Source organism: Pholcus phalangioides, unplaced genomic scaffold, assembly GCF_987345545.1.
Source record: "Pholcus phalangioides strain wild (caught in Gottingen) unplaced genomic scaffold, Ppha-v1.0 ptg000001l_1, whole genome shotgun sequence".
In the NCBI taxonomy this organism is placed as follows: Eukaryota; Metazoa; Arthropoda; class Arachnida; order Araneae; family Pholcidae; genus Pholcus; species Pholcus phalangioides.
The window spans coordinates 17,316,055-17,388,143 of NW_028301594.1; positions in this window are offsets into that span (position 1 = coordinate 17,316,055).

Sequence of the window (72,089 nt, forward strand, 5' to 3'; positions counted from 1 at the left end):
GGTGCGCTATCCCCCAAAGGATTTTAAAACTAATCGATTACCAAATCATATCGAATACGACACCGTTAAAAAACGGTTCCCAATGATTTTTGCAAAAAAAGGAAGATTTTTTTTACGGGGCATTCCTTATAGATTTAGGCATCTGATCGTTAGCTAAAAAAAATTTATGTCAAAAATAGTTAAAAGGATGCCTTAGATTCTCGATTAGAAGAAAAAAAATTTAATTTTTCTTAATTTAACAGATTGTATAAAAACAATACGAAGAAATTTGGATTTTTCTTAAATTCAGTAGAGGGCAGTCATGTTGATATGCTAAGATAGCGATGAGTAAACTACGGCCCACTCAGGTTTTATCCGGCCCGCCGAATATTTCAAAACAATAGTATAGAAATTTTAAATTTCACTGTTTTAAAAAGTTCACTTTAAGGGGAATGTTCCTCTTTTTGCTTTGAAAATATAGGTGTAAGACTTTGAGCATAAAAAATCCAATTATGAATCGGTGCCCGAAAAGGTATCACCCGCTAAAATGTTTCTTTTTGGTTTTTTTTTACCTGCTCCCAAAAAATCAGTTTTTCCCATCACTGCGCTACGAGAAATATGTATTGTTACAGTAATACCACGGAGTTACGCGTTAGATGGAAATACAACTCATTCACTCCCACATCATGGGGGAGAGGGGCTAATTTTTCATACAAATACATGAAATAGTGATTAATTGGAACCAGTATTTCTAAAAAAAAACACGTCTTTTCGAGAAAAAAATTACATCCAAATGAAGATTTTCCTACATGTAATTAAAAAAAACTCTAATATTTTTCAAGTTGCTCCAAAATACATGTATGTACAAACGAAACCTTTCATTTGGTAACATTTTGATCCGTGTATCGAAAGAAGTGAGCTTCTTGTGTTAAAGTAGGGTAATTTTGTTTTTAGTTTGAGTTTCTTTGTATGAAGTCTGGCAAAATGTCGAAATTAATTAGAATGACAGGTGAGTGACAGAGTGCACGTCATCAATAAATTTTAATACAACAGTCTCGATAATTTGAGGGGCTAAAACTTTTAAAAATTCCTCCTTAAAATCTCTCATTTTTGCCAAGAATGAATCTGATTTTATCTCAGTCTTCCTACGAATAAGAGTAATTTCCTGATCTTTGCCCAGGGGTTCTCGGTCGCCCCCCCCCCTTCTCCTCCATCCCAGATCAGAATTTCTCACAGGCCCTTCCATTAATATTAATTTTATAGTGTGGAAGAAAACATTTATATCACGTTCCCAAGACTACTACTTCACCAAACACCAACTGTCGCCATATCGCAATTTACTGCGATGGGTGGGAATGAAGGCGCTGTCTATCGGTGGTCGCCTCGAGTTCGTTAGGGAAAATAACTTATCTATTTCCTCCCTTGGGTTCGAACCCGGGACCCTGACAACAACCTTCACGATGGTAGACGAGTATCTTATCACCATGCCACTCGGGCACACGTTCCCAAGACTGGAGCTTCTGTCGGCCTGCCTTGAAAAAGAGGCCTTTGGTCCTCTAAGCAGTTGTGTAATGAATGAAGTGGTGATTTAAGAGCAAAACAGGTAAGAATAAGTAATGCCCCCCCCCACCCCTTTATATTGTCATTTTCTATTACTTTCCGGATAATCCTAGTTTTTAGTAACCGAAGTGGTCTCGGTCCCGTTCAACTCGGATTTTCGAGACTACTTTAGCATCATTTTGAACTCAACGTATTCAGTGGTGGTATACTTTCCGTTCTTCAAAAAAATAGAAGCTATGGTTTCAAATGGTTTTAAGGTCCAAATTTATTTTAAAAATCACCGAAAAAATTTAGATCTTAAGCAACTTTCCCGGTCTTAACTTTTAGCACTTAAAAAATCAATCCAGCTTGCCTACACGCGGAGTTCTGATTTGATGGACAATGTTTTTACTCAATTTTTCATCATAGTTCAAATTTTGTTTCCATCTCAGCAATGTGCTGAATTCAAGGATCGGGCATTTTTTTAAAATGGAAAAGCGCTCAACTCCGAAGTCGTTAAATCGGGTTAGCGTAAGTCGGGGTATGACTGTACAGTTGACTCACTAATCCGATCAGGGTATGCCGGATTACCTAAATCGCCAGATATCTGGTGAAAAAGCCAATTTGAATAATAAAGTAGATGCCACTTATTAGAATCATGGATATTTAAGCATTCCGATATTGTTATGAGTTTTACAAGGTACGGTACATACCAATATCATTACATGGGGAAAATTTCGTTTATAGTTATCAGGGTTTCAGTTTATGTTATCTTTTCCCGGTCAAAAGTCGTTTTGCGCATTTGGACGGTGAAGTAGAGAGAATCATTCTTTTTTCCCCGATAAATTATCGTTATCAACCTGCAAGACTATTTATGAGGTCAGGTGTACCCTTTTGTCATCTATAATCGCTTCCACACTCGGTTCCCAAAGCTACTTGGCCAGTAAGTAATAGGAACTATAATTCCATATGCGCATGTTTCTTTTGCAAATATCTCATTGTTAATTGTTTTACACTACCTTTAATGCGATGCAAAACCAAAAGCCTCTTCCTTCAGTTCTTGGTTTCTTTCAGTAGACCAGATTCACAGTTATACTCGGCCAAAAGACTTTATCAGGGATCTATGGAACATATCGACAAATTATCATAATTAAAACCAATCAGCCAGTTCCATTCAAACTCCTCGTACAATGGCCGAATAATAATAAACAACGCAAGATTTTATCTTAAAGTAAAAATATCCCATTTTAGAACAATATTGAAAAAGAAAACGACAGACTAAGAAGCATTTTGCTACCAGTTAGGTGGAAAAGAAAAAGTTTTGTCCCGAGTTTTCCCGTTTCCATACGTCCCGTTCGATTAGACTGGAGGTATGGTCATCGTATTTGCTCTCGGATTTTTTCGGATATTGTTATGAATTTTTTATTGTTATCGGAGACCCCACGTCCTGATGTGATCACATCAAGCGGCGTGCACTGTATAAACTTTTGCGCACAGACATGCAGTGACATGCTTTCCTCTTTCATGATTGAAGAAAAAACGGTGAATTAGTGGATTATCGAGTGTCTACGATAGGGATGGACAAATTGTAAAAAAATCGAGGAGCCAGAAAAAATTTTTAGGCATCAAAAAACGTTTTATCCGAAGAAAAAGGCCCGAAATAATGTTTATCCTTTTGACTTTTTCAGGGAGTAGTGACCCTCTCTCGTGTTTTCAGATGTGCTGTTATAAATTTCAAGCATTTTGTGCTGCACTCGGCCTGCAATTTAGTAAACACACGAAGAAAAATTTAGGCGTCAATACCAATTTTTTAGTCACCCTGGTGACCTGGCACCTGGGATTCATCCAGTCCTGGTCTACCGTATTTCAATAATAACTGAAGAATGTCTTAATGCTTTTGACACGTACGTGTCGAAATTACAGAAAACGAGTGGATGGAATTTCAAGAATGTATTGCAATATGGAAATCTTTTAGTTAGATTTCCTAGAATATCGCAGCACACAGCTGCTTCTATTTCGGTGGGAAAGTCGTTAAGATGCGTAATAATACGGAGGGTAAAATTTTCTATCCTAAAAAAAATGTAATGTTCAACAACACAAATTTTCTTTGTTATAAAAGACAAAAAATTTCTGAGAAATCGCACCTGGCTTTAAATTAAAATTTGCGTTTATTCTCATTAATCAATTTCTTTCTTTCTATAGAAATTATAGTAATGGAAACTTCTTGAATGGAAAAAAAATGAATCGGTAGTTGGATAATAGATTCATTATTATAAAGATAAAAAAATTGAAAATTCTGTCCAAACATACTTTAGATATTATCGTACATTATCATATTATTATAGTGTTTTCCCCCTAAACCGAATATACTTTATATTACATCGTAAATAGGCCTGGTTTAATTAATCGGGTCGGTTAATCGATCGGTTGTTAATCACAGTTAAAAATTTTATAAAAAGTTTTTAAATGTAGCCTACTTCATTTGCTTGACAAAAACCGAATAGATATCTTATAATTCAGGTTCCTGTATACAAGGTGTCCCGTAAGTGTTAATGTCGCCTGTTTGTCGTAGAGGTCTAATTTCAATTTAAAAAAAATCTCAAAATGTTTACAAAAATTACCCTGCACCGGTTTTGAGATTGAAAATACAGTGTGTCAGAAAATAAAAGAAATCTAAATTTTTATGCGGTTCTCCTCTGTTCTCTAACTTCCAATTGGAAAAAAACAGGATAACAACTTTCTGAGTCCAGCAAAAGAGATCTTATGTTTTTAACTTCAATATCCGCTGAGTTATTCGAATTCAAAAATCGGAGAAAAGTTTAGAAGAACAGCATTAATGAGAGGAAAGAGCGTTGTCGTTGGTTTTTGCTGTTATTTTCCAACTGTTCCCCGATTTTTAAATTAAAATATTTTAGTGAATATTGCAATTAAAAACATGGGATTTTTTTTTTTTGTTTCACTCGGAAAAGACAGGGCAACAACCTTATAGTTAAAAGTTAGAGGACAAGCGGGCCAGTGTAAAAAAAATTAGAGATTTTTTTTATTTTATTTTGTGACAAGCTGTATTCTCAATCTGAAAACTGAGTAATTTTTGAACGCCTTTTGAGCATGTTTTGAATTGGAACCACACCTCTACGACGGACGGTTGATGAGATAAAGGCTACATTAGTACTTACAGGACACCCTGTATATATATATTGGTGGTTATTTTTTAATATTAACTGCGCTAATCTCTCTTAATATTTTAATAATCTATTTTTTCATACAATAAAACAGATATGTACTAACATTTACTGTCAAAATATTTAATGTACTACAGTCGACGTGGCTCGTTGGAATGGCAGATAATGTTATCATTCGGTTATTATTATCACTTTTGCAAAGAACGGAACGGACCGACCAATATCATAGTATGGGGAAAAAATCGTTTTTCGTTGTCGAGACTGTGGATAATGTTTTTTGTGTTTTTTTCTCGAAAGTTTTTTCGCGCTTTCTGAAGCTAAGGTTTAACCAAACGTATTTTTTTCCCTGTAAGCTATCGTTATCAGGCTGCAAGACTATGTAGGATATTAGAAGGTGCTGTCTACCCCCACCCCCCTCCTCCCGGTGATAAACATTTCCGTACTTAATGTTTTATTTGGTCCGCAGTATAAGTATGATCACAGAAGCTTACTTTTGGCATAATTTTTAGCAGTAATTCGCAATACCCCGTATTTCGAAGCACAATTTCCCGTATTTTTCTCAAACAAATATGGCCAGCCTTTGTATGGCGTAAAAAAAGTTCTTTCCTCCAGTTCTTGTAACTGAATAACAAAAATGCTGCATTTTAACTCGGGGGGTCTCGTTTTGGAATAGAATTTTAAAAAAAATAATGAAATGATTTTTGAACATTTTCCACCCAGTTATGTAGGGGAAAAAAAACAAAGTATCCCGTTTTTTACCGATACCCGTTTACCATATCTTCCATTCGATGAACGAGAACTATGGTCACCGAAATTGCAAACGAGACTTTTCAAATATAGTTATCATTTGTTTATTGTTTTCAGAAACCCTGAGCTTTCAGATGTAATTACTTTAACCGGCGTGGAGCATGGACTGTATATATACTGAGAATTCACCTTCTATATGTCGATATCAAGCACTAAATTTATTTATCGTCTCTGAACATAAGGCATTAATGGTAAAACTATATTCAATGTATGGAGTTTGCAATCAATTTTGATGATGTAATACTATTGTTTATTCTTCTTTGATCTCTAGTCCATAGAAAATTTGATGGCTATTATCGCAAGTTCTTTTTCAATCAAGTTTAGTGCGTGATTAGATATCCTACCGAAGATGCCAGTGTAGATAGGGGGGTAAAGCACATGTACTCAATGTATGTGTATATATATATATATACCATTTTTAGTGCATTTTCAAAAGCCCCCCCCCCCCCTCCAAATGACGGGCCTGCTTTGAAAAGTCGCAATGACTCAAGCTGTGAAGTTTTGCTGTAAGTATTGCTTAATCAAGTCGATCCGGTCTCCCATTTGAAAAAGTCTCTCCGAACAGAGCTGGTTGACCTTCATCATGGTACTTCCGATAACATGAAAATTCAAACATTTAACATATTCACTTCAAATTTAGGGTCACGCATAAACATACACACGTAATACATTCCGGCATGTAGCAATCTTATATATAAATGTGAAAGTATGTATGTACGTTTGTTCTGTATGCAAATCCACATCGTTGATCATATCAGTCCAAATTTTTTTTTAGGATTCTTCGCTAATGTGCGTGGAAGGGAGCCGTAAGCATATTCCCACCAAAAAATACTTTTATCTATTTTTTTTTTTATTGAAGGAATTTCTCGGAAAAAACCCTTTTCTCATCATTTTTCCATGTTTTCAATCAGATGCAACAATTTTTTACCAATTTCTTCTACACAAAAGATGTATATTTTAATGGGTTTTCCATTGAGATTTGCAAAAAAAATCTGTTAACAAATAACGGAGTCAAATAGGTACATTAATTTATACTTTGGTCAATGTATTTTTTTCGATGTGTGTAGAAGTGTTGCTGCGATCAGTGTATATATACATTTAAAAACATGTGATGCATATTGATCAGTGTATTTTTTTTTCTGCTTTTCTGCTGAAATTTTTAATTAAAATTAATTTTTTTTACTTGATGCAGAATTTTTTTGGTTTACAAAATAATTATATAATAAAAATAAATCAATTTTTGAACTTTCAAATTATTAAATCGTATTGTCACTTTTAACATTAGTGAATCACTTTGTTTCAGATGAGCCTAGAAAATACCGGCTAATTGAGCTATACATATATAAATTTTTTACGGGGTGGGGGCACGTCGCCCGCCGGGTATCGGCTAGTTAATTATAAATTCCGCAGAGGAATATGTACGAGGTTCATGTACGGTTAAGTGGTCAGTCATAAAAACTGACCATTTAATCGTTGTGAAATAATTAAAATTTGCCTTCTATAGAGAATAAATTATTATCCTTTCTACTTCCTCTCACAAAGCAATTCAATTTAAATTTAATTATTTTTAAATACGATATAGGACGTGAAGTTGAATGCAATATAAACGGAAATTAATGGCAATTACTCAGAGAAGACGTCTCACTAATTAAGACAAATACGTTTAGCTTCAATCCGGTGCAGCGGACAAATATGTTTAGCATCATTTCAGCAGTGCTTTTCATTCACGCTTTGCCCAGGAATAATTAATTTAACTTCTTACCGGCCCACAAAAATAATCCTGGGTAAGATACAAGTTCTTTTCAAAAAATTACAACACCCCAGAAATTTACGAGAGCAGATCACGAAATGCTCGATGCAAAAAAAATATGCAAAAAATTTGCATAAAATAGACTGAATGCATCTTGAAATGCCAAAGTACTTTTCGCTCTTTGTTTAACTACTTCACGTACAAGGTTTTGGCAAGAAATTTGCATTATCTGCATTTAACGAATCTGCGATAAATATGGTAACCTTGTCTTAACCTAACCGCAACTTGGAAAAAGGAAGAAGGGGGGGGGGGAAGAAAATAAAATGAAATTAAAAAATATATAATAGATAATAAACTCTCTTATATGTATATAGATAAGAGTTTTTTCAAGTCCTCTTTTCACCCTCAACGTAGTTCCTTTTCGTTGCTGCACGTATATAGCAGAAAGATACATTATAAATAAAGGAGGGAAAGAAGAAGCAACATCCGCGTAGATAATAACTTTGCTATAAAACATGGGTTCTCTTAACCTAAGGGTCACGACCCAAACTTGGGTCGCAGGACTTCCGAGATGGGTCATTCAAATCAATTAACGCCCAGGGTTCTTGAGCTATGGATCCTAACCAAACTTGATTCGCAAGTACGTCTGAGATGGGTCGTACAAATCCTCTTACAGCTGAGTATTCTAGAGCTATGGGTCACAACTCGAGCTTGATTCGCAAGGAGATGGGTCGTATAAATTCTCTTATAGCTAAAGATATTTTTTTGAGCTATTGGTGACAATCCGAACTTGATTCGCTGGGGCTTCCGAGAAGGATCGTACATAAATAGTTACAGACAAGTTTTATCAAAGCGTATTCATAATTTAATTAAGTCTTTAATACGCTTTGGTTTTTATGAAGCGGTGGGTCACACCCAAACTTGATTCGCAGGGGCCTCCTAAATGGGTCATTCCTATCCCCTTACAGTGCAATAATGTTGCCGCTGTGGTGGTCGAGTGGTCATAGAAACGGACTTGCGTCGCGAGGTCCCGGGTTCGAACCCCACCGTCTACACACACAGTGTGTTCCGACTGTTAGGTACACACACAGTTATACTTCCGGCACAACTCACTAGGTAGCCCATAGATGGTAGCCCTAGGTAAATTGCCCATAGATGGCGATAGACCTGAGTTGTGCTTGGCTTGAAGGAAAGAAAGAAATGTGTGTTATAAATGCACTGATTGAGTCACTCGTTTCTCTGATTTCGCCAAAAATAAAATAAAAAAAAAACAGTTCCATGGGTCGCGAAACTGATTTTGTTTATTTTGGGTCGCGGGTAAAAAGGTTGAGAACCCTTGCTATAAAGCTTCGCGTTGGTGAAGAGAGAGGAAAGAAAACACAGAGAACTGATTTGAATTTACTCCACGGGTGTTTGGACGTAATATTACGCCCGCGATCGTAAAGACGTTAAAAAAAATAGAACACCTCGAAAGTTGTTTAAAAAAATTACCGAAATGTTACGATGAAGCAAACAAAACAAAAACAAAAAAACAGTGATTTCATCAATAAAGAGGCAAATGCCTTTTTTTTTAATTCCCTTTCTTTCTTGTTTTTTCCCATCATTTCCCCCCATTTACGATCTTCCGTTTTTACGTATCATGTCCGTACGGGTTCGTAAAAACGAGCGTCAACTGTATTTCAATTAATAGCGAAAAACTGGGTTGAGCTTTCGAGTAAAATTACCTTTCAAAACCGGAGGGTCTACTATAAGGGTTGATATTGTTAATAATATCAGTGATATTTGATTACTTCATTGAACGATATTGAAATATAAATTTTTATCAGCTTCATTACGACACAACGTCGTAACACTTCGTTATTTTATCTTTTTCCTTTTTATCATTTGTGCGCTTCGTAACTTAAAATGTTTGTCGGATATTAAGAAAGGAAGGGGAAAAAATGATCGTAAAAGGGAAAATCGACATTTTCCACTATATTTTATTTTATTTTTTATCGTTATTATATTCTCTTTTACTCTGAAAGATGAGGGAGGGGAGGGCGATTTATCGACTTTTTATCGACTCGATAATATCTTGCTTTGCCGTATCTTTCATCCAATATGTTCAGCAACAAGTTCATCTGTCGATTATATTTTGATGAAGCCTCCATTTGATCCATTTAACCTCTTTACGATCAGGGACGTAATATTGCGTTCAAATGCCAGTGGAATAAATTCAGTCCAGCGGACTGTTTCCTTCAGCCTCTTTTTCCCCTCATCGCGAAGCTTTATTGTAGCTCTATGAAACAAAGTTGTGTACCCCCCCCCCCACCATATAATGTATCTTCCTCAAAACTAACCCTATTATATACTGTACATGGAAGTGAGAAAGAGAAGCCTCTTATCTCTCTTATCTAATTATTTACTGTCTGTACTGTTCCTCCCCACCCTTATTGCTTTTTCTTTCTGTCTTCCTTTTTTTTAACGTGCTAACAAGGATACCATATTTATCGCCAATACATCTAATACAGATCATTCAAATTTATCGCCAGCAGCTTGTACGCGCAGCAGTTAGGCCGGGGTGCACAAACTTCGGCCGGCAAAGTGATTCTATACTCCCGTGAAAAGGATTCTGCTACAAAAGTATAAATACAAACAACACAATAAATACCTAGGGCTGACAGTAGTTTATAAAAATTTCTTATACTGGAAATTGCGGGATCCATGGGATATCGCCAATTATGAAAAAAGAAATTGCCAAATGCAAGTGAAGTTGCCAATCACCGCACGAAAATCGCCAAATGCAAAGTTGTCAATTCCACCGAAAAATTGCCAAATGCAAACAAAGTTGTCGATTGCAAACCAAAAATTGTTAAATGCAAGTGAAATTGTGTCAACTACGCCGTCAATACGCCGACGACGCCATTGGTTTGTATTTTCGTTGCGAATCTCTCGGTATGTAGCATAAAACAATTTTGTTACGAAAGCGGGCCGCGAGCCTACTACTTCACCACACATCAACTCCGGCAACATCGCTACACTGCAGCTTATTGCCGTTATAGAACTGGGTTGGAAATGAAGATGCTATCTCGCGGTGGTCACCTCAAGCTGGTTAGAGAAAATATTTTGTCACCTATATTCTCATCCCGGTTCTAATCTGGGATACTGGCAACGACCTTCACGGTGGTAGACGAGCATCTCGCCACCACGCCACTCGGCCGCTTTCAACATAGCCACTAGCCTTATGGCCAGAACGGAAGGGGTATTCAAAACACGGTAGTATCGATGGATTTGTCTCAGTGTATCCGTAGACATCGAAAGCACTGATATATTCTGAATACTTCGTGAGATATGAACGTTTAAATTATATCGTTATGAAACTTTTTGAGAATGCGTCCAGTAACGTCTGATGATTTAGAAAAACGTATTCACGTCAAAAAATTGAGGGGGGGGGGGGCAACGATTCATGGAAATTTGACTTTTCGGGCCGCAGTCTTAAAACTGTTCAGGGCCATTTATGTCCACAGGGAAAATGTTTTCCGTTTTAATAGAAATTTATGATGGGGGAAAATATTAACTGAAGCATATATCTTCATACAAATTTTAACTGTAGTAAGTTACATCCACGATATAAGATGAATAACTATACGAAAGTAGTTTTCAATGAACTTTCAACAAGATATAAAATTCTAAAGACTTAATCTTACGCAACATACACAAAAGTAAATGCCATAGTCACGTATGTAGGACACGATCGCATGCGATGTTCGTACACCGCACGCAATAGCGAAAGAAATTCACTGCATAATATAAATTTTTAAGATAGAAAATGAGAATTCCAAAATTTATTTCTTATGTTTAATAAGAAGGATAATTCATTTAAAATAAATTAATCTTCTCCCTCTTACTTACAGGGTGTCCCATAAATTCTTAAATAGTTGAAAAATGCATAAAAGTTGAAGAAATTGGTATATTATAATGCGGTCAGCGGAAAACTAATTCTCACGGAGGAAGACGCTTTTTTTAATCACAGGAACAAAAAAAAAAGTCGGTTCAAACTTTTGTTGACAGAGGACGCAGCACAAAAGAAAATCGAGGGGATTATGCAAATCGATGTCCTATAAAATGCATTCGATTAGCGGCTCATTCCTGAATTTTCCTGTTGTTGCCACTTACATAAGATTCTCATTGTGGTGTTGACATTGGTGGATGCGGCACCGTTGGTGAAGTTGTTTGACTTCACCCACGAATCCATCAAATTGCCGACTGAAGCTTGACGAACATTTCACATTTCAGTCTCCGAAGAGATTGAAGGAATGTTCAGGTAAAGAATTCTATGATCTACTTTGTGCTGCGTTCTCTATCGAGAAAAAAAAAATTTTAACCAATTTTCTTTCCCGTATCAAAGAAAAAAAAAATCCCCCTTTCGCAAACTGCATCCAAATACACAAATTCGTTCCATTTTCAGAATTTTTTTTAAATATTTACGAATTTATTGGAGCATCCTGTATTTTTTTAATCTACCAATCTATCGTAAATAATAAAATTTTAAATTTTGTACGAGATATTTTTTCAAATATTTGATTGAAAAAGATGAAAGAATTAATAATATATTAATAATAATTAATAGCGAAAGAAATTCGCTGTATAATTAATTCACCATGCAACAGTAATTCTTTCCTTTTCTCCCAAACACCGAGTCGAAATTTGCATGGAAAAAAAATTGAAAATCCGCTGAATTTTACTTTGGAGTTGATATAGCAGGATAGTTAATTTAAAATGAATCGATCTCCTCCCTCTTATTTTATACAGGGTGTCCCATAAATTCGAAAGTAACTTGAAAATCCAGAAAAATTGAAGGAGTCGAAACAAAAGAGAATGCGGTTTACGAAAAAGTTATTCTCACGAAGGAGACGTTTTTTTTGGTACAGAAAGAAAATATTAGTTCAATTTTCTTTGCTGCGTGAAAGCTAATCACTAGAAATAGAGCCATATCAGAGCCATAAAATGCAGGTGTGCGATTAACAGCTCATTCCTAAATTTTCCTGTTACAGGCGCATCCAGTAAGGATTTAATTGCGATGTTAATATGGTGGATCAAACACACTATTGGTGAAGTTGTTTTACCTCAGAAACGACTCGAATCACCTGCTGAAGGTTTACGACCGTTTCGGACGCAGGAGAGGTCGAAGAATCTGTTCTGAAGTCACAGAATTCAGGTCCAGAATTTTGTGTAGCGTTCTCCACTGACAAAAATCTGAACTAAATTTTTTTTTTCTGCAACTAAAAATAAATATCTCCCTTCGTGACTTTTGCGCAAGAGCCAAATATATCAATTTCTTAAATTTTTATCCTATTTACGAATTTATTTTACGACACCCAGTAGTTTTTATTATTCTGTAGGTGTATCGTAAAAAAAAAAAAAAATTATAAATTTTGCATGAGAGAAATTTTCTTAAAAAGTTCATTACAAAAAGGGGAAAGAAATAATACGTAATAAGAAATAATAACAAGAAATAGCGAAAGAAATTCAATGCATGATACAAATTCACCGTACCACAAAAATAATTCTCCTACGGCAAAAATACCGACCCTTAAAATTTCCATGAAAAAAGACCATTAAATTTTACTTTGGGGTTTAATAATGAGGATAATTCATTTAAAATGAATCAATCTTTTCTCCCTCTTATTTATTTTTTTTTAGCTACAGGTGTATGGCAAGTAATAAAATTTTAAATTTTCTATGAGGGAAATTTTTTCGACTATTTAATTATAAAAACGGATGGTAGAGAGAGAAGAAGAGAATCCTACGGCGGATAAAAAAAAAAAAAAAACAAGAAAATATCCCTATGACAGGGAAAATAATTTTTCCCTTCCGCTATTTTTCTTCCCTATTTATTCCCTGCCGAATAGTTCAACCCCAGGCGATGTAGGCGTTGTGTTGATGACGTCTCGCGTGACGTCATGGCTTGGAATCGCAATGTAGCGATTCGCGCGATTCCTGCTTGTGGACCTTTAAGCTAGTGTAAGTCCCGCAGTTGTTTAAACAGATTCGGTTGCTGCGGATCACGGACAATTCCGAACAGTTTAAAAAGGAAAAAAACAAAAATATTTTATATTTTTTTCCTGTTCGTAATTTTGTTTTTCCTATTTAAAAAGAAAAAAAAAAAATCTGTTCATTCGAAAAGGGGAAAAAAAAGGAAAATTCCCAAAATTCTTTGATTTTCGTTAATGAAAATCTCATTAAATTCCCTAAAAAAGAAACAATCGGTTTTTTTTGTGGATACTTTTTTTAACCGCGCCCGGAAATGACATGAAACAGTAAAACGTAAAAAGTGTTTTTTGAAAGTTTTTTTTTTCTACAAGGAAATAATTTCGATTGTTTTGAAGTGAGATATAAAAGACATTTTTCTACGGACTTTCGATTGTTCGGGAAAGATACAGTGTTGTCGTTCGGCCTCCATGTGGATTGTTTCGTCATGTGTTTTCGGGACTGGAAATTGATCTGAAAATTAACCAGTGTGAATAGCAGCGTCATTATCGTCATTGTTGGATCTGGATTTTTTTTTTTCTTTTTTAAAAATCGAATCGTCGATTGTTGGATTGGTTTTTTTTAAATGAGTGGATACGAGTGGAAGTTTCTTAAAAACCAGTGTTTTTTTTTCGGATATTATGACTTGTGAAATCCATCGCCAGATGGAACAATGATTGTCATATTGCTATAAACAATATTGATAGTTGAAATTTTGTATCAACACCCTTCGAAAGAACAATTGGAAAGGTAAGCGGAATTATATCTTCTTTAATCAAATTTTTAAATAGTTAATGGTTTTTAGTTATTACATAAACGTTTTAAAATTTCTTAATACGATTTCTGTATGACGTATTACAAGAGATTGTTTTTCTCTCGCGTATAATTTCGCAACGTGTTGATTGGAAAACCGGAACACGTGTCAAGGGTATTATAATAGTAATAATAAATCTTATAATTTATACATATAATCATTATTCAATAATAGGAAAATCCTTTTTATAATAATTTATAAATTTCCCGTCTAATATATCTGCAATTTTAAATTGTCTTTTCGCGTGTATGGGTATCGTAATACGTTTACAATGGCTTAATACATTGTTTTGATAGATTCATTATCGATTTTTATCTTGATCGAGCAATTTATTTCTCTTTTATTGGTTTCTCGATAGTGTTTATTTAAATGGTTGATTGATTGATTGATCAATAGTCAAAGTAATAAGAAAGCGTAGAGCTAATTAGAATAATTTTTTTTATTTATAATCGAAATGATATTGTATTTTAATATTATTTGCTTCGAATAAATTATAGAATTTAACAATTATAACTTTTTTTAATAATAATTATCGATTATTTTTGCATTTTTATTTTCGGTGTTCCGTTTCATTTTTGTTTGTCTGTTTCAGTGTTGCATAAATAATCGGATTGTTTGCGTTTTTCCACGGGTCGTACAGGACGTCATTTCGATTGCGAATTATTTTGAAATTTCCGTGAATGTTTTGAAGAGAGAATATTTTTGGTCGTTTTTCTTTTTCCACGAACATCGCAATTTTCTCTTCTTTTTTTTTATCTGGTGGCTGGAATGCGTCATTTGCGTTGAGGCAATACATTTCGTTTGTCTTGGGCGAGAAAATTATTGCGAAATGGTGCGTTTTTTATGTATATATTGTGTATTGCGTAATTCCCAGCGCTTACGTAATTTTTTTTTTTTATTCACACAACCGATGTTTTTTCCTGTATCTACATACTCATTTCCATTAATTTATACATGAATTTATGGGAATTTCCCCCCCCCCCGCGAATTTTTTCAAGTTTATACGTGTGCATGAATATGATTAAAACTATAAAAATCAACCAGTTGGTCCGATCTGGGCATTTCAAGACTTGTAATGTCCGCGGAACACTTTTTTTTATTAAGAAAAAACTGATTGTTGTATCGAATACGATGAAAGATGTTCAGTGACGAGATAAAATTAGATGAACTACTATATTGATTTTTACAGAAATTAAATGAGCATTGTTAAATTGAATTTATCATTGTTTCTTCATCCATATTTGGCCATCGAAGAAAAAATCGTGCACGTTTATTTTTAACAGAAAGTAATCCTAAACGGAAAATCGCCCGCAAGCTGTGTGCACCCACCAAGTTTGTGTAACCCAAAGTTTGCGCACCCATCAAATGTTTACCAATATGCATACGCATCAACATGCGTTACGCATGTTGATGCGTGATGCGACGCATCGAAAAATTCAATTTTACTCCAAATTTCACTGAAGAGTGAAAATACTCCTTCAAATTTTAGGTAATTTCTTTTGATAGTTATTTCTCACTGAAAAAAATATATATTTTTTTACAAAAATTTTGAAGAGGTCTTAAATTGCTCTTCAAAACTATATTTTCGGATAACACGGACACCCATGCTATAAATATAAAAGCACGGCATGTGTTATTTCATGTGGATATTGAGTGTTTATCATGGATTCGGCATCTTTTCTTCCAATTTTCTGGTACAACCCGAGAGATATACATATTTATAAATAGTTAAGCTTGATTTAGGAATCGATGCTACTTTTTCCACGTGTACGTGTGGCCCTAAAACATTTACGTTGTCAGAGTAATGCGTGTTTCGTTTTCTAGTGGTGCTGCCATCTTTCTCCCGTATTTTTTAGTGCAAATGACAGATGTCTGAGTTTTCGTGTTGTGTACGTGCCGTTTCGAAGGTGTGCTTGAGGAGTCAATACCGTAATATTCACAAGGATGATCAAACGTCTTTGTTATAGCTGCCCTTACCGATTTTTAAGTTGCATTAGAGGAATATAATATAATCACACAGTTACACCTCTCTGTAACACATCACCTCTAAAGTCTAAAAAAACTTGTGTAATGGGCGGGTATGACGTTAAACGCGATAACCGATTGTATAATGCATGAATAAGGCTTTTTTTCCAAAAAAAATGGACATTTCATCGTTTAACAATCGCGCTTGACGAACAATTTTGAAATATATATTATCTTTTTTTAAATCTGGTAAATTAACATTTTCATCAAAGCGACGCGGTAGCAAAATAAAATTTTCCCGTAAGGTACGAATCCATATGTTAAATCAAATGTGATTCCAGATCCAATTCAGAAATTTATGCCCGATTCTCAGACCTAAAATTCTCCCAATTTCCAAAGTGGAAATTTATTTGGTAGCTATTTTTGATGGTCATAAATGGGCGATATTTGACGATAATTGTTGGGATGTCCCCCTGTCCCGTCTTATTGAAATATAACCATCTCATCCACACAGCTGTATTACGAAATGAGTAACAAAGGACCCTCATAACGCGTAGCCGTCCCACATATAGTCGGCCATTGTTCGTTAATTCCGGCTTCACTGAAGGAAATCAATATCCATGGTGCCGGTGATTTCATTAATTGGAGTAATCTAGTTAATACTCGCATTGTATATTATCATTGAGTCTGAATTAATTTAAATTATTATATTTCGAACCTTAAATTCTATTAATTACATGTTTTAAGATCTATTTTCTGGAATAGAATTTTTCGAGGGCAGTATTTGTTTTCTTGACGCATGATTATCGGTTAAAATCTCGGTATCATTAGACTTCGAGTCACAATAAATATGAATAGGGTATGTGTCCGAAAACTTTTAGTGATGAGTAATCAAATGGGGGGGGGGGGGGGACTGTTATACTTTGATGACAGTAAACTTTGAAACATTTGAAATTGTTTTAATAGCATTGCATTCTAGCTGATATTTTTGGAGTGTAAGAGATTAGAAACACAATCGTCCCTGCTTAATCGGATATCAACGATTCCAGCACATAATATCCGATTATGCGGCGAACAATTCAATAGTCATTTTACAACGTCAGTATAGTTTTTGTGAAAAAGGATCAATACTAATAAAGCTTCTCGAATAAATCAGACATCAAAAACAAAATGATAATTATATTTAATTACAATGATCACAGTACCTACGACTTTTTTTTTTTCATTTGGAAAATTCGCGCTCTCTATTGGTTCAACAGAGAATAAAAATGAAATAATTTAATGCATGTATTGAAAGCAACTTGATTACTTGGAGGCCAGTACCTAATCTCAAATGTAGTACCTTAACTAAGTAACATATTTCCGTCAATTTCAAATATTCCATTTAAGAAAAGCATTATTTTTGTCTATGTATGTTTGTTTTATCTAGTGGTTGATGTGTATTAACAGTTGACGTGTGAATCGTAATATTCGATTAAGCGCGGGGAATTTATCATATTTAGCCAGGAAGTTTAACATTGGCACCAAAATTTATCCAATAGAGGCAGAGACAGAGGATTTTATCTGTTTAACCGTTACCCGATAAGTGAGGCCAACTGTGAGTAAAACACAATTGAATGTAGTGTCAGTTCTTTGTCTGTGACCTTAACAGATATTCTTGAAAGTATAGGAACATTTTAGTAACAAAGTTGTTCGCTTGTCTTTGCCACGAAGGAAAGAAGAGCTGTCTATTAGTTTATGCTGTTCTTTCTCAGTTTTTATCTGTTTTTAATGCAAATATCTCGGTGGATATTGCACTTAGAAACATAGATTTATTTTTGTTTGCCTCAGGAGAGACCGGGCAACGACTTTATAATTCGGTTTTTGAAGACTAGGCGCCCGTATGAAAAGTTCACATTTTTATATTTTAATAACTTTTCAACCCTTTACAACATGAATAACGTATCTGAGTTCTACACGTTATTCTAATACTCTTGCGTATTGGAAGTGTGCGTCTAGGATCAACGGTTCGCCAGTAAAATGCGGTAAGGGAAGTTATGGAATCACCCGGTTAATAATCGTATATTTTTTTAAAAAATATATGATTTATATTAAAAATACTCATTATTGGAGATGGGACGAATAGTGATATAGCCGATTAACCGAATATTCGGCGGCCGAATATCAATTTTCTTAAAACTCATCACAATTATAAGTAGAATTGGTGTTTTTAATAGAAAAACAAAATTATTGGTAATTTTATTGAAATTTAATTGTACAATTTGTTATTTAAACAAAATTAAAAAAAACTTGGTAATTGGAAGATTTTTTTATTGTCATGATACTAACAATCAAATTTAACGCTGATATTACATCGTATTTTGATGATATGAAAAATCAAAGAGTAAATTAAACATTCAACTGAAAAACAGACAGCATTATAATTCAAAACTTAAATTTCAAAATTCAAAAATTTCAAAATTCAAAAATTTCAAAGTTAGAGTATAGCGCCTAAAGCAGCTGCATACACTTAACTAGAAATTATACAAGCGAAAAATGCGAACAAAAGAAGAGTTAATGGAACAATGGGGTCTATTTTTTCTCCTTTTTAGATGTTCTTTACCATTTTCTCCTCTTCCAGTAGCTCAATGTCATCTTGTCTAGGTACATTCTTCAGTTAGTGAACTTATGTAATTACATCGTGTTCCAACGTATACCATGCTCACTTCCACCTTTATTGCAGTAGGATTCGTTCTATTTTCAGTTTCATGTTTTCGTTATCCTAGAAATTATCACCCTGACATAACGTTTTTTACGGAGGGAATATACACCACCCAATAAAATATAATCAGTAAAATTTTAATTTATGGGAAGAATTGAAATTTTTTAAATTAATTTGATGTACTTGGATTTACAGTTATTCGGCCGAATACCTAAGCATTACTCGGCAAAAGATCCGAATAGCAGCGGAATATTCGTCCCATCTCTACTGTCGTTGTTTGTCCAATAATATTTATGTTTTTTTGCCTTCGTAATTTTATCCTGTTTCTATACAACATGCTTCAATGTACAAGACCCAGGGTTGTACCTTGGAACATCTTAACCCAGCTCTTAAATCCATATATATCATGGCTGTAGTAGAACAGAAAAAGCAACTTAAACATCACCCGATGTGTGTTTCATACACAAAACAAACACTAAAAATGCGTGAATTCAGTGAAATTTTACGATAAAGATTAACTTGGGGGGGAAAAAAATAAAAGTTTCAAAAATAATGTTCCAACGTATACCAGTCTCCTCTATTCAGCCTAATATTATCGGTTATTCGGAATTTTCTCGTTATCGTATAACGTTAGTTTCGATTATTATCATGGGTGGAATAAATCGCCGGTGAGGTTCAAGTGTGATTTACAGGGTCATAATTTTCTCTTCAAGGATTTATCATCACGTTATCCAGGAAATATCCATATTGTTTACTCGGAAGCTGGTCATCGACACGGAACGATGCCATCATGACAGTATTTACTGATGTAGAAAATTGAATTTTTTTCCCTCCTTTTTTTTTTTTTATACTATCTCTCACTCACATTCCCATTTGCATATAGTGTTCTCCACGTGCCAAAAAAAAAAAAAAAAAAACCCCTTAAAAATTATAAAAAATCGAATGAGTGTCGGGGGATTCCCGTGTTGTAGGCCTTGACCTTTTTTCCCCTCCCCGACATTCTCTCTTATGAGTGGTATTATACTACTAGGTCAAACTGATTGGTAACCGCATTAAAATATGTATGTATGGTTTTTTTTTAAGGAGAAATCTGAGATGTTTCAGGTCTTGTGAGCAGACTTTTATTTTTCTGTGTCTGAGAGAGAGAGAAATCAAGAGAGAAAAAAAACCTTTATCCCTTTGTGTGTCAGTTTCAGTTTTTTTTTTAAAGCAGAGCTTGGCGGAAATCCATGTCGTAACCGTATTGGGTGGAGAGCCGTGACCTACAACCGAAATGAAGTAATCATTGTATTTTTTTTTCTGCGGTGAAAATCTTTTTCTTTCTCAAAGCAATTTGAGATTAATTGACCTACACTGCCTATATGCTTGATAATATTAAAACTTCACGAACGTAATTCTACTTTTCCGATTATAATTTAAGTTGGGAAAATATTCTTTTTTTGATTGATTCGATGTATTTTCTTCCAACTCTGGGCCACCCTTTATCAGACGCGGGGCCCGGCGCGAAAAATAATTTCGATTGGCCCCGATTTTATGTGTTTTTTGAGTGGTGGGAGAGAGAGAGGAATTGGCATCCAAAGTATATCCTCCTGTGATATGCATTATCACAGGAGTGTTGAAAAATATCTACTCACCAATGGAAATTCAGAATTAATGAAAGGAAAAAAAATCCCAGAATTGATGGAAATCCAGTAAATGAAAGAATTGATGGAAATCCAGTAAATGAAAGAATTGATGGAAATCCAGTAAATGAAAGAATTGATGGAAATCCAGTAAATGAAAGAATTGATGGAAATCCAGTAAATGAAAGAATTGATGGAAATCCAGTAAATGAAAGAATTGATGGAAATCCAGTAAATGAAAGAATTGATGGAAATCCAGTAAATGAAAGAATTGATGGAAATCCAGTAAATGAAAGAATTGATGGAAATCCAGTAAATGAAAGAATTGATGGAAATCCAGTAAATGAAAGAAAGAATCCCATAATTGACAGAAATTCAGTATTAATGAAAGAAAATACCTCAGAATTGATAGAAATTCTGGATTGGAGGCAAAAAAAAATCCCAGAATTTTGATTGAAATTCTGAATTGGAGGCAAAAATTGAAATTCAGAATTGATGAGAGAAATAATTCCAGAATTGATGAAAATTCCAGAGTCAAATCAATTGATACTCAGACACCTTGTTTACTAAGGGAAAAAAAGCATTTTTTTTTACATATATGTAAATTTTTTCGCTTCTATTACCGTAAGTGTGCCCCCCCCCCTCAAACCGTGAGATCCGGTTTCGACCGCATCTGCCGTACACCCCCAAAGGGAGGCTCTGTTCCAAGTTTATCCACTTTCTCAACATAACCGCCATGTTGCAAATTTCGTAGATTTTGTTATTACTCATAGAGGTTTTTCGCATATATATAGATTGATGTGTTAAGAATTAGAAGAGATTTCCGTTGACCACCGAATTACCTATTTTAGATTATGTTTATCAGTGTGCAATTCGTTGGATACCGTAACCCGTGAAGCACACTCGTCGATGAACAAGCTGAGAAAAGTTTATAGTTTATACAGGTGTTTTCCCCCTTGTGTTATGTACGAAGCTGTTGCTGTAGCCGGTTTGTAACCATCATCCCCAATCTACTGAGAAATTCTTCTAAAGAAAAAGGAATAAGACAGAGATAAGAGATATAGAATGGCATAGACTTTTTTTGTGATATTATGTGATCGTTCCGGTGAGTACGAGTAAATATGCTTTTTATAATCGATAGTTAAGTTTTTCTTCATTTTATCCTCTGAATAGTAATTTTTGGATGATTGTCTAACTCAATTGTGACTACAGTGACCACACATATTATGTGACACGTATCTTAAGGACTTTCTAGTATTTTTTGGCTGTCCCTTCGTTTATGTAAATATATATATATGTCCTGTTTTTTCAATAAACATCGGTTTTATTAAAAAAACAAGTTCGTTCATCAGACTCCTCGATGTCTTTCGTCTGAAGGCGTAATATTCCAAATTCAATTTACAAAACAAAAATTTCATTAATTTCATGACATGCCATAAATTTAATTTTTTTTTAAATCATATATTTTCAAGGAACAACAACAGGTTTTCTATCATATATTTAGTTTTCCATCAAGAAATAGGAGACATGCGTAGTTTTGAGCCATTCTGCTGTTAATTATAGAAACTTCATGAATCGAATGCTTAGAGTTATAAATGCCGAAACGAGCTCAAAATGCCTTTATTTGAAATATATAAGAAGCTGCGTGTGAGCCTCACTGCGGAATAAAGGGTTCAGTTATTTTAGTATTGTTTCTCTAGGCATGGGTAAGTCTGTAGAACGTATAGGAAAATTTTGTTCTCATGGATTTTTTCGGTTAATATCTTTAATACTAAAGCATCAGAGTTTTTTTACATATATGTAAAGTTTCATCAAAAACAAATGAAACGGAAAAAATTATAAAAAATCAATTGAAATCTGAATTCGGAGTGTAAAAGGTCAAATAAAACCGGGAGACAAAGAGCGATGATTGCATAAATTTACGATTTTGGATATAAATAATCGACATTTGCACATGTTCGATTTTTTTTTTCTTTAGTGAAGTGCATTTTGAGTGAGATTCCCTCTGCAGATTTTCTGTGGAGTTTACTTTCTATTTCAATGAGCTAATGTCAATTTCTTTGTAGACAACTTTGAATTCAGCAAAACGCAGCGATTTCTCCAACATTTAGTAACTTTTTTTTTTTTTTATGACAATTTAATGATGTCTTTTTATTTTTCTGTTTTTCGACCCATTTCGATTTCCCATATTTTGCTGGAAATATTGTCAATCCTTAGTTATCGCGACTTTTTGAGTGCAACGTTCCATCTCACTTTCACTAAACGAGTCCATTAGAGGATAAATGAATCACGCTTTTAACGTCATCGAACGCCATATTTTTTAGAACATTTGCTTCTGTTTTTATGGTATCTATAACTCTCTCATACTTTGAGCTCAACACATTCATGCAATTTTTGTCTTCCTTTCCTATTTGATATCTCATGAAGACAAAAAAACAACATTATTTTTTTGCATGATTGACTGTTCTTCGTGTGTTGTTGTTCTATACTCAGTAACATCAGTGAAGCCGTAGCGAGAGATTAAAAAAACTGCGGAAATGACTGATATACATGGAATAGCATGGTTAAGTTCAATCACTTTGGTCTCCTTCTGAAAGAAATTTCTGGCTGCGGCCCTGAACATTGACATTGCTTCGAAAAACCCATGGAGCTTTATTGAAATGGGGGTTCTTTTTTTAGTACCTATGTTACTGCCAAATCCCGAAGATGGTCACTTCACGAAGTGGTCAGCCCAGTTGACCCGGCCAATTTCCGAAATTCGTTCTTTTGCCGGCCCTTATATATATGGATCTTCATAAATCCCCTATATCGATTCTTATGATTCAGGGGTCATCGCCACGTTGACGTATTTTTTGTAATAATTATGGCCATTCATAATTAGCCATAGCTATGACAACCGTAACGATCAAAGAAATTTAAATATCGATATCTTAGTGTTACATATATAGAGATCTACACACATAATGGATGGCCAAAGCCCGAATTTCAGACATTGGCCGGGCCAACTGGGCTGGCCCACTTCGTGAAGTGGCCAACTTCAGGCTTTGACAGTAACAAATATACTGCATTACGTAAATTCTGACATTTGATTCTTATAAGTGAATATTCATATTTGTTTATACAATGTAATTCTCGTATGAATATATACATTCAGACTCGTAGGAAATTCAGACGGAATATGCTACGTAATATTTTTCAAATGAATTCTTCAATTTTTCAAGATTACGAAATTCAGAGATGTACAACATTGGCGGAACAAATCATTCAAAGGGTTTATTCAAGTATTACGTCAGCATTGATGGGGGGTTTGGTGGTTCGGGCTTGCTGACTTTAGATGACAAGGGGGTTTGAATGATGCTTATGTCATCAACCACCTTTTTTAAACTATCAAATATTCTTAATGGCATCTTATTCGGTGTGCCAAACCCTTCCGCTAGTTTGTGGGCACTTGAAGAACTAATATCCCCCCCCCCCATTGATGAGTCCTCAATAGAGCCACCTTAATAATCTATGTATGTTCCACAGATCCTTCAAGTGGTCTGGAACTGTGCCGCGTGTCACTCAAGTGATCCGTAATTATGCCGCGGATCAGTAAAATAATCTGGGAATGTCCCACGGGCGGGTAACTTGAGTGATGCAGAATTGCACCGGGGGCCGCTTAAGTGCTCTAAAACTGTGCCACATGTCACTGAAGGTATCTCCAAATGTACCGCAGACCGCTTAAGTGTTCTGGAGCTGTGCCACGGGTCACTTAAGCAATCTGTAAATGTGCCGCTAAATTCATTTTTACAAAATTAGATTTGAGGTGGCGAGCCACATTAGATAACCCCGAGGGCCACATGGCGGTTGGTCGCAATGAATTTTCTAAAAAGAAATTATGAGTTCTTAGCCTTTAAATAGTATTGAAATTAACAGAAATTGGTTATAATAACCTATAAAGGTATTTTCTTCCAAAATTTAAATTAAAAAAATATTTTTTTTTGAATCAAAATAATTTTTTGTTGATCGTCTGGGGGTGGGCACGGACTACCATGTGTCATGTCAAAAATAGCTAAAAATCTGCTGATATAATACTTGAACGATCCCAAATACGTATTGATACCAATGGCGTATGCAAGATCGATCTTTGAGAGAGGGTAAAAATCACTTCCATTTTAAGTAACTGACCTTCAAAAAAGCATTTTAAATTAATAGAAATTGATTTAGGGGTAACTTCGAAATATGGTATTTTATTTTGATATTTAACTTTTTGAATACTTTCAATTTTTGATCGTTTTGGGGAGAAAAAAAAAGGGTCGTCCTTTATGCCTCCCTCCTTTCATGTATGCCTCTGATTGATAAATCAAAAATGTATAAAAAAAGGAATGCTAAATGAATTAAAACTCAATATTTTAAAATAAAGAAATTAATCTTACGATTAGAGGAACGGTATTCTTACAATACACAAAATTATACTTATTTTGAAATTATGTCAACTTATTGCTATATTGAAAGATAGATTCTATTTTTAAGATACTCACTATTCAGTAGCGTAGCAAATCCCCATTAAAAAGAAGAAAAAAAAAATTTTTTTTAATGCCCTCGAAGGAAAACAATAAACATGTGATACGCATAATCCTATTCTTCTTTCGCGTATTTTGTTTCAAAAATGCAGTTAAATATTATTTGATGTTTCGACATCAATTACGTCACGAGGGATGCTTCATTTCCGTTTTTCAGATCAATTTTCAACATTTCTCGAGTTTTGCAATCGAATTATGTAGTACGCTCCTAGTGTAGTAGCTTTAACTCAATTATTGCCTTATGACCGAAGAGAAATTGATAAAAAATGCGATTGAATAACATATTTTAGAAGTGAATACTTGAATATGTTTAAATAATGTCGATTCTGTCGTATACATGCATTCAGGCTTATAGATAATTCCTTCCCCCCCATGCTTCTCTCTCTCACTTTACGTACGCTTCTGATTGTTGCATCAAAGTTGTATCAGGAGTTGTTTGAATTCAGAGATTTTATGACTTCGTAAAATAATTCGTATTCTACATTTTAAAAATAATGAAGAAATTAATCTTTCGATCAGGTGCGGCATTCTCACAAATACTCAAAATTATATTTATTTCGATTTTATATCAACTTACTGCTGATTTCAAAAATAGATCCAATTTTTAAGTGTCTCTCAATACTCACAGTGGCGTAGAATACTTTACTAATTCACGAAAACGATTTTTTCCTTTAAAGCGTTTGGGGGGGGGAAGGGACGATAAAAGTACGTATATTGCAATGTCCTATTCCTCGTTCACGTATTTTGTTTTAAAAGTGCACTTAAATATTATTTCACGTTGTAACATCAATTACGTCACGAGATGTTTCATTCCCGATTCCCGGATCAATTTTCAACATTTCTCGAGCTCTAGGTTCAAATTATGTCATACATTTCTCGTTTTGTGTATCCATAACTCAATTATTGAATGATAGAAAAAGATGCAATTGAATAACATCTTTTATAAGTAAAATATTTATGTTTAGTCGACTCTTGTATTTGGTTTAGACTCAGAAAATTCCGAAATAAGACATGCTTTATAATTTTTTAAATAACATGTTGGATTCTCAAAAGATGATATTCTATATTCGTAAATGTAAAATATTATTCAGCAAATTTTCAAATACACATTGACACATGTGCATGTAAGCATGAAAAAAGCATGAAAAGTTGTTTCCGTCAGAAATATATTCATTTTAAAAATAATCAAGAAATTACTCTTTCGATGTGGAGTATAACAACACCCCGAAAAAAATTTATTTCAAAACTGAATATAATCAACAGTGGAGCCAATTTCATGTTGGCTTTGTCTTGTCATAAGAAAATAGTCTTGTCACTATTCAGTGGCGCAGAATCACTCACTAAAACAAAGAAATGATTTTTTCTAAGCACTTGAAAGAATAGATATAGATCATAGGCCGGAATTGCACTATAAAAGTTTTATTAAGTTCTCTTATAAAACTTGAAAAACGCAACAAATAAGCCCATCTGTTACATTCGGCCAAATGTAACTAATGTGCTTATTGGTTGCATTTTTCAAGTTTTATAAAAGAATTTCAATAAAACTTTTATAGTGTAATCCCGGACATAGACACATGCCTTCAATTGACAAAAAAAAGAAAACCCCGAATAACGTGCTTATCATATCCCTTTCAGACCCTGGTGAAACAAATGTGTGGGTTTCTTTTTCTCACAATAGATTTGTTTCTTTCGACCTCATGGGAGTTGAGCTCTGACTTAAAGGATTGCGTAAGTTTTGAGTAAGAAATACGATGAATGTGAACTTTGGGTCTTTCATCAGAGGACAGCACTTAAAGTTGAACTTTCAGAGGGATTTTAGGATGACTTCCAGGAGAAAGTGGTTCTGGGAAAAGTGATTTATTAGCCTACATAAAACCTAGCAATAAAATTCTGGAAAAAAATTAAATGCGAAAATAAATATACCTTGCATCATTTTAGCTCAAAAAAATTTGAACGAAGTGAATTATAGTGAATAAGTTAAAAAATTAAAATATTTAGAAAAAATAAAGATTTGCTGACATTTATGCTTTTAACCAATTCATTTTTTGAGTATCAAAACTGCAAAAACATTTTGATAATTCCGAAAAAAAAAAGAATGCTCGGGTCTTATAGGGTTAGAAATAGTTAAATCCTAAGTAGAAAGAAATGACGTGTACTAAAATACAAAATATAATTTTTTATACGTCTTATCTTTTAACATTCTAATTAGAAAGTTGCTGTGTCTGTTGAAAGCCCAAAAAAAAAAAAAAAAAAAAATCCCACGTTTCTTGGTGTAATATTCACCGAGATATTTGAATTAAAAAATCGCTGAAAAAGAAGGGAAAGAACAGTATATATTTGGGACAAACTTGAGAAAAACTGCGCGAAAAATTCGAAAGATTCTTTAGAAGTTGCAGTTTATTAAAACTTTTCTAAATTCTAAAATGTCCTCCCCTTTACTTTCAATACTCGACGAATAATGACCTTGGATTTTTTTTTTTTTGGGTTCGGGGCTTTCAGTAGACTGGGTAAAACGTTTTCTTAAACAGAAGTTAAAGGGCATGGGACTGTATAAAAACTTAATTTTGCAGCTCTGTATATCGTCTGCATTCGAGCAGAAGTCACCAAATTCACTTTTGAGATTTTGTCAATTTAAACTTTTGATTCGTTATGAAAATATTTTAAAGATTGGTAACTCGTACAGTAGGTTTGTTACTTCACCAAACACCAACTCTGACCATATCGCAATCTACTGCCGTTAATGAAATGGGTTGGAAATGAAGGCGCTGTCTATCGGTGGTTGCCTCAATCTCGTTAAGGAAAATATCTTATTCTGTATCCTTCTTTGGTTTGAACCTGGGACCGTGACAGCAACCGTCACGGTAGTAGACAGACACCTTACCACCATGCCACTCGGGCGCACGGTAGGTTTACTGGAGTTCATATAGATGGTATGTGGTTCATAACTGTTCATGCCATGAAATAATAAGTTGGAAATTTTAATCAACTGTAGTTGTATGTCAAAAGTTTCTTATGGAATGACTGACTTTTGCGTGAACAGCCACTATATACAATGCCCTAGTAAAATAAATGACGTATTTAGAAATGACAACGTAATTTGGATACCAACTTTTGCAATTATGAATAGTTTAGTATGCTTCCACATAACCAACGGTTTAACTGATGTCACCCTGTACATTATATATGATCCTATTCCTGATTTCAGATAATTTCAAAAAATATGTATTGAAACAGTATTAATCGTCTTAACATCAATTGCGCCATGGAAAAATGTTTCATTTCCGATTTCCATACCTATATTTAAAACTTTTTTCCAAGTTGTATGCTATACATTTTTCGTATAGTTATCTATATGAATGACTAACCCTGGCCCGGCGAATATGATTCGAAATACGGGGGGGTTCCCCGGAGGGAGCATTTATTTTCTCAATAGTTAGTATAGTTATCTATAACTAAATTATAGGATCATAAAAAGAGACCCAAAATTATAAACTATATTATTTGATCGCATCCTAGTTTATATACTGTATTTATATTATGTCGATTCTCGTATTCGATTCACGCTCCGTAGAAATTCAGACGTGTACAGTACAGTAGAACCTCATAAATCCGGACGAATCCATAGTCCAGTTTATCGGCAGAAAAAGCTTTATCGTTCAACCAGGAACTTTTTCCTTTACCTAAATTCTGTTTCGGCCTTTTTTTTATTTTATCCATTTTATATCTTGATTTTGTAAGTTATTTTTGATGTCCCCTGCGGTTTTCGGGCTTCTGGAAAACAATGATGGAATCTGTGTCTCAATGAATGTCAGAGGAATAGTCAGAAAGTCAGCTTTGATCAAAAGATAACTTTCCACCCTTCATTTCATTTCTCATCGCTGTATAGTTAACCTTGGTGTTTTAGAACTTGTCCAGCTCTATTTTTTTTCTGTAATCATCTAGCAAGGAAAGGGTCTCAAGGTGTCTTCCTCAAAAAATTATTTAAAAATTAAAGTGAATTCATCTCACCCGGAAACACGAGAAAAAAAAAATTTCGGAGAGCAATTATTACAGCCGCATAAAGTTAATAAAAATGACAATAGTTGGCTACTCATCGCCTCTCGTGCTTCTTGGCGATATCTATGAGAAAAATTCTTTTCAGATTTTTCCCACTCTAAGAGCTCTCCTTGTTGTTTTTCTGCTCCAGATTTTTTTAGAAACTAGTTATTTTTTCCTCTTTTTTTTTGGTACAGTACCTGATCATATGCTGTTTGAATGACGCCATTCTATGACTGTAGAATTACGTTGTTTTTAATATTGACGTTCAAAATATTAACATTGAAAAAAAAAATTGAGTGACCCATAATAATTCCGCCGGATTTTTTCATATTTTTTAACAACATGAGTAGAGCTGCGCATTTAAATGAGTGGAATCAGTGGCAATTTTTTCAAACTTTTTGAAGATGTCACCTTGAGACCCTTTCCTTGTAAGTGAATTTCTGAACATGCCGAAAACGTCAAGTGATGTGGCAGGTACAAGGTACAAACGGAAACATGATGCTTTATGTATGCGTGGGAAAGTTGAACTTTCGGAAAAGCTAGAACGTGGAACACCAGTACGAATATAGTGTGGAGAACAAGGAACCAGAAAATATATTGTTTATGATCTAAAGCAGCGATTCTCAACCGGTGCTCCGCGGAGCCCTTAGGTCTCCTTGTGCACTCTGCAGGGGCTCCGCGGCCGCTCGAGGAAAATTAAAAAAAATAATAATTATAGATATTTTTAAATAGTAAAAATAAATCGGTAACTTTGATGAAGAATTAAAAAATTGGCCTACGGGGCTCCGTCATAGAATTTTTTACTTAAAAGGGCTCCGCGAGTCAAAAAAAGTTGAGAATCGCTGATCTAAAGAAACAAAAAAAAAAGATCAACAGAAAAGAGAAACAGAATGCAAAGTTTCCTATGCATAAACGAGTAACGGTATGTAAATTATGGTTTTAATTAAATTTTCTGTTATTATACGCATATATATGTGTATTGCTTTATTAATTATTTTTCAAGAAAAATATGAATCAGAGTGCTCAAGAGGTTATATTTCTGCTTTAAGTATGATAACTTAGCAAATGAACAAAACTGGATCCATGATCCGGAATCACCTAGGTCCAAAGGATTGATTAATTGATGACCGCTCACGCCCAGAGCTGACGTGCAAGACAACTTCCTCTCTTCACCTCCTGGGAGGCTGAAGTCCAGAGGAGTCTGAATTTAAAAGGTTCTACTGTGTACTTCGTAATTTTTCAAATAAAACGTTTCATTCACTTTCAAGATTATATAATCCGGGGATGCAAAATAACAGCAAAGAAATATTTCAAACGCATATTAATATATAGAAAGTGTATGGAGAACTGTTTCTGAAAAAAAAAAAAATACAATATTGGAAAATTGGTTGTGTGAAGAGATATTGATGTTTTTTTCAGGAAAGTAAAATTCATCTCTGCCCTCTCGGGAACTTGAACCCCGGTCTCTCGTACCAGTTTTTCATATGTAGGCCTATATTGTATTGAGAAAGGAAAGGACGCCTTTCTGTACAAAAAATATATTCTGAGATTTCTCAGAAAATTTCTCTTCAAAAGAGAATTCATATTTTGAAAATAATGAAGAAATTATTCGTTCTAAGTTGAGTGGCGCAGTCACAAAACCCCAAAAAAATTACATTTATTTGGAATAGTCAGAAGTCAGCTTTTCACATTAGCTGCTAATTTTAAAGACGGATTTGATTTCGATTCCAAATTAGCGAGAAATTGTCTGTCACTTAAAAATATGTAAATTCAATCGCTTAGAAAAATGCACTAATGCAAGAAAACTCTATTTTTTTTTTTCAATGCTTTTGAAAGAAAACGGTAAAATAGAATATAATCCTATTGGAAAAATGCATTTGAACGTTATTTCTCTCGATCTGACATCAATTACGGCATGGAAAACGTTTCATTTCCAATTTCCGGATCAATATTTAAAAATATATTTTTTGATTTCGATGCCATAAATTTCTCGTACAGCATTTATAACTCAATTATAGCCTTATCTAATTCAATAACGGAATTGTGGGAAAAGGATTCAATATAGCTCCATCTATTGTAAGTGAATATTCGAATATTCAGAATATTCTAACATAAAAGATGGAATATCAAGTCAATTTCTGTATTCGATTCTGCCATTTACATTGGCAATTTTGCAAATAGAACTACATTTAATGTCAAGTACATATTTCATGTTGGTGAGCAAATAGTATTTCCTTCAATAACGCACTCGTTCCTCCCTCACACACGAAAACAATTTTTTTGGCAATGAATTTTGAAGGGAAAGGATATATATATATAAATGCATATCTCAAAATCTTATTTCTCATTTCTTGTTATTGAGAACAAAATGCTATTTATGGTCTGACATCAATTCTCATGAAGAATTGCGCCATTCGCGATTGTCCATATTCGAAAGATAAACTGAAGAGCCAAAAAAACTGGTATAGGCATGCGTACGCAAATAAAGAGATATGGAACCAATCAGAGTACGGCGCTGCGGTCGGCAACGCCTATATAAAACAACAAGTGTCTGGCATAGTTGTTAGATCGGTTACTGCTGCTACAATGGCAGGTTATCGAGATTTAAGTGAGTTTGAACGTGGTGTTATAGTCGGCGCACGAGAGATGGGACATAGCATCTCCGAGGTAGCGATGAAATTTGGATTTCCACGTACGACCATTTCACGAGTGTACCGTGAATATCGGGAATCCGGTAAAAAATTAAATCTACGACATCGCTGCGGCCGGAAAAATATCATGCAAGAACGGGACTGACGCGAATCATTAAACGTGACAGACGTGCAACCCTTCCGCAAATTGCTGCAGATTTCAATGCTGGGCCATCAACAAGTTTCAGCGTGCGAACCATTCAACGAAACATCATCGATATGGGCTTTCGGAGCCGAAGACCCACTAGTGTACCCTCGATGAGTGCACGACGCAAAGCTTTACGCCTCGCCTGGGCCCGACAACGCCGACGATGGACTGTTGAGGACTGGAAACACGTTGCCTGGTCTGACGAGTCTCGGTTCCAATTGCTTCGAGCTGATGGACCGGTACGGGTATGGAGACAACCTCATGAATCCATGGACCCTTCATGTCAACAGGGGACTGTTCAAACTGGTGGAGGCTCTGTGATGGTATGGGGCGTGTGCAGTTGGCGTGATATGGGACCCCTGATACGTCTAGATACGACTCTGACAGGTACGTAAGCATCCTGTCTGATCACCTGCACCCATTCATGTCCATTGTGCATTCCGACGGACTTGGACAATTTCAGCAGGACAATGCGACACCCCACACGTCCAGAATTGCTACAAAGTGGCTCCAGGAACACTCTTCTGACTTTAGACACTTCCGCTGGCCACCAAAATCCCCAGACATGAACATTATTGAACATATCTGGGATGCCTGGCAACGTGCTGTTCAGAAGAGATCTCCACCCTCTCTTACTCCTACGGATTTATGTACAGCCCTGCAGGATTCATGGTGTCAATTACCTCCAGCACTACTTCAGACATTAGTCGAGTCCATGCCACGTCGTGTTGCGGCACTTCTGCGTGCTCACGAGGGCCCTACACGATATTAGGCAGGTGTACCAGTTTTTTTAGCTCTTCAGTGTGTTTCTAGAGTTATATGATCAAATTGCGACACACATTTATTGTACAATAACCTATAACTTAATTATAGCCTTATATATAATTAATAACGGAGGGTAAAATGATAGAATAAAAAATATGTTGTTCAATTGCATCTTTTTCTAAGTAGGTATTAAAGTATTACATCAAGTCGATTCTCTTGTTAGACAGACTCATGGAAAATTCAGACGTAATTTATCAAATAAGACAACAGTTGATTTTCACGATAATATATTCAGGTAAAACATTAGAGAGGAGAGGAAAATCTTTCATATTCATAAAAGTGACGCATCAAAAATGTACGAAGAGCCGTTTCGTTAGAGATATTCAGAAATTTTCAGATTTCGTTTCGTAAGAGAATTTTCATTTCAATTTCTTGGATTGCCTCTGAAGGGATAACTAATCTTTTATCTTTTGATTCCGAAACATTTCGAAAACACATTCATATTTCTACATTTCGCTTTTACTACTAATTCGAAAAGTGCGTTGATCTCAATTACTTAGCAACATACTTCTCAGGTGCGACATCTGACGGAATGGAAGCTCTTCAGAGTTAGCAAATTGCCAAACAAGTACGTACTGTCCACTCATTAGGCAAATAGATTTATTATTATTTTTAATATAGAGATATGACTTAATACAAAAGTAAATAAAGATGGGTGAAAAAAATGATTGAATGAATCGAAGATCTAAGAATATTCCAGAGTCGTAGGGTGAAATTTCTCTTCGGGGGGGGGGGGAACGACTGGTATTTCCGGGAGGGGGCAAACTGACTGCATAAGACAGGGGTGTCCCACAAATTCTTAAATCGTTCAAAAATTCATAAAAATTGAAGGAATTGCAAAGTTTGAATGCGGTTTGCGGAAAAGCTATTCTCTCGGGGGAGGGGGGGGGGAGAGTTCTTTTCGATACTGAAATGTTATTTGTTCAAATTCTTGTCGATAGAGGATCAGGGAGACTAGTCTGACAGAAGTGATTGGACCTGAATCTTTCTTTAATCTCTTCTATGTCCGAAACGTTCGTAAAGCTTCAGCTGGTGCTTTGTGGCTGAGGTGAAACTTCACCAATATTGAGATTGCAATGAAATCTTTTGTAAGCGCCAGTGACAGGAAAATTCAGAAAAGAGCTGTTAATCGCACATGCTGCATTTGATAGGACTTTGATTTGCTGATTTGGTGTGATTTGCTTTCGTGTAGCGCTTTTTATATCGACAAAAATTGGAACTATTTTTCAGCATTAACCCCACCCCCTCCCGTGAGAATTACGTTTTCGCAAACCACATTCACCAATTACATAAATTTTTATGAATTTTTTTAACTAATTGCGAATTTATGGGGCACTCTGATAAATAAACCATGTAATTCTACATGTGTATAGTATTCATCTTCGTTTTTGATGAAAGGTGAAGATTCCTATGCCTGGAACCATACTTTTAGTTTGGCATAGGTGTTATTGCCAGAAGCCCAGCCAAGTTGTCCCGGCAAATGGCAAATGTCCGAAATTTGAATTTTGGCCTGCCATTATGTGTCACTAAGATATCGATAATCAGATTCCTTTGATCATTAGGGTTGAAAATTATGGCCATTTATAATTAATGTGGGGGTGACGCAGAATCATAGGGATCGATATATAGGGGTCAACGAAAGCCTGAATTTCGGAAATTGTCCGGATCAACTGGGCTGGCCACTTCGCGAAGTGGCCAACTTAGGGCTTTGGCAGTAACATATTTACATATTCACTTCACAAAACACGTTCTTCAATCGTTTTTTTTATAATTTTCTCCGCCGTCAAAAGACCATAATTGAGCTGTACAAAAAATGTATGGCGTAATTTTATCGTAAAACTCGAAAAACTATTGAAAATTGATCTGGGAAACGGAAATGAAACATCCCTCGCGACGTAATTGATGTTAAAACATGAAATAATATTTAAATGCATTTTTTAAAACAAAATACATGAAAGAAGAATAGGGTTATAATATATATTTTTATCATTTTTCCTTCAAGTGCATTGAAAAAGAGAGAATCGTTTTTATGTGTTGGTGCGTTATTCTACGCCACTGAATAGTGAGAGAAATGCTATTTTCCTTCTCCAACATGGGATGGAAAAAGAAATTCACAAAAGACTTCTTTTTTTGAATTGATTTTTTTTGCCTTTTTTTGCGAAGTATAAATCGATTGACTTTCATCGAAGCAAATGGACGTGTCGCCTTTTTATCTCGAATGAACGGAAATATCTCCGGGATTCTTTCTTCTTTCATATTATATTGAATTCGGCTATAACGACAGACAGACAGACAGACAGACAGAGACAGCCAAAGTATGTAAGGAGAAAAGCTTTTTGTCGAAATTAGTTCTCTTTCATATCGAGGTGTCTTTTCCTTCTCTATTTAATGCGAGAAATGCCGAAGATTCATAAAATCCGTCTTATTATTAGTGTGTGTGTGTCTCTCTCTGTGTGTGTATCAATTTTCCAAATGTGTCTCGGACTGGTGTATACAATGATTTATGTGTATTATAAATGTTTCGGATCAAAGTTTCTGTTGGGTAATATTTCAATTCGTCTTGTTGTTTTTGAATAAATCGCGTGCATGTTGCGTTGTGAAGATCGAAGTCTTGTCGGAAAGAGATTTATTGGGTGTTTTTACAAATGTTTGAAATCATTTCAGTGATTTATTGAAGATGTGTCAAATCTGTATATCTGTCAAATTCAAATTGTTCAAACCCCTTTTAATGTTGCATAAAATCTCGGATGCATTTTTTTATCATCCAGTCGGATCTTATACAGTAGGACCTCTCAAATCCGGACTCCTCAGGTCCATGATTATGGATTAGTTTTCATATTCCAAGCAAGCGATCTCTGAGCATTTTGATTCATATTTTCATTTAGAAAAAAATTAATAGAGCAATCAATATATATACAGGGTGCATACCAAACAGCGGATGTTATTTTACTGGGGAACCGTTGATTCTAGAGGTATACTTACAATTAGAAAAAGCTCAAAAATAATGTGTAGTATTCAGACATGTCATTCACGTTTTAAGGGGTTGTATACTTAAAAAAAAAATTCACTTTTTATACAGTCCCCGTCTGTCCCGAAAACAAGTTAGAAAGTTGCCAACAAAAGAAAAATCCACGTTTCTAAGTGTAATATTCACTGAGATATTCGATTTCGAGAAGCGGAGCAAAATTCGGAATAAACAGCATTAAATGCGGGTAAAACGATATTCCCGCATTTCGAGCTGTTTTTCCCCCCAATTTTTCTCCTTTTTTTTGGCATCAGGGGAGTAACTTTTAACTTTAACTTTATTCTTGAGCACAGGGTGTTCGTATAAAAAGTTGTGTATTTGTTGAAATAAAAATGTTAACCCTTGAAACGTGAATGACTTATCTGAATACTGCTTGTTATTTGGAAACTTTTTCTAATTGGAAATATACCTCTAGGTTCAACGATTCGCTAGTAAAATGCCGTACACCCTGTTTGCTATGCACCATGTATATGCGCTTATAGAAACAGATAATTTAATTTTAAACGTAATTTATAATTTACGTTCTAGTTATCCATACAAAAAGAAATCCCTGTGTACTTGTTCCTTGAATGTTTTTCGTAAACGTGGCTAGGAAAAAAAACCTGAAAAATATATATATTTATTCTTTTGAAGATCTTAAAAGGTAGATTTTCAGTTTCCATATTTTTCACACAACATTCGTATTGTTATGCGGCTTTCTAGCATTTTTTCAAAAGTTCTTTCAAAATTCTCAAACACTTAGAGTGCGATGTTTCCGTTTGCAGCTTGTACCTGTCGCATCACTTTAGGTTTTTAGCATGTTTTGGAATTCACTTGGATCAGGGGTGCGCAAACTTCTCAATTCGCGGGCCAGAAACTTGTATGGGTTGTTACAGGTTTCTTGTTGATCTGTTTTCGCGGGACGTCTCAACTTTTTTTTATAAAATTTCCCGTTTTCTCTCTAAGGCCGGGATTACACTATAAAAGTTTGATGAAATCCCTTTCATAAAACTTGAAAAATCCAACCAATAAGATTATCGCTTACATTATAAAAGGGATTTTATCAATCTTTTATAGTGTAATACGGGCCTTATTTCATATTAGGCTTACTTGAACCTTTTGAAAGTTTTTTTCATGATTTAGTCATAATATAATTTATAAAATCGAGAAGCTATCCTTACTTAAATAAGACAACCATAATCTTCTCTATGGGTAATGCATTACATGTTATAATACTAATTTAATATATGCTTTTATAGTGGGTCGCTGTATTTTGGTTTGGCATCCATATTTTTTATGGGCATAATTTTTTAGCCACCTTGATGTACAATTTGCCCGTTGTGTCCTTCGTATTTGTATAAAAAAACCGTAGTTTGCCCATTACTAACTTAGATGATTGCAGAACACAAAACAGCACCGTACAAGTTCAATCACCGCGGTTAACTGTGCAGCGGCTGACTTTCTAACCAATCTCATTGTGATTCATTGGTGCAACCATTTTGTTTTAATTTTTTTATAAACGTGAAAACCTCAGCGGATTCCAACAGTGCAGCGAGAAAATTCTATTCGATAATCAATCGATTAGATTGACAATGTCCAATTCTTTGATGTGTGGGACTGGGAAAAAGCCGTCTGGTCTATCCACCGCCCCACCAGGGTCCATTTCCCTGAAGTTCAGGGAGGCTATCTCAGCAACTCACGCCACAGTGCGTGAAATAAGGAAAGCAGAGCCATGTCTCCAGTATATGGTAACGCGCTTGTCCCGTTTATAAGAGGACCTGGGTTCGAGTCCGGTGGAGGCCAGGTGACTTTTCTTTCAGGGTTCATCTCGGCATAATATCATCCAGAAAAATGCTTAATTCCTTAATATCCATTTTTCTTCATTTCTTGCATCATATGATATGGAATCCTATTAACAATTCTATATAATTCATTATATGGCGGAGAGAATTTTGATATCCTGAACGAACTATCGCCATAATTAATGTTGATAATATTAGCATTTGATATACACTCGGTTCCGGATTTCCCAGCTTGAACTCCAGGATAACTACGTATATAGCACAGACTACAGTCTACGGTTACACTGTGCTTTTCATGTAGCTCTCTCTCTAGTCTAAAGTAATCCCTCGGATTTTGGTGACAAGAAACTCTCATTACCGAATTTCTAGAACATGAGGGGTTGACAGGACGAAGTTAATAATATAGTCAACGCTATATATAGCAGCTACATCGCCACCGGAGTAGAAAGATTCTCGCAACGATGTTCTGCCACCATGACCTTTATGCGATGAATCATTAGAAATTACTATCGAGACACTGAGTACACAGCACGGCCTTGCAAGTCATCTATTGTATTTTTTGGCATGTTTCGAGCTATCGCATACTTTCGGTGCATATTAATCACCACTATCTTCTGGAAAAATGTGTAAAATACCACTGGGGCTTAAATACAGTCAAACTCGGTTGTATTGACACCTTGGCTATAACGTCAATTGATTTCGGTCCGGGCTGATTCCTATACCGAATAACGTTAATGAAAACACAACGACATCGAATATAGCGTCAAATTTTTCATCGTTTTTATGTTTTTTTCCCGAAAATTAGAATTAGAGCGCATTGAGGTATTGTTTTTCTTTTGTACTAACGAGATGCCAAGGTGAAGAAAAAAGTTTAAGGACAACCGAAAAATCGTTATATCTCTAAAACTTGTGGATATAAGGCCGGGACTACACTTTAAAAGTTTAATAAAAGATCTTTCACAAAACTTGAAAAATTTAACCAAGAAGCCTATTGATTGCATTGCGAATGTAACCGGTACGATTATTGGTAGCAAGCATTTGTCAAGTTTTATAAAAGAACTTTTATAGTGTAGCGCCAGCTAAAATGTATTAAAATTTTAGAATGATAATTATAAGTGGAGCTAAACATTTTCCAGTGAAAGCCATTTTGATGAGTGCTGCGCTGCTCCACAAAAAAAATTATTTGAATTATAGTAAACCTCGAAACATATAAGAAAAAGTATAAGGACACCGAATGGGAAATTATGTGCAAAAGTTTTACTTCAATAAAGAAAAGCAATTTTTTGTCTTCATAAACTTTATCATTCAGGATGTGATTGATAGAGATAAGCCATGAATAGAGGTAAACCGTAAACAGTTGTGTAACCGTCTTCCAACAAGATTTGTTTGATGACTGCAATAAGATTATGTTTGTCTCGTACTGCGTATCGTTGCTATATCTTTCATGAGTCAAAATGCAACGAAATGCTCCACAGGATCAAGGAAAGGACTTCTCAATGACCACTCTAGTGGTTCCACATGAATTGGCTTCAAACCAATACTTTTTAGATTTCCAAACATGCACAGGATTTTTTTCCCATTCGAACAAAAACTGTCTAAAAGTAAAAGAAAATGGAAATTCTGCTGAACGGTCTTAATATGCCTATATTTTCAAAATTCGGCTCCGTCATTTCAATAGGCCAGTAATATTTAAAGCCACGAGTCCATCTAAATTGCTATGTCATCAAAGAAAACATCCTCATCCCACTTGGCACTGAAAGATACATGATGTTTGACCAATTCACATCGCTTTCCTCTGCGATGTTTTATAAGGGGAGGTTGGACTTAGGTTTTGTGTACTAGACATTTGAATTTTTTATCACATTAGGCACAATTCGACGTGCGCAAGGCAAGTTGTACTTCTTCTGAATTAGTTTTTGTCCACGTAAAAACTGAATATAATCGTCTCTTTCCTTTCTTTTATTCGTCAAAAAGAAAAGGCTTCTTTTGCAAGCTTACAGTCCGTAGGTCCATTTATGAAACTTCTACCAGGAGTTTTCAATCTTTTTAAGTCCTTTCGAAATTCCCCGACTAGGCATCGGTTTCTCTGAGATAATTGAGCCTTTTCAATGTCCAATAAATATGTTGTCTTTGCCCACCCTCGCACTTTCAGAAAAAAACTTCGATTTCACAGCCCACGCCTGATCAAAACAGTCTCGTTTCCTACGTAAACATGAGAAAAATGCAAATTTCTTTTCCCCGACGTCAGGAAAAAAACACGCTTTCCTTATACTTTTTTTCCAGGCTTTGACCTTTACTGTAATTTTAAACAATTTTTTCTGGAGCAGTATAGCACTCATCAAAATCATTTTCACTGAAAATGTTCAGTTTTACTTGTAGTTATCGCTCTAAAATTTTCATGTATTTACATCCAAAATGTTTTGAGATATGGCGATTTTTCGGTTATCCTTAAACTTTTTCCAAACGCCTTAATGTTGAAAAAAAAAATTATTGCATGTTTGACCCGCCGACTTTCTTATTGACGTGACTCCTACACATTCAGTATTTTCCCGTAATTTTTCCCTTTCCGATTTTCATTTAGGGGGAAAAAGAAATGTTACGTTTTTCTCAGTTTTCTCAACGCAGCATACTCTCATTCGTAATCTTTACTAGAATCGGAGATGAAAGTAAATTTCAGTTTATAAATTTTATTACAATAAATTTGACTAACAAATAAGCATATTATTCTCACGTTTGTCATGTAGAACTTTTGTTTTTTTTTCGTGAAATACATTTTAACTCTTTAAGCGGCGCACACACATTGACGAGATATATCGCCTCCTTGAAAGCCTCTCATTAAATCATTGGCAAGTCCAGATATATTTTTTAAAGTTGATTTCTCAATGAAACACTTTTTTTTTTGTTCCCCTTTAGTTTGCAACTACTGAAAATAAGAAGAAATCCTACTTAATTAAAAAGGATGGTATTTTGAAGGGGAGGAATTAGTGATTTCTATTGCGCCGCTTTTTTTTTTTTAAAGAGTTAATTTATGCTGCTGACTCACTTAGCAATGTATTTCTCGCCAAGGATAATAAAATACATATAATTAATACTATAAACCAGTGGCCATATGGCCCCCAAGTGGTACTGGGATACTTCAAGGGGGCCACGGAAGAAAATGGAGAAAGGGGCCATGACAGGTGGTTTGGAGGGCTGCAGAGAGATTAAAAGAAAAATTAGGGTGTGAAGAAATAAAGCTTTTAAATTAAATCCTATACATATTAGTGACTATACACTTACAGAATCCACCAAAACCACCCATAAAACCAGGGCCATCTTAGGACATGGACCCACCCACGCCTCGCCGCCTACATTTTGCAGCCGGTTCCCTAGGATGGGGGTTTTCGCAGGCCCCCAACTACATTTTTCACAGACCTCTATATTAAACTTATAGTGTGAAAAAAAATGATATATCAGGCCCTGGCTGAAGCTCTGTCAGTCCCACTCTTGTGGGGGGGGGGGGGGGGGGTCATGCCCGGGGGTCTCATGTCTATAAGTGACCCCACCTTATATTTTGTATAGTACAATAAATTTTGAAAATTGGTGGGAAATATGTAGGCTTTTTATTTCCAGCTAATTATGGGACTACCATAGTACACTGCATACTTTGCCTGGGGGGTGGGGGCATGATGTTGAGACGGTCCTGATAGAACTTGGACTAGCGGGGAGATCAATAAATTCTAGGCCAGTGGTCTGGAGGCAAATTTTTTTCGCAAAATTCTCATTCAGTATAAATTTACTTGAAAAATCGATTCAATACGTATAAAGGATCTTGCTTGTAGATGAGGGTCGAAAACTCTGGGTAAGACAGGGGAGCCACGTGAAAAAAAATATGGTTCAAAGGGGGCCACGGGCAAAAAAAGGTCAAGAAACACTGCTATAAACCACATTTAGTGATTTTCTCGAATTTTGTTAACACGTTCTTTCCATAATTAGTGAGGTCCAGTATTCACAATCCATATTCCCGCAATTTTCAAGGATCAAATATGGTCATCGTAATGATAATGGATCTACAACTTCATATACGGTATCTGACTGCATCGGTTGTATTTTCCGTCAAGAAACGTCTGGAAAACGTGAACTTCGGTTGTAGCAACATTTAGCGGCAAAATGTCGCGAAATCTTTGTCGTCATAACGGAGTTTGACTATACACAACACTCTTGTCAGTTGTGGTTTCATTCCAGTTACGTTTCATATTGGCCGGAGAAGCAATATAAGCCAGCTCGAAGCACTGTCACCCTAAAAGAAACAAAATCTCATGAAATTATTCGTTATAAAATTAATGAGCGTTCTAACAAACAGCGCATACAATTCGGGTCATTCACTCCTGTTAACAGGCTTCCTCCAGGAAAATGTTTCTTTAAAGAAACAAAGGTATTCATAATGACTCTAATTAAAAACCTATTTAATTTCTGAAGAGCCTTCCCTACGGTCTAATAACGTTTTTATCACGACAGAATTTAAAAGCTGATAAATTGTCTATTATTTAAGACATATATATTTAAATCGATTTACACGAGTTCAGTGGCTCGTGTACGTTTAGAAAAATTCTTTGGTAACGTGTGACTTGCATTACAAGTAGAGGATCCGCAGACGTCTTTTCTTGATGATAATTTTGGGTTTTCATGGTATCCGTCCTTTACGGGGCAATGGTGAAAATTGTCTATAGACCATAGATCCTGGGCAAAGTTTTGTTTGAAAGGAATTTTTGATGGACATAAATTTGTGTCCTAATCGTTTTTTGCGTCGTCCACCAGGGCAAAAATATGCTGAAACATTATGTCTCGATTACGTCATCTCAACTTACGTTGACTTATTCTGAAGATGATTATATATATATATATTGGGATAGAAGGGCATTACCATTTGGATTCGTGAAGACAACTATCTTCGCGAATTGGCCGGCTACACTTTGCAGTTTGCCCATACTTCAGGCACCATCCACTTCGTGAAGTGATCGACCAATTACTGACTACTTTACAAAGGCGTCAGACTTCGGACATGAACTGCTGATGCACCGAACGTGCGTCCCATGAACTTCCATCCATCCTCTGAGGAATACATAAAGAATTGGTGGATGTGTGTGTGATTGAATGTTTTTCCTGGTGAACTACCTGGAATTGAACTACCTGGTGAGTTGTGCCGGAAGTGTGAGTGCCTAGCAGTGTGAGTGAGAATTGTCTGATTTTTCGGTGCTGCCATCTATATTTCTGAAGTGAAGTGTAACGATTGAATATTTGTATGTGTTTCTAATGTAAGCATCATTGTTGAGAGATGCGTGTTATACATTATGCGGCAAATACTATTATGTACTTAACTGTGCATGCATATCGCCCACATCCCCTGGAAATTTCTAACGAATCGATATATGCCGGAACGTGTTGTGTATGTATATGCGTGACCCTAGCGTATTTATGTTGTCAGATTTGTGCTTGATTAGGGTTCTTTTTTTGTGCTACCATCTGTCTTCCATTTTTTGAAGTGAAGATGGTAAATACTTGCCTTTTATGTTTGTAAGCATCGTTTTTGATATGGGAGATGGGCTCGCGTTTTTGCCCCGGAATTTAAATATTGCAGAAAACCGACTACAGCCGACCACCACTCTTTCACCAAAGGCATTCGAACATGAATCCTCGCGGGAAATACCAACACCATCTACAGCAGAACGCCTCGGCGCGAAGCTCGTGACGTCACTGAAGAAGGTCGTTTCACCTATAGTCATTGGATATAACAGGCCGACGCATGCGCCATCTTTACCCTTTTTTTTTGTAGTATATCCATTGACTGTTGGTGAGATTACCCGCTTCAGTGACGTCACGAGATTCGCGCAGATGCCTTGTGCTATAGATGATGTTGGAAATACTGCCATCAGTATTTACGCGTCATTTCATTACACTTCACTCGTGGTTAGAAAAATGAACGGCAGATGGCACCACTACACATATAATAAGCAATACACAGGAACAAACTTCACGTCAGGTTCACTACACGCACACAGATTCCGGCACGTACCAAGTCATTAGAAATTCCTTACATGTACGGTCGAGTACTGGTAGTAGAAATTAACTTTTTTCCATGGGGACAGTAGTCAATCGTAATAGGTTTTTGGTAAACTAGTAGTATTTTTCCGCAAGTCACAAGCAACCGAATTTTTGTCCCACCTCTTTCAAACTTGAATGAATTTTTTTCCTTCGAAATTTCAAAACAATTTCGAAATATATCCGAAATGTTCCGTAAAACGTGACCGGAATAAAAAAAAAACAAGAACCATCCTCCAACACGTGCTACCATCAAACAACAGTTAACGCATCCGAAAGTAGATGGCAGCATGTCCAACACGCAACCTTATTTAAATCCATTACACCCCCATTCTCCGACGATGACGACGAAAACAAAATTTTTCTTTTTCAGCTACCAACTTATTCAAAAGATTCGACTCCGAAGCATCATCATCACAGCGACTGTTCGAATGCATTTGGCAACATATCCTCGTAATTTCTTAACTATTAACAAAATTCTGAATTCGAAGCCGCGTCCCGTTACAAAAAGGAGTGGGAAAAAAAGAGATTCCTCCAAAAAAAAAAAAATTTTTTTTAAAAATCTCGAAACGATGTCAGTAATTTAATATTTAAGGGGGGGGGGGAAACACTCTCGTTATCTTGTGCGAAAAATTTCAACTAAAAAAGAAATTGGAGCGAGATTATACTCTCTTTACGGAAGCATTAAAAAATTGATTTTCCAACTTTTCCTTAGTTATTTAATGTGTTCTCGCGAGATCTTAGATTAATTGTCTTAAGCTCTTTAATGGATCGATGCCAGAGCGTGTACTTCATGAATCTTGATGAGTGAGAGGTTTTGTGTGTGTAAGGGTTTTTTTTTTTTTTACTAAATATTTTCCTTTTTTTTATTTTTGGATGTTGGTGGGGGGACCATCTCAAATTACGGATAAAGACCATCGAATTCCCAATATTATGTAATCGCGTTTCTCAACCTCTCTCTCTCTCCCGGATGCGCCTAGGGTCACGGATTTGGGAATTGTCATTGACGAGCGGCTTAGGTCGGGCATCTGAAATCCGTTGCTCGCGAGCACCGCGGTGCTCCCCTGAGGTACCCAGACTGTTCGATTTCGTGCTCGCGGGGAGGACTTGATCAACGTTCCGGTTGAACACCTTGGGGGAAATGCATTCAAGGACTGAAATCATCGTCGCATCGCGAAATCATATGTTAAACTTACCGTAAGGGTGCTCTTTTTTTGAGATCTTCATACAAGATAGCATGTAGAACTGGCTGTTATGTAGAGATGCTTTCTTTCTTTCAAATCGAGTGCAACTCCGGTCTATCGCCATGGACAGTTTACTACCGAAACGAGTTATGCGGGAAGTGTGCACGTGTACCAAATAGCCTGAGTGAGTATTTGGTGTCGTGCGTGAATTACACTGCTGCTATCAATTCTTAAACTATGAGTGAAGTGTAATGATTGAATATCGCAGCCGTACTTACACACTTAGGGGGGTGTGCGACAGGTGCTGTCTCACCAGGCCCCATGGTTTTGAGGACCCCCCACTTACAGTACTAGAAGTGAAAAAATATGCATGTATATATCAAAAATATATTTTTTTTTATTAAACAAGGTACCTGATCTTCAATCGATTTTATTCTGGAATTTTTATTAATTCTGGAATCATTTCTCTCATTACAATTTTGAATCTCCAATCCTAGAGATTTTTTTCGTCTCATTAATTTTCAATTTTCATCACTCTCAATTCTGTGGTTTTTCCTCTCATTAATTTTGAACATTTCTTTCCTTAATTCGGCATTACACTGTAAAAATTTTGGAAAAATTATTTTATGAAACTGGAAAAATGCAACCAATAAGGTATCGGTTACATTCGAGTGAACCTATTCAATAGGCTTAATTGTTTTGGTTTCAAGTTTTGTAAAAGATCTTCGATTAAAATTTTTATAGTGGAATCCCCGCGAAATACAGAATTTATAAAGAGGATTCTATTTCATAGGAGGTTAAAAGCAAAAATTACATATATTACGAACTTTATTTTATATATAAACTTCCACTTTGACAGATCCAAAATTTGGTCTTAAAAACAGATTATAATTTGGCCTTAATGCAGATTATTTTTAAAGGCAAACTCATCTTCAGATTTTTTTTTCAAATTCCTATGATAGATTTAAAAAAATTATCCTACTACACAGATATATACAGGGTGATTATAATTAAAGTTCCCGTACTCTCTCTGAATAGTTTTTTCAAACACTACTCATCCGAATACAGCCAAACTTTCAGGATATCTTAATGAGAACGTGTGAGAGAGATTTGTGCAATAAAAAAATAGTTAAATTTTTGAAAAGGTGAAAAAGTGGCGCATTTTTCATTGCCTTTCCTTTTTTTTTCCGTGTTCCATGTAGCGTACATAGCGAGTTTCAATGGAATGCGCCCACCAGAACGGACGCAACAGAGGTCTGAATAGTTTCAGTAACACCGACACTTCTCAAAACAACGTGGCGCCCATTCCGGTGGACGTATTCCATTGAAACTCGATAGGTACGATATATGGACCACGAAAAAAAAAAGGACAATGCAGTAAAAATAACTCTACTTTTCCCTCTAGTGGTCAAAAATCGAACTATTTTTTTATTGCATAAGTCTCTCTTCCCGTCGTCTCATTAAGGTATCCGAACGCAGCCAAATCTTAAGGATGAGTAGTTATGTGGGATAAAATATTCAGAGAGTACGGGAACTTCAATTATAATCACCCTGTATGTATTTTTAATTCATCCTCCGGATTTACGAAAATACTTTTATGATATTTTGCGTCACATGAGAATTATTTTACTGCTCCTCGAGATAAATTTTCTTTTGGAACAAAATTATTTTGTAATAGTGAATAAAAAAAAACTAAATGATCCCGTTTCGGACGTTAAGAAAACAGGGAAATTATCCTTATTTGGATTTAGAAGAAAGACAGTAAATAACAAAAGGAAATGATTCCACTGACGATGAAAAAAAAGGTGTATTTTTCGTGTAGGTGGAAAAAGATTAACCGAATAAAGAATCGGATTTCTTCCTCGGATCAAAGAGGAAGAACTATATTAAGTTAATAAGATAGGGAGGACACTAATACAACTGACAATTCGCGTAAAACTAAAGATTCGAATCTCTCAAAAAATGGAATATCTATAATAAATTATTTAGATCTTGATCTTTCAAGAAAACATGATCAAGAAATTAAAATGTCATTTGATTCAACATTAGGGTTTTTTAAGGAACCTAAATAGATTTGTTCACATAACTGAATCGGTAATTAATTACGATTCTAGGGAAAAAATGAGGTAAAATCAGAATTTAGAGAATGGAAAAAAATTAGGGCTGGGGGGGGGGGGAATCGATTAAAATGTTTTACTGTTTCATCAAAAAATTTTAATGGACTGATCAGTCGAATTTCAATCGGACATATTTCGTTACTATATAATATCAATTGATGCTATAAAAATTAGAAATATTTTTCCCGAACCGGCGAGTATGATTCACGGGTGAATCGTACTTGAATACAACCTGAAGAGAGCATTTACTCTCTCTGGAAAAAAAAATTAGCATTAATCCCACCATTAACATCTGGCTATCAGCGATTTAGTGCCCCTGAGGCAACTCAATATGCAAAACATATTTGTCAAATCCTGGAATTTCTTCACTTTAATTTTCCCATGTGTGTGTGTTTTTTTTGCAAAATCGGTTATTTTAGTTTAGAAATTTCGAAGCTAATTTCGATTTCCATAATATATACTGTCGCTTCTCCTAGAAACCCCTTTCAAATGTTACTTGTGGGTAGTGGAGTTGATGCTTTCCGAATACGAAAACTGCTTTTAGCACAGTAGTGACAATTTCGGTCTTGTCGTTTAAAACTGCCATCGAACTCAATTTGAAACTGAAATGATCAGTTTTCGTTAAATCGAATTGTATTTATGACCCTATGCTGAAAAATTTGATTCAGATATTTTTAGCCAGGGTATCCTGTAAGTACTAATGTGGCCTTTATCTCGCCAACCGTCCGTCGTGGAGGTATTATTCTAATTTTAAAAAAAAGGTTCAAATTACCCTGTACCAGTTTTCAGAGTGAGAATAGAGTGTATCACTAAATAAAAAAATTTAAATTTTTCTACGGTCCCTTGTCCTCTATGTTATTGCCCCCTGACTCTCCCGAGGCCAACAGAAAAAATTACATGTTTCTAAGTCCAATATTCGCTAAGATATTAGAATTCAATAATCGGAAAAAAATTGGTAAATAACATCACAAATGAGAGAAAGAAGCTTTGTCCGTTAATTTTTTGCTACTCTTTCATAACTTTTCTCGGTTTTTGAATTCGAATATCTCAGTGAATGTTGTACTCGGAAACGTTGATTTTTTTTTTTTTGCCTCGGGAGATACAGGGCAACAGCTTTCTAATTGGAATTTAGGGCCGTTCAAGTATTACGTCATCATCGATGGGGGGGGGGGTGTTCCGATTTGCTGACTTTTTGGTGGGGAGGGGGTGGGGTTGGATAATGCTTACGTCATCAACCACCCTTTATGAAAATATGAGTTAGGATTCAGAGGATCAGAGCTGATGACGAAATTTTGCTGACAAGGGAGGAGGGGGTCAGCGTTTTGCTGACTTTTGCTGACAGGGGAGGGGGTCAAAAATGGCTAAAAATTTGCTTACGTAATACTTGAACGGCCCCTTAGAGGACAAGGGGCCGTATATAATTTTATTTTATTTTTTTGCACACTGTAGTTTTATTGTCAAAACTAGTGCAGGGGAATTTTTGAACGCCTTTTGAGCATTTTTTAAATTGAAACTGTACCTCTACGACGGACGGTTGATCAGATAAAGGCCACATTAACACTTACAGGACACCCTGTATATAGGGACCTGAATTATAAGATACCTATTCCGTTTTTTGTCAAACAAATGAAAAAGGCTACATTTATAAACTTTTTATAAAAATTTTAGTAGAATTTTGATCGAATAAATTGAGTCGATTAACTCAAAATTTTTAACTGATTAACAACTGATCGATTAACCGACCCGATTTATCAGACCAGGCCAATGTACGATGAAACATAAAGTATATTTTTGTGTGTGTGGTTTAGGAGGTAAAACACTATACCAATTCAGAATAAAGAATCGGATTTAACCCTCGGATGAAGGAAGGCAAAACTACATTAAATTAATAAGATAGGGAAAAAAAACCAATGCAACTGACGCTTGACGTGAAACTAAAGATCAAAAATTCTTCGAATCTAAAACATAGTATCTATAACAGATAACTTAGATCTTGATCTTTCGTGAAAACGAGATCAGGAAATGAAAATGTCATTGCATTCAACGTTGGGAAATATTTTTTACGGTCCTTAAAAGATTCTCGCGCATTATCAAACCGGTGATTAATAATAATTCCAAAAAAATGAAGAAAAATTTTTAAAAAATGTAAAAATGCATCAATTTAATGTATAAAATTGGTGTAGGATGTAATAAAAAATGTATTTTGTGTGTGTGTAGGAGGAGAAAGAAATTCTCCACTTTCCAGAATATATAAACAATCGGATTTTTTTTCGGACGAAAGTTAATAAGATAAGGAAAAACTGACGCTTGACGTAAAACTAAATATAGTCTTCGAATCTAAAAACACGGTATCTACAACAAATAATATTGTTACGAAAATTATGTAAATAGTAATTATTGGTCATGTATTATATCATTTTTCGCCTGTAAATAATTATTAATGCATTTCTCTGTAAATATCGCCAAATTGACGACAAGCTTGGCGAGTCTGTCGACAGCGATGATTTGGCGATGTCATATCGCCAAGAGAAGTGTAAAGATGACCGAGAATCGTGGAGATTTTTCTCGAAGGTTTCTTTCACCTATATACGAGTAGTTGTGCCACCAGCAGAGAACTATGAGTGACTTGTTGAGCTTTCCTGAAGAGGTGGCATCTTATTTGTAGGTCGCTCTCTATGTTTAGCGTGTTTCGCCGAAACCGCTGCTTGTGAATGTGCGTACATAGTAGCTGTACTGTAAAATAAATCGGTGTTGTCCTTCCAATTGGCTTCGTGGTTTGCCATCTCGAGTGCGTATGAGAGACAGTATCCGGAACAATATAGATCTTGATCTTTCAAGATCAAAAAAGCGAAAGAAAATTGGAAAATGAAAAAATCGATGAAAATGGCAAAAAAAAATCGAAAAAAATTTATAAATTGATAAAAATGATGTACGTTCATGTAGGAGGAGAAAAAAAATATACCAATTCAGAATAAAGGATCAGGTTTCCTATTTGGTTCAGAAAAGGCAACTCTACTTATTGATCAGGATAATGAGACGGGGAAAAAATTATAATTGATACTTGACACAAAACTAAAGATCTATAATGTCTTCAAATCCTAAAAACATGATATCCATAACAGATTAATTTTAGTTTTTCAAGAAAAACAAGATCAGGAAATGAAAATGCCATTTTCATTCGACGTTGGGATTTTTTTCACGAACACTTAATAGATTCGCCCACATAATTAAATCGGTAATTAATTATGATTCCAAAAAAGAAATGAAGCAAAATCGGACAAAAAACATAAAAAAATGGAAAAAATATTTTTTTTAAAAAATCAGGGAAAAAAAATGAAAAAAATGTGGGAATAAAACATATTCGATCAAAGGAAAAGTAGAATTTCTCCTCTGTATAGTTTTCTAAAGAAAAACTATGCTTGGTGCTGCTTGGAGATGGAAAAACTCGAGAGAAGGGCATGTTGCCAAAAAAGAAATCTCTTTTCGTCTCTCTCTCTCTAGTCAATATTGTCTCTATTTTTATACCGACTTCATCGTAAAAGACCTTCTCAAAATTGCTGTTTATTCACCAACGCTCTTTACACATACACGTAGATATTACAGATAAATGTATTAATCTAAGACAATATAAAATTCTTGTCATTGAAAGAGGAATCTTTATAAAAAGCTTCAAATAAGAGTGATAAGTAAGTCAAGTGGGGAAAAATTTATGAGGATTATTCATTTTAAACGCTTCTATATCAATCTTCTGAGCCGCGGCATTCCGTAGTTTATATTCGTTTATCAAGCATCGATATTACTGTTCGATAACGATTATTTAATCGGTAATGGGTTGGGAAAACTACTCTCAGTAACGTCGTATTTGTTATGGTGCGTTTTGTTGAATGGAGAGGAAAGATGTGTGACCTCTATTGTAGACGTTTGTTTTTTTTTTTACGTTGTTTTGTGTATGGAATGCGTCTGTCAAATAAAGGTCAGAGATTTTTATGTAACCCTTGTTTGCAGACGCATTGGTGGGTTCAGAGAGGGAATTTGGGTGAAAATTCCAAGAGGGGAATCACACGTGTTCTGAGAGGAACTGTGAGTGACATTTCGAGGAATGGAAATCGGATATGGGACCGCGACTAAAGAGTTTTACACCAGGACGTTCGTTAACTTGTCAGAAAAGTCGTAAAAATTTTTTACGACTTTCTTGACGACTGGATCTTTTGGAGAATCGAAGTTGAAGTTGCCTAGAAAATAGCCGGAACACATCACTTTAGCTTTAGGCTTTCAGCATTTCAGGTGTTTTTGAGAGGGTGGTGAACCACGGCCGCGAAATTGTGTAGGAATAAATATTTTTAAGTGCCTCTCAAATGAGCTGTTCATGAATGCCTCTTGTGGAAATTAGTCGTCCTAAATCATACGTGCTCAACTGGTGGGCCACATGTAGCCCTTGGAGCCGAACATAATGTAAAAACTTATATGAGTACAGGCGTCCCTCGCTTTACGCGATTAATTGGTTCCGCAAAATAGTCGCGTAAAACAAAATCGCGTAAAGTGAGTTGAATCTAACAGGGTTAGGGGGGGGGGTTCGGAAGGATTAAAAAATTGAACCCAATATTAATGAATATTAATGAATTGACACTTTTTTGTCTTCACAAGTTCTGATTGATTCTAGTGAGTGTGGAGGTTTTCTTTTCTGAAAAACCTGGTATGTTTTAGGCGGATAACTCTTTTTAATGAAGCAGTCGAGATTCGACTGACAAGCAGCATTTTTCGTCTCCTTATAAAACCGCTTTTTTCGATTAAAATTATCATGGCATTGTCAATGTGTTAACAAACATTGTTCATCAGTGAGATCAAGTGAGTTGTATCTGGAAATTTCTATCATATTTGTCTCAGCTACATCATCAAATCCAATATATTTCGTCGCCATATTCGTTTAACTATGCTATTTATCTTTAATTTTCAAGCTCATTTCCAGGATTAAAGTAAAACTGGAAGCTGAATTTTGCATTCCTGAAATCAACTTTTATAACTCACGCTATAGCGAAATCGCGTAAAGCGAAAAATACCTGTACTAGATGTTAATGAACATTTATTGATAAAAGAAAAATACAGTATGAATGTTCTAAGCTGGCGGAAAATCGACTATTCCGGATTTTAAGGCCAAACACATAATGAGGTGACCACGAGGTAAGGGATTGAGTGCATAATAGAGACTAGCGACGAAAATAATTATATTCTTTTGTTCTGCACCGCACATATTCGAGGAGCGAGACAAAGAAGAGAAAGAAGCCACTCAACGAGGTGCACGACTTGAACAATCCTATTTGTTTTCACCTCGATTTGCTGATTGGTCCGTTTTTCCCTTTTTGTTTCTTTCCCTCTTCTGCGGAGAGATCTCCATCATCACACCCTTACATTTCAGAACCCCTACGGCCATTATCTCTATCCCCTTCTGCTATATGTGGACATCTCTTCCTCCACTCCGTGAATTTTTTTCTTCTTAGTTGCTATTCTTGGAACTCGTATCTCTTCGCTCCCCATTGACCGCAGCCTTTAAATCAAAATTTACTACCTTTAATAAGAAGAGTTACTACAGATAAAACTCTACATTCATCTCGTATAATTCCTCTTCGGAATATCTTACGAATCATTACATGTCGGAACGTGTCGTGTGTGCATTATATTGCCTAGTCATAACGCATTCATGTTATAAGTCTAATGCTGGTTCGGAATTATGCTGCCATCTGCCTTCCATATTTTGTTGTGAAAATGCATCGTAATGTTATGTGAAAATTGTATTGAAGGTCTGGCTGCTCTGTGCGAGGACACGTCTTTTTCCAATAGAGGACCGCTCGCAAATTGAAAAACCACAGAAAACCAACTTCAACCGACCATCGCTGCGCTGTCAACGGAGTTCGAACCTGTATTTTCGCGATGAGAGTCCAGCCCGATATCCACGCAACTGTACGTTACTACTATTACTAAAACCCACACAAGCACCTCATCCACATTCCTCTGCGGAGCTTCTAACAAATTGGTACATGTTGGGGTGTGCGTGTAGGTGTTGTGAACCTAATGTGAAGTTTCTTTCTGCTTGTTATGAATAGTACTACTATCAATTCACGGTACACTTCACTGACATAACTATGAGTGAGTGTATCATGTCTCACCACAGAGGCTTGTTGCTCTCTGGGGCGAGACTTTTTAACGGGCAGAACGGCTCGAAGTTGGGAACCACATTGAAGACCCGGGACACACCCCACATCACATCTCTCAGAGAGAAATCGAAGTGTTCGCGAAGGAAGGATGTGTCCGGAAGTGGGGAACCACGGAAAACCAACTTCAGCCGACCACTGCGGCGATAGAAGAAATTTGGTAGCTTATGGGGTTCGAACCCGGGTCCTCTCGATGCGAGTCCGTCACTATGACCACTCGATCCCCCCCCCCACCCCCACTGCAGCGACCGTACGTTACTGATCATTATTACTATTAAGAATTTTTATTTATGTTATTCCACATTAGAAAAATTTTTGAGCCGCTTAATTTGCAATTTCATTGGGCCCCGCGCTTAAGTTCAACGAAACGTTGAGCACAAAAGAAAATATTGAATCGATGAGGGAAAAAAAATTGAAATTTATCCCCATCTTATTCATTTCCTACCACTTTAACGACAGCCTATAATTAACTTTAATTAAAACGTCTTAATTCTGATTAAATATGACTTGAAACTTCAAAAGGATTGAATTCACTTATTATACAAAATTCCCTTTTTTTCGTTAAAAATCTATCTTCATTTGCAATAGGGAAATTTGAATCTCAAAAAACAAAAAAAAATTTGAAACGTTTTAAAACTGGAAAAAGAAATGTAATTTGAAGACTTTGATCGCTTTCGCGTATCAAAGAGTGAATTGATGGCGAATTGCTTTGGATGTTTCTCTCTCTCTCTTTAATCCCTTGAGCCAGATAGATTAATGTTCGTTTTTATAGATCTAAATCTCGTGTATCGTTTGATGTCTGTTTCCAAATTTTCCCGTTTTAACAAAAATAAATAAATTGATCAGCGAGTGTTTATTGTGTACGACTGCGTTTGTGTTTTCGTGAACTCGCGCCATTTCTTGTGGAGATGAGACTGAAATGAAATGTAACTTATATAAGACTTGTGTGTGCGTGTGGAAATGGTTTTCGGCAAGGGAGTAAATAAATTTTTGTTTGGCTCTGTTTGTGCTCGTTTAGTGTGTTTCTATGTGTTTCCATCACATCATTCTAATAGCACCAATAAACTAAGGACAAATGCCTTATTTGTGGAAATCAGTCCTAAACCAATGGCTCTTGGCCCCCCCTTGGAAAGGTTTTAGGGGGATCCGTGAAAAACAAATGACGTTGATTTTATATTATTATGTTCTGGATGTCATTCGGTAAAGGAGTCTTTGGTATTCATCTTATGGTTAAGGTTCTCTTGGGTTGTCTCATTGGAACAAAGCAGTGGTTTTCGAACTTTCGTCACCCGCGGCTCTCTTGCCCAATTCATGGTTCGCCTACTGCTCGTCAAAACAGTTTAGTTTAGTAGATATTTTCACTTATAAAAGAACCATGTTTTATAAGCACAAAGTAGGCATACAAATCAATATCCCCAGCTTGCCGTAGCCCCCCCCCCCCACTAAACGCGAAGTACACTTTGAGGAACATCGGAACGAAGAGTCAGTGGAACCCAAAAAGGTTAAGAAACCCCTGTTCCAAATCATACACCCTCAACACGTCTCGTCGTCCGCGATCCAAATGTGGTCCTTACAGTCCTTTTGAGTCACTCGAAGCCAAAGGTAATGTCAAACCGATATATGAATGCCACACCTTCGTGAAACATTTTAAAAACAAAAGCAATCTAATTTGGAAACTTCAATCCCTTTCGTATCAAAGGCTGAATTGATGGCGAATGGCATTAAGATGTCTCTCAGTCTTTAATCACTTGAGCCAAATGGATTAATGCCATTTTTATAAATCTAAATCTTGTATTTTTTCATGTCCATTTCTAAATTTTCCTGTAGAAAGAAAAAAATTAATTGATCAAGTGTTTATTGTGTATGATTCGGACTATTTTTGTGAATTCGCGCTACTTTTTTGGGGAAAAGACTAAAATAAAATGGAAATGACTTGGAAATAGTTTTTGGCGAGGGAATAAGTAAATTTATATTTGGCTTTTTTTTTTCTTTTGTTCGCACGGTCTACGTGTTTTAATCACATCGTTCCAATAACATCAATAAGCTAAAGGCAAATACCTCATTCGTAGATATTAGTCCTTCTAAATCAGTGGTTCTTGGAAAGGCTCCAGGGGGTCCGTGAGCTTGAACGAGAAAACAAATGTCATTGTTTTTATATAATTATGTGCTGAATGTCATTCGCTAAACGAGTCCGTGTTCTTCATCTTATTTGCAAAGAGAGTCCCTGGCCTCCGTTTCATTAAAACAATGGATCCTTGGAACCCAAAAGCTTAAGAAACCCCTGTTCTAAATAATACATGCTCAACCAGTCACGTCACCCGCGACCCAAATATGGTCCTTATATCCGTCTGTGTCTTGTGAAGAGACCGTAATATCAAACCAATATAAATGTCAGACCGTTTAAAGTCCAGGTGGCGTGGTGGTAAGATGCTCGCCTACCATCGCGTAGGCTGCCATCAGGACCCAGGTTTGAACCCGGGGAAGGATATATTTTCTCTAACCAGCTTGGGGCGATCATCGATAGATGGCGCATTCATTTCCAACCCAATTCGTTAACGGCAGTAAATTGCGTGTAGATATGTGGCTAGAGTTGATGTGGGTGGTGAGAGAGAGAAAAAAAAGTAGTAGAGAGATTTTTATAAAACATTTTAAAAATAAAAACGTAATCTAATTCGAAGACTTCAATCACTTTCGTATCAAAGACTGGGTTGATGGCGAATTGGTTTAGTTGTCTATCTTTAATCCCTTGAGCCAGATATAGATCAGTGTTTCTCAAGAGTTTTTAACCCATGTCTCCCTTGGTACCATATTTTGTTCTCGCACCCCCCCCCCCCACATCCAACAGCGAGACCCTTTCCACTTATTGAATGAAAAAAATGTATAAATAAGGTCTAACCCTGAGCTATACACGGATCCCGAAGGTCGGTGATCATCTCTCCCCCAAGAGCCGAATTATATATAATTATGAAATAAGCCGAATTATGAAATAGAGCTGGCCAAAATACGGGATGATCCAACGAACCTACACAATAAATCTAAGCTCTCGACAAATCAAAACGAATCACCCTTGGTCCACGCCTACCCTGGGCTAGAGTTCAGTGAGCCTCCTTCTTGTAGGGAGTTTTATACATGGCCTACTCAACATCATGTGATCTCAGGCAAAGTGATGATGTGGAGGCCCCATGCACAGCTGGTAGTAACAGCTCACATATTCATATAACATATTCATATAACTCGAAAATCATCGTTTCTGATCTGATCGTATAAGTCCCCTTGGATATGAAGCCATAGGTCATGCCCACATAGGCTAAATGGCCCTGGTTCTATGGAGAGCTCTGAGGATTTTGAAAATGTGTAATATATATATATTTCGCTTAAAAACTTTATTTTTTCAAAGCTGTCTATGTCCCCATAAACACTTGTTGCCCCCCCCCCCCACCCTTAGAATATTTCAGAACCTCAAGAGGTCCATATGATCCCAGATTAACACTAGAACTACCTACAACGATGGATAGTGGTAATTTTGACCGAATAGGAAGGAAATTAATATAAATTATATTTTTTTACAGAAACACTTCTTAAAGTGGTACCTACTTAGTTTCTTTGACTTATTTTTGCAATAAACCCTTGTTCATGTACCAACTTATTGTGAATTTTAGACGAAAAGGCTTGTTATGACAAGAGATGAATCCCGTGTTTTGTTACTTTTAAAAAGAGGTTTGATTGATTTTTTTGAGCTCTTGCAATTCGAAGCTTCATTTTCACTTGGCAGTCTACCGACAAGGTTTGATGTATAATACGAGAGAGAATTTTGATGTATAATACTGGAGAAATTTGCAAATAGATTGCATGTGCGGAATGAAGAAACCGTGAATAGTTGCCAAATCCAGAGCAATTTAAAATACATACACACGCAAGACAGAGCTCCTTGAAAAGTGTACCTTTAAGTGGTACGAAAATGGGTACCGGAGAAAAAGTAAAAACACCATTATAGAGCATCTGTTCCCCCAATATTATTAATGTTCGCATTATAGAAGACTGTCCGTCTTAGCATATTTTGCAATCATATTAGTTGAATATCTCCATAAGCGATCATTAATGACCGCTACCATCGCCTTCTAGGTAGAACTTCATTTTACCACTGAACACTGAGAAACTTACGACATTTAGATTTTAGAAATTAAAGCCTTAACGAGATGAGAAAAGTCATATCTATTGATGTCTATTTCTAAATTTTCCGGTTCAATGAAAAAATAAATTTTGAACCCCGAGTGTGTTTGTGTACGATTGGATTTGTTTTGTGAGAGAAAACGGCGGCATTTTGTTTTTCCGAGAAAAGACTGAAATAAAATGAAACCTATGACTTGGAAATGGTTTTTGGCGATGGGGAATAAATACATTTTTATTTGGCTCTTTTTTTGTGCGCAAAGTCCAACTACGTGTTTCCGGTAGAGATACTGATAAAAGACTGCGACTGTTGACTGATAAAAAAAAATATAGGTTTTTTCCCCCCCAAAGAGAGTTAAAGGATGGATAATTTATCTTTCTTCCTATTTCTCAAACATGTTTTCGTACGAGAGTATAAATAATTATATCAAGTGACAACACACGCTATGCGCCCTATTTTGTTGTTGCCCAATGGAATAATTCTTGTGTTCAATTCCCTAACCTCTCCAATATAAGTCTTATACGCTAATTAATGATTTCGGATCAGCAGTGTATGAGCAGTTTCCCAGAGATTCAAAATGCATTTCTGTCATCGGCTTTATCTGTTTTTTCGTGTGCTTTGAGCTATTTCCAATATGAGAAATTGAAACATACGAAATATGTATGTTTCAAATGTTTTCTCCCTTGAATTAGAATTGTTTTCACAAGCTTTAAAAATAAGTTATTTGTGTCGAATATTTTTTAATGCGTATGCTTTCGCTGATCATCGCCATTTTTGGGGGGTTTTTTTCGAGGGAAAAATATGGAAAATACAAATTTGACTTGAAGGATTGGTTAGTTTCTGGAAGTTACTCGTATCGTTGAGATTTCAGCTTTTCCTTAGGAAAATGGACATCCCGATAATTTTTACCTGTTTAAAAATGGACTAGCATATCCCTTTCAGATCCGAGCATTAATTTTTTGGAATGAAAAATGATTTTTTTTGCATTTTATATTCCAAAAATACATTAAAAACAAATGTCAAAACTTTCTTTTTTGTGAATAAATATATAATTCACTTCGCTTTATTTTTTTCATCCAAGGTTATGTGCAAGGTGTATTTATCTTCACATACAATTTTTTCCGGAATTTTATTGCTAAATTTTATGTAATATATCACACTTTTCACGGAGGCACTTTCAAAAACTTACCTTAAAAACCCTCTGAAAATTCAAAGGGGTGTGTGCCCCACCCCCAACATCAAAGGTGTGTGCGGGTGTCCTGTAAGTCCCAATTCGGTCTTTATGTCATCAACTATTTGTCGTAGAGGTGTGGCTCCAGTTTAAGAAATGCTCAAAATGTGTTTGGAAATCACCCTGTACCAGTTTTGCGAATGAAAATATACAGTGTATCACAGAATGAAAAATCTAAATTTTTAAACAGTCTTCCCCCCCCCCCACGTCCTTTAATTTTCAATGAAAAAGCTTTTTTTTGCCCTGTTTCTCTGTTGCTTCTGAGCTCAACAAAAGAAATTCCGTTTCTGAGTACAATATTCGCTGAGATAATTGAATTCAAAACTCGGAGAAAAGTTGGGAAAGAACAGCATAGAAGAATGGACAACTCTCATTTCCCATATTTTTATGCAATTCTATCCCAACTTTTCACCGTCAAACCGAAAGATACCCAGGCCACATCACCATATGGCAATATCGGCTCATTGTCCTCACGGACTGGATATATATACGTAATTTAAGTATAAAATCATAATCTACGTATAAAATCAGTTGCGAGATCACAATCTACGTATACAATCGGAAATCAAGCATATAATCCTATATTCCATATTAAATCTTAATTCAAATATAAAATCCTAAATCGCATATTGAAATCAATAATAAATCAGAAAAAATTCATAATCGATTTCATCCTCAATTCAAATCGTTCGATTTCCACGGCATTATACTGTTCTTGTGCTATCAGTGTCTTCTTTATAGTTGATCAGTTTCTTTTTTCTTTGTGAACGGCGAGGGGTTAAACGTTAATAAACGGCAATAACGTTATCGGTTGCATTTGCTAGAATATTACCAATGATCTTATTGGTTGCGTTTTTAAAGTTTCATGAATCAACTTTTATGAAGCATTTATGTTGTAATCCTCGCCTTAAAGTTAGGGCGACCAGAATTCTGTCGTAAAGTAAGGTTCACACATGGTTTCCCTATACATTCAACTTTTTGGCCCACGAGAAGCAGAATTACCGCATATCTGGTCCATGGATTGAAAAGGTTGTGTATCCTTCTCTTAGGCGGGCTATACTATAAAAGTCTCAGAAAGTTATTTTATAAAACTTCAAAAAAATTCAACCAATAAGTGTATTGGTTCTATTCCAACGAATGTAATTAATAGGCCTATTGGTTGCATTTTTAGTGTAATATGCCGGCCTTGGCATTACTTTATAAAAGCTTGATAAAAGATGTTTTACAAAACTTGAAAGGAACTACCAATAAGCCTATTTGACGGTTACATTCGCTGGAATGTATAACCGATATGTTTATTCCTTGTATAAGAGAAATTTACTAAAACTTCTGTAAGTTTAAGGGCTTTATTACGCTGAAAAGGCTAACTGAAGTTTTTTTTATAAGACTTGAACAATTCAACCAATAAGCGTATCGATTAAGCCCATCGGTTACATTGAATGTAACCAATAGGCTTTTTAGTTGTTGTTGTTGTTTTTTTCAAATTTTGTAAAAGGTCTTTTATCTAACCCTTATAGTATAATCCCACCCTTACAGTACCTACCGTTTGGGGATCACTTTACCATTTTCAGTTCAAGTGCGGAGTAAATCTATTTCACCATTTGTGATAAAATCTGGATGTCTACGCAGAAATCGGAAGAGGAAAAATAAATTTCAACTGAAAGGAAAATAGATCATATTCATAAAATTTATGGATTTTGTCTCATATTTTGAATCACAATAGCTTTCTGACCAATTCATAGCGATGCTTCTCGCTCTAAAAATTATATTGATCGGCCAAGGTTATTCCACCAGACAATATTCAAATTCCAGCCGCATTTTTTTCTCGATAATAATTTGCTAAAAAAAAATAAATTCCGTAGACAGCGGTAATCGACCCTTGCGACGAGACAAGAAATGCATGGGTTCAACTATCTCTACATAAACCACACACACACACACACACACACACAAAGATGAATTTTACGATACGTTCGGGAATAATGGGGGAATACAGCTCGAATTGCAATATTCGGAGAAAATAATTTGTCGAGGAAATTCCATTCGCGATAGACTGTAAAAAGGAAAAGAGAGTGAGAGGCCTCTTTTTAGGTTGTTATTCCTAGAACAACATTACCATCCGTTACCGCCTGCCTCTGGTTTGAATGGACGACTCCATTTCTTATTATAAGAGGCTTCTCGGATTTTTTTTTTTTTTTTCCTTGCTTCTACTTGGTCCCGAAGAGAAATGCTATTTTGTGGAAGAAAAATGCCGAACGAATTGCTAATTATTTAAAGTTTCTCTTCTCCCCCTTTCAAATATAGTTCAACGTTATGACCGGTAAACAATTTTCGCTCGCGAAAAGCTAATTAAGGCGGTGACTTTTATTTCTCATACGGCCAATATATTTTCTCGTAAAAAAGCCAGGATGGGATAATTTATAGCATGCGCTTGTTGAACATACGGACGTGAGACCTGTGGATCCGGAATTACCCATTAGACATCATTTTTTTTTTCAACTTTCGTCACTGTATGCTAGTCCTCCTCCCCACCATAGATTTTCTTGATTTTAGTCAGTGTTACTCAACTTGTGGTCCGCGAAGATTTACAGACTTTCAATTGTTTGCATTTGATTAGAATCAAATTTTGATCTTACACAGCAGTGTTTCTTAACCCCTTTTTCGTCCATGGCCCCCTTTGGATCATATTTTCTTGTCATGTTCCCCCAGGGGGACGAAAAGAAAATATCCAGTACCCCTTCCACGACTTTCCAGGAGCAAAAGTGGATTTATGCGGTTCTCTCCCCCCCCCCCGCTCCTATATTCTAATGTTTTTGACTACCTATTGCAAGAACTTGCTGCCCTATGCTTTAGCTGAGAGTTTCTCAACTTGTGGTCCACGACAATGGCATAGATGTCTCCCAGGCAGACATAATGATTCGATTCTTACTGAATGGAAAATTATTAAATTGTTGTAATTTATGTACCAAGTATCCATATGCGTTGAAATAAAAATTGTATCTTCATACTTAGGTTTACTATACCTCATCAAAGAAAATGCGGGAAAAATTGCGATCCTAAATACAGGATATCATTGATTGTAGCTAAAAGATGTAATTTATGGCAGATTTACTCATTACTGCAAAAATGGATGAAGGGTGAGTAAATAAAGGGCGGCTACAGATCGCAGCAAACAAAAATGTATTTGGCGGAAAAAGCATTCAAATGAATAGATGACCATATTTGATTGAGAAAAAAGGGGAGAAGTGGGATCTGAAATACGGTTAAATACAGGACGTCACCAATTGTCATCAGAATTGTGGTTGAAATCACTGAAACATTGAGGAAAAGAAAAAGTTGAGCGTGACAAATACGTGAGAGATACTAGACAACTTTACATCTTACCCCAGGGAGCAACCATTAACAACTCACGAGCAGTAATTCAGTGTCCCTGGGGGTTTATAATAATTACTTCACTTAAGTATTATATTTTACATTGTAATTATCACACTGTGGGTATACATTCACATCATATGGAACACACTTTACAAAAAATCTTAGAACAACTTCCATAGAGTAACATTAGTAGAGTTAACATTAAAAAGTCGTTTCATCAACATTCATGTTTTTGGCAAAGGAGGACGATATTAAATAGCTTCTAGCGGGCGCGGCTTTTATTTCTTAATCTATTTCTGTATTTGTTTGCATTCATTCGGTAGACGAATGCGTGAATTGAATAGAATATATTTTTATAGCATCAATTGATATTGTATAGTTACCAGCATTACATTTGCTATGAATGAATAGCATTTGAAAATATCGATTAAAATTAGATAAAAATCGATAAAATTTTTTTGATTAGCCAGTTAAAAATTTTAATCGATTCCCAGCTCTAAAAATAAGTTGCATGTACTGTCAAGTAGTAGTAAGAGAATAAAAATAAACAAAACAAGTCACTTCCTTACGACGAAAATTAAGCGACCTATTTAATGTCAAATTTTGCTTTTTTTTTTGTCAATGAGGGATCAGCTCAAAAAATATAAATTAGAGGTTAATTTTTTCTCTTTTAATGCCACTCAGTGTTACTCCTACTGGTAAGTGAAATTCTCTAATTATTTTGTTACACGTTTCGTATGCTAAAATTAACAAATGAAATTAATTACGTGCTTGAACATTGAAGGACCGGACACATCCCGCTTCTCATCTCAAGGAGATATCGATTATTATTGCACAGTAATTTTTATCGAATTTTATTCATAAATTTTTTTTTCAAAACAGTAGAATATCAAACATAATCACCTAATGTATAAACATCAGAGAGAGACATGTTTGACCCTGACATCTCATTATTCAGTCAAGTAAAAATTCAATTATTATGCTATTCAATTTCTGAACGATTCCTGAATCCTCCCTCAAAATTTAAAATAATCTTTCAATTTAGGTAATTAAATTTAACTAAATGATAAATTATCTTTATAATATCATATGCAGTGGTTAATATCTCAGTCGATGTTTGTTGTACGGCAATAAAACTTGCTTTGTTTTATATATATATATCTGAAAGTATAAAAAGTTGTGTTTTTTTTTTTTCAAAAACCTGTTTGTTTACCTAAAAATATCATTTACTTCATTTGAAACATTTTTTTTAAATTAAAAGCTTTTATCTATGGCCGGTGCGTAAGCAAAATGCCTGAGATTAATTTATAAATATTTGATTTATATGAAAAAATAGGTTATATTTTTTAAATTTTTACGATGAAATTTCAAGTTTTTGCCTCATTGATGGACTGAACGGTTCGTTTTTTTTAAGTATATAGGTATCGTGCTATTTCAAATGGGCGCAAGATGTTGATGTACTATTGAACAATACATTTTTTCTTAATATTAGAAAATTTGCAAAAACAAAAATTAAAAAGTTACGTATGCATTTGTGTTGGCATAACATAGCATATGCAATCGAAAATACTTGCACGGTACATCAAATAAATCGGTAGTTAAAAAATATATTTAATGATGCTGTAAATTTCTACTTCGACCAGCATTACAGTGTAAAAGTTTGATAAAAGTTTTTATAAAACTTGGGGGAAAAAGACCAATAATCCTATTGGCTTATTGGTTGTAACATTCGCTTAAATGAAAACTTTTATAGTGTAATGCCGGCCTTGAGCGGTGTTCTTAAACCTTTTTACAACTATGGTAAAAGTAGTTGATCGATTATGGCAGGCCGGTGAAATGGAAGAAATAATTTGCGGACCGGCATAAAATAAGTAAATGGGAATAAAATATGTTTAAACAAATGGGAACAATAATATGAGAATCGGCAAAAAAATAATAAATGGGGGAAATGTTTTTTATACGAACAAATAAAGAGAAATAATTTGCAGACCGGCCAAAATTGAAAAAAAAAATGAAAGAAATATTTTAGCAAATAAATGATAGAAATAGTTCAATATCATCATCTTTTGGTGTCCCGTGTAGGAAGAGCTTGGGTAATTTTGCCCATTACTCTAGAATACTGTTTCTCAACCGCCGGGCCGCGGCCTGGTATTTGGCCAGTCATGATATCAGTCATACCGGGCCGCGAGTGATTAGCCGTTTCATTTTTCCTCATTCATTTTCCGTTGGTCGTGTGTTTGACCGGGCCTTCGACTCACAAAAATTAATGAAACCGGGCCGTGGGCTTGAAAAGGTTAAGAACCACTGCTCTAGAAATAGTTCAGTAAATAAATGGCAAAAACCATTTTTTTCTGGGTATTTCCCGGCGGAGACCAGATGTCTTCCCTCGTGCAACTCGGCTTAAAATGTCTATTTCCTTGATGTATTGGGCTGAGAAAAAGCCGTCTCACACTCTAAATGGCAGAAATATTTTAATAAATAAGAGAGAAATAATTTGCGGACTGATGAAAATAAATAAGTAGGAGAAAAATAATTTGTGGTCTGAACGAAAAATAAAAAAACGGGAGAAATAATTTTCCGACCGACAAAAATAATTAATTGGAGAAATAATTTGCTGCTTGAACGAAAAATAAATAAGTCTTAAAAATAATTTGTGGACCGGCAAAAAAGGGAGAAATATTTTAGTAAATAAATGGGAGAAATAATTTGAACTGGTAAAAAGTAAGTAAAGGAAGAACTACAGTTAAATCCCGTTATAACGAATACCGTTATAGCGAAAATTAAGTTTTAACGAACACTTTTCTAATCCCCCAGATAAGGGGCCGTTCAAGTATTACGTCAGAAAATTTTTAGCCATTTTTGACCCCCTCCCACTTTGTCAGCAAAAGTCAGCAAGGCTGTGACCTCTCCCCCTTGTCAGCGAAATTTCGCGCCCTACCTCCTAACGCATATTGGTGGGATCAGAAACGTACCCGAGAGGGGGCACAGGGAGCTCGTGCGCTTTCCCCCAGACGGGAAAAAAAAAATTTTTAATGTAAAAAACATTTTTAATAAAAATTAAAATTTCGAGAAAGAAAATACCTTTTATGTTTGTGTGTTATAATCAATTTCTGTTAATTTCAATGCTATTTGAAGGGTAAGAACTCAAAATTTCTCTTTGAGAAATTCATTGCGACCCACCCTTTAAGCCATATATTCTAAACCCTTGACCCGCGGACCAAATGTGGCCCTGAAGGTTATCTGATGTGGCTTGCCCCCCTCAAACCCAATTTTGTAAAAATGAACTAAGCGGCACATTTACAGATTGCTTAAATGACCCATGGCACATTTTCAGATCACTGAAGTAGGCCCGTGGCACATTCAAAGATCACTTAAGTAACCTGCGACATAGTTCCAGAACACTTAAACGATCCGTGGCACATTTAGAGATCCCTTGATTGACATGTGGCACAGTTTTAGAGCACTTAAGCGGCCACCCCCAGTGCGGTTCTACATCACCCAAGTTACACCGGAACATTCCCAGATTACTCAAGTGATCCGTGACATAAGTACGGATCCACTGGAGTGATTTGTTGTACAGTTCCAGAGCACTTAAGCGGCCTGGACACATTTCCTGAGCACTTGATGGATCCGTGAAACATTTAGAGATCGCTGAAGTGGCTCAGTAAGGGATTTATCATTAGGGAGAATGTTAGTTCGGATGCCCACAAACTAGCGAAAGGTTTTTCTCGTTTTTGGCGCACAAAGTAAGATGCCATTAAGAATATTTCATATTTTCATAAAGGGTGGTTGATGACGTAAGCATCATCCAAACCCTCCCCTATCATCAAATCGGAAACCCCTCTTCCCTATCGATACCGACGTAATACTTGAATGAACCGTAAGTTCACATAGGAATTATGCTAAAATCTGAAATTCCTTTATAACGAAATTTCATTATAACGGAGTACTTTCTCCGGTCTCTTGGAGTTCGTTATAACGGGATTCGACTGTAATTTGAGCACCGACAAAAAAAAAAATAAAAAAAATAATTCACAGTTCTGCTGAGACGGTTTAAACCGAAATAATATCCAATATGAAGACGCAAGGGCGTAGCCAGGGGGGGGGGGGACTTGGGGGTCTGGTCCCCCCCCCCCGAAATGTGAGAAAATGACCGAAAAAAGGGAAAAAGATGGCCAAATCTATTGTTCTGCCACTTTGGTCCCCCCCCCCCGAAATGAAAGTGGTCCCCCCCGAACGAAATTTCTGGCTACGCCCCTGTGAAGACGGTATAGTGTTTAAAATTAATTCTAAAATTGCAATATCTGCTAGACGAACACTGTACTAGAGCATAGTTTTGGAGGCTTTTTGACAATGTTTGATCTAGACAAAATTCCGTTTAAGAATTCCTGAAAAAAAGAAGAGAGAAGTGTTAACATGTTGGGAATTTACGGGGAAAGTGTTCTTCGGCTTGTTTTATCGACTCGCCGCGTTTCCGATATTATTACGAGATAAATAAATAAATATTCATCGCTTTTGTAGTAAAGATGGCGGCTCGCCCTTCTCCCGCTACTTAATTGTATTTTGGGGCTCTCCCGTATTTGTTACAATCATCGATTCGGAAAACATCACGAGTCGTCGTCCGTCGGTGGAAGACGATGTGTTGTTGGTTGGTCTTGACATATATCCTTAGCTTTGAGCTTCTGCTGCTGCTGCTGCTTGGGTTATTGATTGATCTTATCGGTGACGACGAAAACTGAAATGGGGGGCGGGAAGTGGGGGCGGGGGCGACATGCACAAACAGAGGAAATTGTAGAATTTTCTTCTCTCTTTTTTCGCCCACCTTATTTTATTTATTTTTTTATCCTATTTCATTGAATGGTTGCTGCCGTTGGCAACCGACTTCTTTCCTTTATCTCGAGGTATAGTAGTACATAGTACCCCCTTACGGTATTATTCCAATACCCGCTCCCTCCCGATCCCTCTCATGCCGCGCATGAAAAATTGAACCGTTTTTAAATCGTTTCCTATCTTGGAATTTTTCAGTGAATTTCTGTCTGTAAATAGAGAAGAAAAAAAATGGAAAGACAAATTCTATTTCTTTCTGTATAACTTCGATTTTCCCGTCTTGCCGTAAACGTTTTTATTCGAGATACCGGTTTTTTCCGAAATATCTATTTCGCTTCGACTGTTTGTTGTAATTGAAAAGAATTCCGAGTGTTTTTTTTTTTTTTCATGTTTTCTCTATACAGTACTGTATGGATATGTGGAGTTATCGGAATGAAAATATTGTGATAATAATATACGTACGATTCGCCCTTTTTTTTTGTGTACATAAATGATGGGAACATTTGTACTAAAATAAGAGGACAGCCGAACAATATTTTATGCAGGAACGGAGATGATGTTAGGGTGAAAACGGGACGTGTGGTCAGCTAGTTAAAATTCATGGAGGGGTAGGTGGATCGAAAATATAATCTTGATTGATGAACGGTTCTTAAAGGGTTAACCACCTCCGTGATAAATCGTGTTATATTGATACGGTATTTCTACTAAAGAAGTGTTCTTCAACTTTTCTGCAACTGCGGACCGGTAACGGTCGATAATGGCAGATCCGTGGAATGGAAGAAATAATTTGTGGACCGGCAAAAAAATAAGCAAATGTGAAAAATATTGCTTCTACAAACAAATTAGAAAAATATTTTGCAGATCGGCGAAAAAATTAGGGTCGGTATACATCGAGTCGGAACATTTACCTGCATTAAGATAAGAATAGCAACAGACCAGACCAGACTCAAAATTTCACGATGGTGACTGGCCCTTAAAGCGGGCCATTAGCCAACAAAAAGGCTGGGGCCCCTTGGGGACCCCCGGTGAAGAGAAGGACAAGTGAGTAATGTATGTGTAGTTGTGAAAGTGCATGTATGAGAATAGCAACAGACCTCTGCAACAGAAAATTTATGGAAAATAAGATTTATATAGAGAATTTTATTCAATCATGACATTTCACTCGCAGTTTTGAGTAGAGATGGCAGCACTAACTTCACACAAGCACACATTTAGGTGCAATTCATCCTCTGAAAAGGGGAGGGGGGGGGGGCAAAATCATCATCACACACAAACCATTCCCGGCCTATCTGGCTAGGTTCAAAATAGTAGTCTGTGAAAAAGAGGGAAACAATTTTCATTTCATCTCAAAGTGTCATAAGACCACAGAGTTCCATTGAATTATCTGACCATGATAATGGTGTTCCCTGGGGTAGGATGTAAACTTTATTTTTTTTTTGGGGGGGGGGGAATAAATGCTCCCTCAGGAGAACCCCGTATGGCGAATTACATTTTCCATTCTGGAGGTTAGTATTTCATGAATTATATCAGATCAGGACAAGCTGACAACTGTGTGGAAACGACGCATCAGAAATCCCATGAATGCGAATCGCATAATAAATCTTGTGAAACATCTTGAAACATGCAAAAAATAATTCAGACGTCCAATTAACCGGACTGACGAATCCAATGACTCCGAATACAAGAATTCAATGATCCAGCATCCAATGATCACAACACTCTCGAGTATGGAAAGATCTATCCAGGCAGCCTTTTTCCTCCCTCGGGGATACTCCTCTACATCCCAGTTACAGCATCCAGGTGTGAATGTACCTACCGTATATACTCGTGTATAAGCCGAGTTTTTTTTGTGGAAAAATTCGTTCCTCGGGGGGGGGGGGGTTTGGCTAATACTCGGGTCAGTTTTTGGTGAAAAATATTGACCCGCCGAAATCAGTAGTCATTTTTGTAGCGGGAAAGATATATATTTTGTAGCGGATTAGAGTTCGGGAAACCGGCATTATTGGTATGGGATATGTTCAAATCCCACAGAACCGAGTGGGCTAACGTCGATTGTACAGTCTTTAGATGTGAGCATAACAAGTCTTTCGAAGACTATTTGAGGAATTTGTGGATCGAATGGATGAGTTCCGATGATAAAGAAATTACAAAAAGTGTTGCCTTGAAGAAACCTGACATTGGCCTAGTGTGCCAAAGGGTACATGAGGCGTGGAATTCTGTTTCCGCTGAAATTATCATCTGATCCTTCAAAAAGTGTTGCATCAGCAATGCGATGGACGGAACTGAAGATGATATCCTCTTTCAAAGTGACAATGACGATGAGGATAAAAAGGAAGATTCCGCACCCCCTGTAATGATCTGATGGATTAGGATGAGCTTGGAGACTCAGAAGGAACGGATTAAAAAGTTTGAATCATTTTCTATTGTAAATTTACGCAAGCTATTCATTTTGCATGAAAATATAAGAATTTTTTTTCTCTGAAATGCGCGGATTTTTTGGGGGTCGGCTTATACAGGGGTTTTCAATTCATTGCGGTTTTGGTGGTCCTGAAGTGGGGGGGGGGGGTCAGCTTATATACGCGCGAGTCGACTTATACACGAGTATATACGGTAGTTAAATAGCGTAAATAAGTATGCGTTTAATCTTACTTCCTTTGGTATATATATTTCATTGTTCTGTTATGTGTTAATCCTAATTGCGCGCGATGTTTTCTGATGGATTGTTTCCATAGAATGTATATAATTATGTCGGTTGCTGAATAAATAGAAGATGCTCATTGACACGACCGAACCGCCTAGGAAGTGAAGAGAGGAAGTTGTCTTGTGTGCACAACAGCTCTCTCTGGGCGTGAGCGGTCATCAATCAATCAATCAATCAATCTGAAAGGAGGAGGGGGGGGGGGGGTAATGGCTGAAAGAGAGCGGTAGTAATTTGTCATAATGGTGATACAACCGGGATTGTATTCGGTTTAGAAGTAGTAGTGAAAGATGAACCGCGTGTGGTTATATAGTATAACTTAAAACAATGGCGTAATTCCCCCTAATTCATCCCCTAATTTTTTTGTAACGGGTTGAACTGTGGTGCAATTCCTCGAATAATGGACGACTTCAGATGCTGAGGGGGGGGGGGGGAGGGGGGTTCAAGAGACCCGTACCCCCTTCCCCCTCTCAAGACAATCAGAAATTCAGAAATTGAAATATATTTTGTGAAAAATTTAGCAAATTACTATTTAGACGAAATAAATTTAATTCATATGAAGGTCTTTTAAAAAGTTGAAAAGCCAAAATTTTATATGGCGTTATAATCAATTTTTGTCAATTCCAATGCTATTTTAAAGTTAAGAACACTAAAATTTCTCTTCAAGAAATTCATTGCGACCCCCTCTTTCTAAGTCATATGTGCTGAACCCATGGCCCGCGAGGTCGGCTGCCCCTTTAAAGAACGCTTAAGTGCCCACTGATACATTAACGCATTTAAGCGGCCCGTGGCATATTTTGAGATCACCCAAGTAGGCCCGTGGCATGTTTTCAGATTACCCAAATAGGCCCGTGGCACATTCATAGATCATTTGATTGAATCGCGGGCAACGGCAAATTTACAGATCACTTAAGTGACATTTGGAACAGTTTTAAAGCTCTTAAGCTCTTAAGCAGCACATTCCCAGATTAGTTAAGTGATCCGCGGCATATTTACGGATCACTTCAGGGACGCGCGACACAGTTCTGGAGCACTTGAGCGGCTCGGACACATTTCCAGATCACTTAAAGGATTAGCGGAGCATTTAACGATCACTAAAGTGGTTATGTAGAGGACTTATCAATAGGAAGAATGTTAGTTCAGGTGGCAACAAACTACGGAAAAGTTTATCTCGTTTTTGGCACACCGAGTCAGATTCCATTAAGAATATTTGATATTTTTTATAAAGCATTTCAATAATGACGTAAGCATCATTGAAATCATCCTCCCCTCTTGTCATCAGAAATGAGCAAACCCGAATTCCCCATCGATGCTGAGGTAATATTTCAATGACCCCCCTATGCCCCTTCACGTCTTTAGACCCCTAAAACGAAACAATAACTAAAAACTGGTTAGCACCGGGAAAAAATTATACATCGAAGAGTGATGCTCGTAAGAGATGGGATTTAAAATTGCCACGCCAGAGTTAAATTACGTGTAAAACAATTCAGTTTTCCCACGACAGTCGTTAGCGTTATGGTGGAAGTATCTGTTTTGACAGTCGTGATATGGTCATTGCATATCGGCAGAAATCGGGTCACGTGACCATGGGACGATTCACGTGCCGTTTTGGGTATCTTTCGAGCACAAACACGTGTTACGATTCTAAAATTTGCAAAAAAAAAAAGAAGTTGTTTTTCCCAATGTTGCGCATAAAGTAAAGTCTGATAAATTGTTAGAAATGGACGCATTATCTGCCATTCACGATGTCTTTCTGTTTCGCAAGAACCGTATTATTATGAGAGAGACCGCCATTCTTATATTTTGTTTTTCTTCTTTTTAAGGCGAAATTCGTGTCAACAACTTCTCGGTTTTTTTTTTCCCCCTTGGCTTCCGGGTAAAAGAAAAAGTACCACGAAGAAAACTCTTTCCTAGAATTCGGGTCAGCAGTAGACATACTACATGTGCACGTTGGTGTGCCAATGCATATGCGTGCGTGTGTCTGCTCGGAAACGCACATCAAACATTACTTTTCACCGCCGGAGACATTTTTTGTTTTTACACATTTTGGCTGGAAGAGAGTGAAATTTTTTTCCAATTACGCTCTCCTTACTAAATGGGTCGTTGACATTATCTCTGTGGTGAATGACAAAATATATACACACATACATTCTAACGTTTTATCTTGATATGCACGGTTGGGGACAAGTGCCATAAATATGGATGCGTTTTGTTTTGTTTTTTTCCACGAGATAATTTATGTATGATTTATGTATTTAGATATATATATTTTTTTTTTCACGAATGTATTTGTGAAATCAAATTCAAAAAAATAATAATAATAAATGCTGTAAAATTTTCGCATCGGTTTCCAAAATCTATGAGTATTAAGATTTACAGTCGTGTAAGGTGGTTTTCGAGCCCTTTCGGGTCCGTGAAAAGTTGTTAAAAGGGATTATGTGTGTGGGATGAAAAATATAGAAACAAAACAGAAGTTATACAGGGTGTAAGTGCTAACACGGCATTTATCTCTTCAACCGTCCGTCGTAGGGTATGATTCCAATTTGAATGGAATATATATGATTCCAATAAAAAAAAATGCTCAACAGGCGTTCAAAAATTACCCTGTGCGTTTTGAGAGTACAGTGTGTAACAATATAAAAAAAATCTAAATTTTTATACGGTCACCTTGTGCTCTAACTTCCTATTAGAAAGTATTTGTCCTGTCTCTCCTGATGCCAAAAGAACTCCATGTTTCTAAGTGTAATATTCAGTGATATTCTCGAGCT